The 72,089-nt window shown below is 35.8% G+C and overlaps 1 protein-coding gene across 8 annotated transcripts; it reads left to right on the forward strand.

Moving 5' to 3' along the window:
• The first annotated feature begins 12,764 nt into the window (after positions 1 to 12,764).
• Positions 12,765 to 35,889, forward strand: SLC35B3 (solute carrier family 35 member B3). Of its 8 annotated transcripts, none has more exons than XM_016138241.2 (11): positions 12,765 to 12,891; positions 16,507 to 16,628; positions 18,055 to 18,348; positions 20,627 to 20,748; positions 24,190 to 24,344; positions 25,602 to 25,709; positions 28,683 to 28,780; positions 30,488 to 30,580; positions 30,982 to 31,093; positions 33,678 to 33,747; positions 34,802 to 35,889. In XM_016138241.2, the coding sequence occupies exons 3-11, from the start codon at positions 18,148 to 18,150 to the stop codon at positions 34,950 to 34,952; spliced, it is 1,110 nt and encodes a 369-aa protein (XP_015993727.2). In that variant the 5' UTR covers positions 12,765 to 12,891; positions 16,507 to 16,628; positions 18,055 to 18,147; the 3' UTR covers positions 34,953 to 35,889. The 8 variants fall into 8 exon arrangements, with proteins under 8 accessions (XP_015993727.2, XP_015993728.2, XP_015993731.2 ...); XM_016138245.2 differs by having other exon boundaries at positions 12,836 to 12,966; XM_016138243.2 differs by lacking the exon at positions 12,765 to 12,891 and adding an exon at positions 12,973 to 13,100.
• Positions 35,890 to 72,089: the final 36,200 nt, after the last annotated feature.

Raw genomic sequence — 72,089 nt, forward strand, 5'->3', positions numbered from 1 at the left:
ATGAATTCCAAAAATCAGAAGGTTGGAAATAAATCTCCAGATTCTTGAGAGTCTTAAACACCAAGACGAGGAAATTGAACTTATCCCATAGAAAAGACAAAGCCAGTTAGGCTTTTAAATCATGATATGGTAGATAGAAATCTAAGATGATCCCTAATGACCCCCTCCCTGTGTATGTGGGCGGAACCTGTAAGTATGATGTTTATGTTGAGTATTATGTTACATTACATGGAAAAGGGATCTTGAAGAAAGGATTTTTAAGGTTACTAACCAGTTGACTTAAGTTAATCAAAAGGGTAATTATCTTTATGAGCCTGACCTAATCACATGAATTTTTAAAAACTAAGTCTAAAGGTCAAAGACAGAGCAAATCAGCATTTTGAAGCATGAGAAGGATTTGCCATGTCATTGCTGGCTTCGTACATGGAGGGAACTGCATGGCAAGAATTAGGTGGCCTCCAGAAGCTGAAAGTAGACCTTCTGCTGATGGCCAGCAAGGAAACAGGGCCTCAGTCTAAAATCTTTAAGCAACTGGATTCTGTTAATGACTTGAACGAGCTTGAAGAAACACCCCCAACTTCAGATAACAGTCCTAGCCAACATTTTGATTAAACCCTGAGCAGAAAACGCCGTCGCCGAAGCCAAGACTTCTAATCGACAGAACTCTAAGCTGATAAATGGGTCTCATTTAAAGCTGCTAAGTTTGCAGCAACTTGGTTAGCAGCATTAGAAATCTAATATAGATGGTAAAGTTATGATTAAAGAAGTATTATAGAAATATTGATATTCATCCCACAGCAATTTGTATGATGGGCTGAGTCAAGAGTAGCAGATTGGTGTCTCATTGGGCTTGGCCTCACCATTCCAGTATAAAACCATATTCCTGAGAAAAAGAAAAGCAGCCCCTGACAGCTGATTGATACCCTGGCACTCTCTGCTCGGCCATGGTGTCCTGTAAAACATAAACAGTTTCACAGAACACTAACATCAGACAAGGCCATTCAGTGATCACGATGAATCAGAACAAAAACAAGACCACTCAGTCAGTAATCATGTCAGAACTCAGGTAGAAACAAGAACATTGTCTAAACTCCAAAAATAGTCAAACATCTCCCTATCTGAGCTAATATAAGCACCAGCTACTTTTCTTACCAATTATGAATTTAGATTCCCTTTGTTCTTCCACCTAGGTAAGCATTATGAAGATACTCAGTCAGAGCCACTGTGTTTCCTGGCAACAGAAAAATTTCTGTTGGGTTTCCCAGAGCAAGTCTCCACTTCCTGGAAACCTCCACCAAATCACTTGATAGCCCAAATCCTCTAAGTCCTTTCTAATACTCCCTTACTGAGATGCCCCACAGAATAATATGCATTCTCCCTCACTGGAATAAGTCAATACAGAGTATTGTTCAATCACAGGCAGTTACTGCTAGCCTTTGGCTGGAGGGCACTGGTAGTACCTTACTGGCTCCCTGCTGAGTATTTTCTCTTGGCTCTGCTATTTGGCATAGGGAAGGCTGAGGGAACTGCTGGGGTATTACAGCCTTGGGAAAAGACCTCATCTAATAGGAGGGAGTTGGAGGATAAGTTTCCAACCTTCCTAACCCCTTGAAGAAAATAACTCAGAAGTGTGTTCTATACAGTCTCTCAGAGGTCTCTAGTGGGATGAAACCTCAGTTGCCTATAGTAGTAATCTGCTTGAAAACACAGCCTTATTGGTCTTCTTCTCTTTCACGTCTCACTTCCCACTTTCCTACCAGTATTTCCAGGAACCAACTTGCGAATAAACAACTTACATATAAATCCTTGTCTTAGGACTGCTTCTGGGGAAACAACTTAACACAGTGGGTAAGACTGACATCGAGAAGTCCAGTCAGGGCATGTGTGCAGTAGTAGACAGAATAATGTCCCTACCCCAGGATGCCCACATCCTAATCCCTGGAACCTGTGAATAAATTGTGTCACATGGCAAAGGAGACTTCGATTACAGATGAAATTAAGTTTGCTAATCAACTGACCTTAAAATAGGGAGATTATTCTGGATTGTCTGGGTGGGATTAATACAATCACAATGGTCTTAAATGTGGAGCAAAAGGCAGAAGAGAAGAGTTGGTGTCAGGGTGATGTGATGTGAACAAGACTCAAACGACCTCTGATGGCTTTGAAGATCGTAGAGGACCATAAGACAAGATATGAGGGCAGCTTCCGTGAGCTGGAAAAGGCAAGAATGTGAATTCTCTTCTAGAGCCTCTGGAAAGAAATGCAGCCTAGTTGATAAATTGATTTTAGTTCACTGAGTGTGACTCATTTTGAACTTCTGACCTCCAAAGGAAGAAAAAAAAGTCATCTTTTAAGGCATTAATTTTGTAGTAACATGTTACAGTAGTAATAGAAAGTCAATACAGCTACCTATATACAAGATGAACCAAAGTACACTAATAACAGTAAATTCAAAGAGAAAGGAATAGAGATAATAAATAATGAGAGCTTAATTGACAGAAATAAAGAAATGAGGGAATAATACTATTTAGTGAAAGAGATTGAGGTCAGGTTTAGGATGATCACAAGGTTATATCACTATATTTAATGTCTAGGGAGCAATTTGGAGAACAGAACTAAAGCATAGGTAAGCAGTTAACCGTAAAGGTATAAAATATAGGAGACAAATTTGTAGCCTTAATTTTAATTTATGCAAAAAATCAGGGAGACAAAGATTGAAATAGTGTACATTTAGAGGCCAGAAGTTGACAATCACTGAGAAAGGAGAATTAAAAGTACAGTATTATAGAAGTCAAAGAAGAAGGAAGTTTAAAATGAAACAGTTCTCAAAGGTTCTATTTACAGCCATGAGATAAAGAACAGTCTTGAGAAAAGGTATTTAGGTTGAACGGTTACTGCCATAAACCCTTCACAAATTACATTGCAGTAGAGGAGTAGGGGAAGGGATACGCTTATCTTGAGCAAAACAGGAGGTAAGCAATATTCTACCAACTTGCTCCTAAATCCCTGGGAGCAATCTCAGTTATTATCCTACCCAAAGCTGGCCACAGAATTTAGCTTCCTTTAAGTTCACCTGAAAAAATCCACCTGCACAGAGGCATTAATGAGCAAAGCAGATTTACCGAAGCTTTTCAGAAAGTTGGGGGTGATGGAATTACAAATTATACACTTAATTTATAATTAATTAATTTCGATGAAATACCTATTCTTTCCCTATAGCTCCTTCTCAGCCATACTACCTCGATGATCCTCTTTTGTCTCTCCTTCCTCCATGCAGCTTTAATCCCTGCTCCTGGATTCCTCTAGTACTTTAAACTTTGTTTCCCTCTAAATGTATCACCATAATTCATCAAAATGCTCTAAGACTGCACTGTTTAATATGGTAACCAGTAGTCACATGTACTATTGAGTACCTGCAATGTAGCTACTCTGAAATGAGATGTGCTGGAATTATAAAATTCACACTGGATTTTCAAGACTTCATGTAAAAAAATTAATGTAAAATAACTCATTGATAACTTTTTATATTGATTGCATTTTGAAATGACAATCTTTTGTCTATATTGAGTTAAATAAAATATATTATTAAAATTAATTTTACTTGTTCCACTTCACTTTTTTAATGTAGCTAGCTATCAGGAAATTGTAAACTGCATGTGTGGTATACGTTATATTTCTATGATCACTGCTCTAAAAAGTGAAAGGAACTTCATGTTAAAAAGACCAGCCCTCCATAGATAGCAGTTTAGGAATCATCTTCTAAGATGCTATCAAATTACTTCTTACAAAAAAAAAAAAAGAAAGAAAGAAAAGAAAAAAGAAAAATTTGCCTCAAAGGGAATTCTTAAACCAGGTACTAAATGAGTAAAATATTTCTCCATCTCATTCTAAATGCTAACTCTTAATGTAGAATTTCCACCACACAAATTATTAGCGGTGGGAAAAAATAGCAGTAGGGGCTGGTGTCCACAAATGGCCCAGCTCTGTGAACCCCTGCGCATTTGGGAGAGAAGAGAGCAGAGCAGAACCTGTAGCCCTGGAAATCAATCAACCTACAGGGGAATTCAATCTGTAGCCATAGCCTCATTAGCATAGCATATCACTCCCATCACATCCTATACCTAATTCTCTTATCGTTAACACTAATCACATTGTAATTACTTGTGTAAATAATTGTCTCTACCACAAGACTATGGTAGGCTTTGTGAGGGTAAGTCTCCACATCGGTCTTTCTCAATGACATGTCCACAGTGCCCAGTAGCATGTACAGTAAGTGCTCAATAAATACTTATCTTTTTAAAAATTAATGAAAATAAAATGAACTAGTTATTCTGTTCACTGCATCTGAAACCATGCATCTGCCAATAATGACCTGCGGAGCTTGAAATTGCTATCTGAGTAATTCTTTATGGCAGAGATAGAAAAGAAGCAGGTGATGATAATATTATGCAAATAAAATGGATGAAATGCAATGATAGTAGGTCATATTAATAAAATTAATAGCTAACATTTACCGAGGACTGATCAGATGATAGGCATTGTGCTAACCATTTAACCCTTTTTCACTTAATCACAACAACTAATCAGATAAGTACTATTATTATCCCCATTTTACAAATAGGAAGACTGAGACTTAGAAGAATTAAGTAATTTGTCCAAAGACATCCAACAAGCAAGTAGTGGTACAAGGATTTAAATTTAGCCTGACTCTAGAGCCTAAGTTTTCACACTAGGCAGGATGATTGCCCAAGACATTCTGAGAACCTGAGAAACATAAAGAAGTCCTCTCAATATTGTCCTACTGAGAGATGCAAGGCAGTAGTATTTATCCAAAAATACCCATCCCCAATTTGTGGACTATTGCCTGGGGTGTTAACTTTCCTAAACCTTCAAAGGGGAAGCTTTGCATGTATGTGTGTGTCTGCGTGTCTGTGTAGGTGTAAGTGTGTGGGGGAGCTGCAATCAGCTCCTTCAGGCCTCTGTAGCATCAGAGAAGCAGAAAGCAAAAACATGCATGCTTAAGGTAAAAGACTGTCAGCAAGAAGTAACTAGGCGAGGTTGAGAAGATGCAGTTTCTAAAGATTTAACACCCAAGGGTTAATAGAATCAGCTAGAGATCCTTCTGCTGCAACCTGTCCTGAGGCTGTAGTTAATAGCCATCTTCTCCCTCCTCCACCATCCATTGGAGATTTATCTCACCCTTGACCAACACTACAGCTATTGTTTGCCTAGTGGGGTAACTGAAACATCTGAGCCTTTAGTTGCTTTGCCTTTGTTAGGTCATTGTTGCTGCAACTTCCCATTCACTAATTTCACTGGACATGAAATCACCAAGAGACACTCCAGAGAATCTCTCAGCTTTGTAGACATATATCCTCCTTGTCCCACTATGTGGAACAACATTCATAATACCCATGGTCTATTACATAGCAGGTCCTGATAAGAATCCAGATCTGCTTGTCCTCTAGTATGAGGCACCAAAATGATCAAATTGTAGTCATAACTTCAGATTAGGTGGTTCCTATTATAGTTCCTAGTAGAAGAGTTTTTCCATGGAGGCCGGAACCTCTTATTAGTAGAGAAATGCAAAGCACAAGTTCTTCAACTGAGTCACTGGAAATTATTGTGAGAGAGGCCAAAATTATTTCTACTTTGTTGTTCCCAGACTCACATATTTTAGCTTAAGGGAGCACAAGATCATTTCTATCAGCAGTGGATTTGTGCATATAAGTATCCTGGATGATGGCCTCCCAAACTATCAGGGTGTTATTGTTCCTGAGCAGGAGATTTGATGTTCACTAGATCATGTCAATGTCCTATTAGGCCAACTGCCTCCAGGTGATGCAACATACTGTAGGACCAGTAGATCCCATTTTTGTGTGTCCCTTGTTGCAACTCTTTTACCATAAAATGGGTCCCACAGTCAGAGGCGATGTGTCAGAATATCAGGTGTTTTGTAAGTCCAACGGACTGTAGTGCTGGCAAAGATACTGTGAACGAGACAAATTCATGTCAAGAGGTGTCAATTTCATAAAGACAAATCACTGCTCTCCTATTAAGGAAGGGCTCTTCTGTAATCAACAAAGTGGCTGGCTGCTCTCCTTCCGAATTTACCATCAATTGTCTCTACTGACAGGCTGGACCTTCCAAGAGGCAGTAGTTACGCCAGCTTTAGTAAACAGAAGCTTTAGCTGTTGGGCATTATGATCCCTCCTCAACATCATGGTTTTTTTCTCTACATGGGCATATCAGGCAAGCACTGAAGTAGCCAAGAACGAAGGCTAAAACACACTAGACAACTGTGTTACTTGATTACTGAGAGCCTCCTCTCTGATAAAGGCTCTATATGGGGCATAAAGTGAGACATGAGGATTCAGGATTTTTTACCCACTCCCTTAGATCTATCCACATGCCTCTTCCCCAGAGCTCCTTGTCTCCAAACAGGCAATTTTGCATCTTCTTAGCCCCTGTTCAAAAGTAGAAACTATTCAGAAGAGAAAGGCCATTTCTCCCTCCATACTAAGTGCTCACAGCTCTGTCCCGGGAACATTTCACCCCAATGTCTTTTTGGGGCCACCGCTGAGTGGGGTTGCAGTAGAACAGTAGGACATTTTCAGCTCACATCAAGCTATTCAGTCACCTGTTCTTTGAATAAGGTCTGTGTTGTTGTTGTTTTTCCTTTCTGTAGTCCTATGGAAGACCCTCCTGAAACCACAGATATAAGCTGAGGGAGATGCATTGGTGCAAGAGAGGTAGGTGATATGAGTCTGGGTCACTCACCCAATTTACTTTAACCTCTAGACTTGCTCAAACCTGATCCTTAATGTACCATTTTCCTCCTACAGGAGATTGCTGCTGCACCGGTCTGAATTTATGACTCAGTGGGTCTGAATCTAACAACAACTAGGTCATAATGGGCACCTACAATTTCATAGCCACTTGATATTCCATGGTCAGCACCCATTCTCTCTCAGGCACCAGGAGCATCACAGGAGCTTATCAAAGTTGAGCTCTTCTCTGCTATAGAAGGTATGCACTGGCCCTCTGATTGGCCAGTCTGTACTGTAATTCTTCTCTTAGGGTTTCCAGAGGTTCCATTCAACATTAGCTACAGAGATCCCTCCAGCCCCATCGAATCTATTGGGTCACACAGCTCAAGTGGCAGATAAGTTGACAATCCAGTGTAGTCTGAATCTGCTACAGAGCTCACTCTTGCTCTGGGCCCCAATTCAGAGCTGAAAGTTGACATAATGAACAGATTAAAGCAGTATCCATAAATGAGGTCTATGTGGCCTCTGAAATCAAGAGGCCATCAGATGCTTTATCTCTTCTTTTTTTGTGCTAGGGGATACAAAATGCAATAACTTTGCTCCTACTTTAAAGAATGTAGCTTCTGTGCCCCACGTGACATCCCTTTGGCAAATCTCCAATTTAAGCCACAGCCATAGTGAACACTTTTGTGGGTACTCAGATCCATTCTGTACTCACAGTATTTCAGAGTCATCTTTGATACTACCAATGTCCTTAAAATAGTGTTCATATACATGCTGGAAGTTTGAACAGAAGCTGTGGAGAATGTTCTAAACTCCAGTCTTTCAGGCTTTCAGTTCCTCAGGAACTGAGTCCCATGCCCAGAGCAATATCCTCCATTTGAGCCCTAGTGCTGCCTTTGTTTTTTCTATCCCTCTCCCTCTTGTTTACCTTCTGCTTTCTGGAATGACCTTTTAAACAAATTACCTGCACACGAGTTCTTGTCTCAAATTCTCATTTCTGGTAAACCCAAAAGAGGATGCCAAAAGACTCTTCCCAAATCATTAGATGTCCTTAACTTTGGAAGATTCCAAATCCTTATAGGCTTTATTGCCCACTCTGTGGCACACATGTATCTTCCTAGAGTATCCCACACTTGCCTCCTGTTTTCTGAGTCCAACTAGCTTGATGTCAACAATACAGAGGGCTTCATGACAAGCAAGGTTGCTGCAGGACTCAGTGTTGACAGAGAGTGGGAAGGTTATCCAAGCACTAAAGAACTATAGTGAACGTGCACGGAAGTCATCTTCACAAAGGAGTAAATTGCTTTTATTCTGCTTTACAGATCCAGCATTTGCCAGCTTAATAACTAGATAACGTGTATGAAAGTTGGTTTTTATCTATTTTAGCAAAAATATCACATCTGGCACAATAGCAGCTGCTATTGGAGCTACAACTTGGACATAGTCTACCAATGTACACCATGATCCATCTAATTCTTTCAAGGGCCAAAAATATAAATTGAATGGGTATATATGATGGAGATCATCATCTCTACATTTTTTATGTCTTTATTGGTAGTGCAAGTTTTGCAATTTCTCCTTCAGTGCAATAAGCTTCTGATTTACTGGCTAGGACCAGGGAGGGGAGATTATTCCAAGAGCTTCCACATGGCCCCTCCTACTACAAGAATTCTTACCACAGATCAGAGAGGGCTCTATAAGTTGTCAAACATGTCAATACCAATTAAACCTCGGAGAGTTCATAGACCCATTGGACACACTATGAGACATACTTGGCCCAAACTCCTTTTATCACCTGGCCTTCATTTTGAATGTTTAGTATCAGTGTCAATTTAGTCCCTCTGTCAAACAGGCCTTGAAAATCTGATAATTCACTTTGCACACTGTGCTTGGGTAAATGGCTTTTGGTTCTTTGGGGAATTTATTGGGGGATATAATGTAGATAACTTGCGGTGCCATTGCAGGATTCCTCAAGGGAACTGGATTCCCCCTCGGTTCATGAAAGTGGGGTGAGGTTACTTTAGTTAAGGAAGTTAGTGTCAGTCTTTTGCTCACTAGTTCTTCTGTTTGTTTTTATGGTTATTCATGGCAAACAATATGCTTGGGACACACATCTGTCTCACCCTTAGGAACACTTTGGTTGTAAGCCTACAGGCCAAAGCAACTTGGTTGCCACTCTAGCTTTGCTGCTAGTTTTGTTAATTGCATTCACCTTGCTACTGTTGGCTAAATGCTGTCACTGGGCTTCTGCTTTTCTGGAATCCTATTGTGTCCATTGTCCCTATTGATTATTAGGAATCTTATTTCCATGGAAGCATCTCCTACTTTAGCCTTGGCTTACAGAGGACACTAAGCTTCTCAAAGTTAGCAATGCCCTTCTAACCAGTGTATTCTGTGTTACCACATTGAAGGCAGTGTCCGCCAAGCCTTCCCATGGAACATGGCCAGGTGTTGGGTTCTTGGTTCTCACATAATAAATTTACTACAAAAATACCATCTCCTTAAGGCTTCTGATTCCTTCCTCAATATTCAGTCAAGGCCATTTCACTATCCCTGATTAATTTACTGTAGGCTTTCCTCATTCTAGTTTCAAGGAACCATCTCAGCAGGACATTGGGACTGGCTCTAGGTGTCCTCATCCAGTCGTAGAGATTACTCCTATGTCATTAAATCTTCCCTTATCCAGCCATATATTTTGTCACTTTTCCCCCACCCCCAAGTCCAATAACTGCAATATCCACTGTGAGATTCTTGCATGTGTTCTCCTATTTGTTGACAGTTGTCATTCACTAGATTAGTGATTCTTTGTGTGACAGAGCTATTTCCTCCCCCAAAGGAAATAGCTGCAGTTCCCCACTCAGGCTATACTGAGAGCTGACTCTAAATTTTGATCTGAAGGAGGAGTTTGGAGCAGAACTTGAGGACAAGCATGATCTTGTCAGGCATCTGTCTCTATTGCTTTTTTGTGGCGTTCAGGTGAGAGAAAGTTGTTCTACTGAACAACGGGGAGGGGTTACTTCTACCAGCCCAGGGAGTTCCAGGGAATTTAGGGGTTCATGTTTCCAAGTATTTCCCACACAACTGTCCCCTTCCTAGGTCTCAGGGTCTATTTCTTCCCTATTACAGACCTACCATCCTTACAATGAAATAATGAACTGGATATTTAGCAACTGTCATGTGGCTACAAGAAATGAGGCTTTTTTTTTTTTTTAATATTAATATAAAAGTTTTCCAGCTCTTGTGGTAAGCCCTGAGTTGATAGCTGGCTGACCATGAAAGTTAAAAAAAAAAAAAAAAAAAGCCAGCAAACTTCCTCATCCTTATAAGTACAATTGCCCCTTTCCCATTCAAGTGCCAGTGCTACCTTGCAGACTAATGTTTCATGTTCATCTTTTATCCACTACAGGTAAGAAGAGCCTTAGTAATTGTGATGATGTAGCACACCAAGAGGTATTCTTTTTGCCATCTGACTTATAAGTGACCCACTCCCAGAGACCTGAGAGCTGCATTTCAGGCTTTCTTCTTACACTAACTTTCTTAGCATGGTTTCCCTCAAAACATCACCTAAGACAACTACTTATGTTTGGTCAGATCATTTTGGGAGGTTATCCCAGTGAGAAGCAGTGAGGGGATGTGAAGAAATATGTAAAAAATGATACAATAGTGCATTTTCGAAGTTGTTGCTGTAGACTGCCAGAACTCAATTTCACAAGGATCTCGCACAAAGAATAGCATTACAAAACTGACTTGCTAAGGGAAATTATTAACTAGCCCTTGTTGAGGCAAGGTAAATTTTCACAGATCAGCTATTAGCAGTTTTCCTAGTTTAGTTATGCTTCTAAAGGTTAGCATATTAGCATCACTGTAGATTGGAGTACTGCTTTGTCTAATGCCTCTGTTTATTTTGGCTTGGGCTTCCTTTTCCTCCCCTCTTTTCCCCATTCCAAACCCATTTGAATCCTGAAGGCAGAACCTAGTCAATATTTTACTTCTAATTTCCATACTACTATCTTAACAGTCATTTGGCACTTAATCTTATTTATTGACCAAGTATTTACTGACTGCAGACTATATGTCAAGTGCTCTGTTCTAGATAATGGCAATACAGCTGTGAATAAAGAAGACAAAATTCCTGCTCTTGTAGAACATTACAATAGGGCAAAGAGGTAGGGGAAACAGAAAACAAATCCGTAGGAAGTGATCAAAACAGCTATGAAAGACAAGGAAAGCAGGGTGAGGATACTGTATGTGTGGGGGAGGGGAGTAGTTCTCCTCGATAGGGTAGTCAAGAATTGTCTTATCAGTTTACCTTTGAGCTGTGGCCTGAAGAAAGTGAGGACGAATGCCTTGTGGATGTCTGGGAGGGCAGTAGTCCAAGCAGAAAGATTAGTAAATCCAAAGCGCTGATGCTTGATAGGCTTTGAGAGGGTTAGGACCAGCTTTGAAGAATGGCTGTGGATATGGTCCACCCATGTCAAGTTCTTTCTTAGAAACCATGAGAGGATTTTAACTTTAATCTGAGTAAAATGATAAGGCATAAAAGAGTTCTGAGCAGATAAGTATATGTTGTCACAGGCCCTCAAAGGATTATTCCAGCTGCTGAATAAAATTTGTATGTAGAGAAATATAAAGAAGTAAAAAAGACCTGTTAGAAGGTTACTGCAATTGTATATGCATGAGTGGATGACACCTCTTGTACTGTAAATTGTTTTATATTGGCATTTACCTTTCCACGTGTATCCTTAAAGGCAGGGAGCTTATACTTGTAATTTATGGATCATATATATGACCTCTGTACAGGTCCATTTAATTGGGGCTCAATAACTGTTACTTAAATGCCTAACAGTAGTATTAAATCCACGTTATTCGGATAATAGTATGGCATCGTGGAAAGGCTTTGTCATTTACTATTTCTTTAAGAAATATAAATTCTCCAAGCCTTAGTTTCAACTTTTGTAAAATACTGATAACCTAATACTAACCTAAGAATGTTGGTCAGAAATCAAAGAAAATGCCTAGCTACTTCCACTTACAGCGGGACGTACCTGCCGCCGCATCAACACAACCCTAACTCCCAATGCGGAACACAAATGCCATTTCCGTATAATGCTTGTGAAATTTTAAAAGGTGTACATAACTGACAAGATTCTAACATGTGTTAATGCATCTCATTCTTCTCTGGATATCCAAAGCAGGGATTCAAAAGTGTTCCAGTTTTGTTATAGTCATCTTTGCCTTTCGTATCATTTTGGTGTTACCTAAAAACACCACCAAAAAACCCGTCGCCTATCCCATCTTGTTTACAGTAATTGTGAATGTAGCCCTAATGCAGGGTAAAAGTTTAGGGGGTTGGTGGTTGGTCAAGCTATGGGATTTTCATTCTGAGTAGTAAGTGAAGTGTTCAAAACAATGCTGGCAACACGTATGCTACCAAGGACCCGGTTGTTGTGAGTACAAACTGAATTATAACGTCAGCGGCAACCCAAGTGTTACTTCAGTCCACCCTCACCAGAAAGCAGGTGAGAGTCAAGCAAGAACATGAAAATAGAAAAGTACAGTGACTTTGCACCATCGTATTTGGATCAAGCAGAGGAAAGAGGGAAACCCAAGGATTTCTTAACGCAGGTTCAACATTCTCCCCCTGGCTGCCCTCTCATGTTTCAGAGCAGAGTCACTGACGTCTCCTCCTGCGTGGGTGCCCACGGAGCTGGGAGTGCCGGGGAGTGCCAGACCACTGGACCCGGGAGGCTGGGGTAGCTCGGAGGCTCAGACCCAGTAACAAGTGGAACACCGACAGGAGGATGGGAACACGCGATCCGATGGGCGAGCCCTGGCCCTACGCCATTTTTAGTGGGTAAAGAAGAGCACTCCTCGCACCGTTGGGCTCACCTTGCCTGCTCTCGTCCCTCGTCCGGAGAGATAGAGCATGCGCAATAGGTAACCTAGCCAACGCCACCGGCCACCCGAGTTCGACCAGGGGGCGGGTCTGTGCCATTGCGCACGCGCACAGGGACACATAGGCGGAAGTGGCACGCCAGTGCCGGCAACGCGAACACCTTGCGAGAAGACGGCGGCTGCGGTGGAAAGTACCGGAGTAGGCGAAGAGGAGAAGCAGGAGGTGATGGCGACGAACCTGGGGAGGGGCAGACGCTTCCAGTGGCTGGCGCCACCCCGGCTGGGGTCACCCTTCCAGGTGACACCCCGGCTCTGGAGTGGACGTGCCCCCCAGGCCTTTCGCCTTGTTTGGGACCCAGATCCCCTCTCCCCAGAGAGCCTTAATACTGTCCGTCTTCCTCATCCGTAACCAGCGTGCGGGGAGACAATGAGGTCGGGATTGAGAGCACGGGTGACTTCCTTTTTTTAAAGAACGGAAACCTACTGGCATGGTTTCTAGCGAGGAGCATCTGCTGCTCCTCGCCCCCTTTCCGCGCTCCAGCTGGAGGGAACTAGTTCAGGGCCTGGTGGGTGGACTCACAAGCATGGAGCCACTTAAGGCGGTTGGGCGAGAGTCTTTTAACTACTATCTGGGCCTCTGGAGGAGTGTCAGTCGCCTAGTTTTCCCCAAGACTGCCTTTCAATTAAGAACTACTTCCGGGTTCTGAGTTAAAAGGACTCTGCTGTCCATTTGAATTGTAATACAGAGTGATTATTCTTGCTAGGTTATTAAACTCATGTCATAAACTTCCACTAGAAGTTATTTACGCAGAGTTCTCCAGTCTTTGAAGCTTAATTCTCTCCCCCACATTTTTCTTTTTCTTTTATATATTGAAAGAAGGCCCGATGATTTGGTGTGCTCTGGATTTTCTTGCTGATGGGCATATTCATTTCTTCTACGTTAGGATACCAGATTTTGAGAATCGATTTTTGGATAAACATTTTCTAAGTGAATTGAGATTGTTTGGAACTTGGAAGAGAGATAGCATTAGAAAATAATTTAGATGAGTGTTATTTGTACTTAATTTCTAAATAAATTAGTAAACATACACATATATGTGTGTTTATATATAGTCCTAAATTTACCTTTCTTCCTTGGAGAAAAAAAAGAGTTGCCTTCAAAAATTGGCACACGTTTTCTTGAATTTTGTGGAATGAAGTGAGTTCAGAGAATTGGGACAGAATCTTGTTTTTCTGTTTTATAATCATACTCCATAGCTCATGATTAATATCTAGAGTACAGTTAATCTAGATAAAATGTCAAGAGTCTTTTATTAGTAGCATTGAGTGTGACAAAATACAAAATCAAGCTTTTCTCATGTTAGTCACACTGAAATGACAATTTCCTCATATCTTATCCTTTTGTAGTGGGAGACTTTTCTTCTGAAGGTTGGAAAAGAGTAGATTAAGAAATTAACTGAAATAATTTTGACTTTAGCAGGTCATGGTAAACATCACTTATATTTTTTAAATGTCACTATGCACTAAAAATGCTACCTTTTATTCAGTTTTAACAGTTATTTGTACCTTCAGCTAACTAAAGTTGAATATCTGTGTTGACCTCAGTGATTCCCAGCCGTGAGTTTTTTGTACTTAGTTTCAAGGATTATTGTAAATTTCTACAAGAAAGCAAAATTTACATCATTTAATTTGAAAACGAATTTTAATTTTATGCTTGATTTTTTTCTTTCCTGAACCACAACGACATAGGCCTGATATCTTTAGATGTTGGTTACTATCATCATTAATGTCTGTAATGGAAAGGAAATGACAGACATTTAGCATCACAGTTATTGGGTGTAAGAGCTCACAGTGTCCACCTTTATCAGTCACATGATCTGACCAGTGATGTTCTGATTAATAAAACTGCATTTTAAATGCAAGGCCTTAAAGGGCAGGCTTGCTGGTGCTGATGTCTTGAGTAAGCAAAGGAGTGAATTTATTACCATGTTCATTTTAGATGCTTTGTGGGAAATTTCAGTAATGCTGTCAGTATTTTGGGACACATGTCCAAGAAGTGACAGCGCTTCTAGAGGAATTTAACTACATATCTGGCACAGTTCTGTGGTTTATAAGATTGCCAATAGGTGTGTTAGAAGTGGCAAAGTATTGGAAAGAAGAGGAATACTGTTGATTACATGGTGTTTACTAAAGTGCAGTAGAATCATTTAATATGTTACACTTTTGTTATGTGCTAGAACATCATGAAGATGACATCACTCTCTTCCCTCAAGGATTCCGTAAACTTGTGGGAGAAGCAGACATAAAAACAAAAAACAGTTACACTGTTATGATTTAGGTATTGTAAAAATATATGTAAAGTGCTATGAGAATTCAGAGAATCAACCAGTTTGTAATGTATAGGACCTTAATCATAGGTATAGTTTTATCAGAAGTCCTGTTGAGCAATGTGAAAGATTGAAGATCGATCAGAAAGAAGAGATTATAAAACTAATCTAGTAATCTAGGCAAGAGAAAATAATTGCTTGATAATAGGGTCAGAAACAGATTTTAGATATACAGATGTAGAGTCAACAGCAAAATATAGAATGTGAGGAAAAAGAAAGAATTTATGGTAACTTTCAGTTTTTAGCTTGATACTATTAAGTGAGATTGGGAATATAGGAAGAAGTGCACATTTGTTTCGAAGGGAAAATAATGAGTTCAGCTTTGGGCACTTAAAATGAGGTGCCAGTAGAGGTATCAAAAAAGAATTTGGGAATATAGATCAGGATCTCAGGATAGAATTCTGGGTTGTAAATCCAGACTCATATTTTCAATTGTACATCAAAGGGGTGAATCTGCTTCAGCAGACCATTATCACCCTAGCAATATTTCTAAAAAGTTTCAGTGGTGATAATTAACATTTATGGGCTGTTTTACTATATACTAGATACTTTTACATTTATTTCACTTAATCCTAGCAAAAATCCTATGATAGGCATATTTTTTACTCCTCTTTTAAGATATAGAACCTAAAGTTCAGAAAGGTCAAGTAATTTGCACAAAGGCTCCTCAGCTAAGTAGTAGCAAAGCTGGACCTCGAACTTAGATCTGTCAGAATTCCAAAGCATGGGGAAAGCACCGTGCCATACAGCTTTCTTATAATATTAGGTAAAATTTCATTGAGTCATATGTCAGGCATTTTGCTAAAATCACAAACATCTCAGCAGAAGGTGATTTGGGGAGAATATTTTTGATACCAATAAAATCAGGAAAGAGAAGTCTCCCAGAAGTTTTATTTATTCTCTGTGTGTAAATATAAAGTCATTATTTGTACTTTCCTCCAAACCTCTTTTCTGTAGGGTTTTTAGTTTTGCCCATAGTTTGCCAACACCACAGTACATTTTAAAAATCATATTCAGGTAGAGAGTGAGTGATTGCAGGCTGAAGTTAAGGGCATCCAGAAGAAGGACCACTTAATTTGGTTCATCTGAATATCGGGTGCAGAGTATGCCAGATTTCAAAAATGCAGAGACAAAAAGGTGAGTTTTACCTTTCCAGTGTCACAAAGGAGGAAACATTCAAGCTCATCTTCAAATCCTGACCCAGAGAAAAAAGATAACAGGCTGAAAGAACATCATGAACACAATGCAAGGGTCTTTGAAAGTCCATGGTGTGTCTCAGGAATGAAATAATAGTCCATTATGGGCAGTTTAGGGCTTGATTGAAAGAAGTCAAGGGAGAGGAAACTTAAAATCCTATGTGGGACCAGATTTATGTGAATGGTATTCTTTATCTGTGCCTACACATATGGAAAGTAGTTGTTGAGGTTTTTTTTTTTTCTTCTACATTCAAGATCATTTAAAGCACAGTCTATAAAGAAAGTTGGATCTCAAGAGGACTTAAAAGTCTTTCGAGATGACAGTGATTGAAACATAGTGTGAGAAGCAAGAACAATGTATAAAGAAGAAAAAACAGGTAAAGGAAAAGAAATACAATAAAATTTCTTAAAATTACACATTTTCTGCTTGAAATATGGCAGTTACTCTGTAACACAAATGTTCTTTGATATCTATGTATTGTTAGTTACAAGTTGTATTTAAAGCCTTGACCTCAAGTTTAAATTACTGAGAAGATCCTATTTGATCTCTAAATCAGCCACTAAAGTGGTCATGAAAAGGTGATTCTAATTTTTACCATTTTACATCATCATATGAGTTTCATTAAAAAGATTTCCAGAAGAGAGTTCACTGTCATAATTATCCTTTTTTTTTTTTCTCAACTAGAGTCTCAATTTTAGTTCTCACTGGGATTGTAACACTGAGTTTTTTTTTTAGGAAGATAATTTTTTCTTCATAAGTTTGTTCTATAATTTCCACAATTCTTTACTCTTTCTTTGACCTTTATATGGGATTCATTTTTCAGTTTACATAAATCCAAAGAGAAATCAGCAGTCATCTATGGAGCCTTCATGATTTACAGACTAACAAAAAGTGATGGTTTTCCAGCCTTTTAGAATCCCAAAGATTTTTGTTTGTTTTAAACAGCGTTTTTGAGATATAATTGATACAGAAAAAAAAGGGCACATGTTCAATAGATACAATTTGATGAGTTTGGACATATCTATACATCTGTGATACCATGACCATAATCAAGGTAATAAACATATCTGTCACTTCCAAAAGTTCCTTTGTGTACCCTTTTGTATGTGTGTGTGTGATTAAAAACACTTAATATGAGATCTACCCTTTTAACAAATTTGTAAGCACACTGTTGTTAACACCATAGGCACTGTGTTGTATACTTGATCCCTAGGACTTAATTGTATAATTGAAACTTTATACCCGTTGAGCAGCAACTCCCTGAAGACTTTTTAAATTAAAATGATTTCTCCAAAGGAAGAAAGCATTTTCTTTTTAAGGGATACTATTGCTAAAGTATATATTTTTTTGATAATTTCTGACAAATATAGCTTTTTAAGTAACTTAAAATCGTTTGACTTGATTTTAAAATGTTATTACCAAATACATTTTACAGTTGTCTAAATAGAGGAGCATCGTTTGTTCTTTAATCTTCTGCAGTTAAAGATTGACATTAATGTTGAGGGTGTTATGCACAAACCATCATGGACTTTAAAATTATATCCTTACTACATATAAAAACAATAAAGGCATGTTTATTTTTTTAGCGAAATAAATGTGAGGTTAGCTGTTGGTTTGTTGCTGTGGAAAGATAAATTGGAGAGTTGACATTGTTTTTGGTTGGAATTTTGAATGGGCAATTAATATATTAATATTGAGAGAATGAGACTTAACTGTAATTTTAAAAATGTGATTCGAAATATTTGGAGCACAATACTTTATGATCCAAATGTTTTGCTTAAATTGCTTGTTTCCTTCTTTAGGGCTTAGCTCAGCAAGCAAATGAAAGACTGGACAAAGGAGAAAACACCAACAAAGAAAACTTTGGAAGCACTGAATGCGGCAAAATAATAACCATGGATCTCAAGTTCAGCAATTCCAGGAAATATATTTCTATAAGTGTCCCCTCCAAAACCCAAACAATGTCACCACACATCAAGTCAATAGATGACATTGTAGTACTTGGCATAAATCTCAGCAGATTTAACAAACTTACTCAATTTTTCATATGTGTTGCTGGAGTTTTTGTATTTTACCTCATTTATGGATATTTACAGGTAAAAATGGTTATTTGTTTATGTTAATTATAACAAAGTCTGTAAGAGCACTTGGTAATAGTTTTACTCAAGATATTTTTCTTTATCGAATACTAGTCGACATTTTCAGTATTGTAGTAGAAAAAAACTTAAAAGCAAGTGTGAAAACTGGTCAAAATTTCAGTTAAATATTTTAAGTGAGGGGAGGGGAGCAGAGACAATCTTAAAAAATTAAAATTATGAAAAAGCTTGAAATATATTAACAAAGTGTAGGTAATAATTGCAAACTTGGTATATTAAAGAATGATTCAAGTATTGATTGGTATTTTAGAACATGATTCTCCAATTAAATTGATTGATAACACAAAAACTATATTCCAGTCCATTCTTGATTCTTGGAGCTTAATGTAGCAGGTTCTTTTTGCAAAAGTATGTAAGGATGTCTTATATTTTTCTAAGGGTATCCCTTTAATTCTGTAATAACCGAATCATTCTTTTTTGAATCTCGGCACCTATTATGTTTTCATTCTTATTGATTTCTTCTAGTCTGACTTGGCCAGAACCTTATTTTTCAGTGATATTTTTACCTGTGCAAAACATTTCTAACACTGCCACAGTTTGTATCATATTTGCATTGTATTGTGGCATAACTATATACATTTGACCAGCAGCAAATTCCTGACCTTCAAAGATATGAGCTGGATGGAAGGATCTAGACTAGTGTAAACAGAATGTTTGAATGGACTGATACCATTAGTGAGTGTTTTCAGCCAGTACCAACTTTACTTTTTTTATGTAACTCTCTAACATGAGGGAAACTTTTATAATTCAAGAAAAGGGAATTGTTAAGTTTTCTTCAAACACAGAAAATATTTTTGGTATTCTGTAGTATTGATCAGAGTGAGCTTAATCTTTGTACTCTTTTCCATTGTCTTATAGAGGTGAAATAAAAAGTAGGTATAAATGAAGAAGATGATTCATGACTATTCCTTAGCTTATGAAAATGCTATGAAGAGTATTAGTGTAAAACAAAAACAGGAATTAAAAATCTTAATATGTATTATAATAACTGATTTTCCCACTAGAAGATGACTAAAAAAATAGGTATCACAGTGAACAATGAAAAGTAGTAAATTTTACTATGGAATTTTTTGCTGAAAAACATTTTTTCTCCTTCAAAATGTCATTGTTACCAAATAGCTTGGGAGCAAAGTTAGCCTTTGCAAAGGAAAGTGAATTAGAATTTACTGTACAGATTTTATTGAACTTTTTCTATTTGATTAATGATCAGAGATTTTAATTTATAATATGTAAAGTTTCTTTTAAAATTAGATAAACAGCTGATAATTATGTTTGTAACATCGCTGTCACTGCTACAGCATTAATTACATATTAAAATAGTTTAAAGAAAGTGGTTGGAGTTTTATAATAAAATTGACTATATATATATATATATAGCTAATCAAATTAGCTCTATATAGGTGTGCATTCCAAATAAAATTATATATGAATGCCAAAATATTAAAGATATTTTCATGTTTTACAGTTCATAAGACAGAAAAATCCCAAATGCTTTATAGACTTGAACATGAAATCTAAATTTGGGGAATTATACAGTATTCTAAATGTACAAAATCTAGTTCAGGGTCTATGTAGAGGCTCTATTCAGTTGGTCTTTCAAAAGAAATGTATATATCTCTTTAAAATTTATTTAAAATACAGTTGAAATATACATATGGGGAGTTTTTTTTTTTTTTTTTAATTAAGCCAGATTACATTAAGGAATACCTCTTAATGACTTCTTAAGAATGTATTATTAACAATTATTGTAAGTATTACTTTATGGTATAACATTATGTTTAGGCAAAGTAACTATTTTCTCTATGGCACAGATATTCCAAAAACTAACATTATTGATTTGAACTGATTATAGTCCTGTAGAAAAACCGGCCTGAGATAATAGATTTCTAATGTAATAATGCTTTTTGAATAGTGAATGAGTTCTTGAATCAGCTACCTATGTCATTGTTTTGGGCAACTCTTAATTTAGTCTTTTCTTAAAAAAAAAAAAAAAAACGAAAAGCATAGAATAATGCTGTTTCTCCCTCCACTTTTTTATTTTTCTTCTGATTTTTGTACCTGGATATCTAGTGTCAGTTCTTTGGAAAGGCCTCCTAACTACTCTAATTTTACCTCTGAGAAATCTTGCAATTTGAGTGTGTGTGTGTGTGTGTGTGTGTGTGTGTGTGTGTGTTGGTTTGCCTTTTGAACTTAACAATATTCATGTATCTTTTGACAGGAATTAATATTTTCAATGGAGGGTTTTAAGTCCTATGGCTGGTTCCTTACTTTAATACAGTTTGCATTTTACTCCATATTTGGCCTAATAGAACTTCAGCTTATTCAGGACAAAAGGAGAAGGTATGTGGTTTGTTTGTATTTTTCGACAGTTAAGTTCACTAGCAGTAGTTAAATTTTTTGTTTTGCTTTTTGGGCAAACAGAGTATATTATCCATGAACTATACATTTCCTATTAATAAAATGTATGTAACACCTAAGAATTTTTTATCAATATTATCAGTTTATTAAAATATTAAATATGATATTTCATTATACACTGAAAAAATCTCTAAGTGTCATGTTATCAAATAAAAATGTAGTTTAGGTGCAACTTGTAGTGACCATCTTTTTGAAACAAGAGAAAGTATTCAGATGTACCTAGGTGTTTCTATACGTAACTGAAATAGCTATGATTACTAAAAAATTACTGAAAGATTTACAGTGCTACTATATCAAAGTAGTGATAAGAAATATCAGTGCTTGTTTTATAGTTGTGTAAAAATGTATAGTTATGTCTTGTGGGATATATCCCACTTAACGTCACCATATTTGTAATGCCTAGTAGCTGAGATTGCAATCTGATATATCAGAGAAATTTCATAACATTCCTTTTCATCAAAACCAAAGAAATTTGTATGATAGTTTATTTTAAATCAGCCATCTAGGTTTGAGAAATACCTAGAAATATTTTAACGGCATATAGAACAATATGCAGTTAAAACTTTATCTCTATTATGAACAAAAGGTAGTTAGGAAATTGAATATAACTTTTGGGAAATATAAGTGTAGTTACCCTATACCTTAATATATGAATATTTCATTTATATATTGGATAGTTTAAATATAATAGGTAGCTCTAATACTGTACTGATATTGTCTTCATTGATATAAATATTTAATCTTTCAGTGAAAATAAAATTTTCCCAGCTTTTTTTTTTTACATAAATGTTTTTGATGTTGTATGAAGATAACTGTTAAACTTTAAATATTTAAATCTGTATCACCAGCGTTTCTTTGTGGTTCTAATTTTTTACCTCTCAACCCCTCTGTATTGCCAATAAATTATTATAGCAGTGAAATTAAAAATGTTTGAATCTGAGAATATCTTTTTTATTATTTTCATGCTCTGAAATCTAAAACATTTAGCCATAGGTAATAGAATACAAAGTAATTAGATTATATTTGTCAAGACAAATATGTAAAGAAGCCTGATGACTCATTACCTATTGCAAACTGCTGGACTTCTGATTACTTCTAAAGTAAAAGAATCTAATGTTGTCTCTATTAAAAGTCACACAAAGAAGTTGCATCTCCTCAATGTTAAATTTTAAAAAGATAGACCTCCTTCTCAGCTACCCAAATGAGATGAGTGGCCTCAGGCCATATTTATCCCAACCTTTCATGTTTATCCCAACCTTTAAACCACATAACCATACATATTTAAAGATGATATCATTTGTGTTTGACTTAAACATAAGTGAAGGAATCTGGTAGAAGAATTTATAAATGTATAACAAATAAAATTATGAATTGAAACCTTTTTATTCTAAAGCATCTGAAAAGCTCTTCTATAAAAAGTCTTTAAAGGTATGTTACAATGAAAATATGCCTAATCACTTACTTCTAAATTTATTTCTGAGTATTTACCCATCTCTGATTTCATTTGTGGCACTGCTCTTTAAACCTTTGCTTAGTTTTTTTCTTTCTTCCTATGTTTGTATGAATACCAGTGTACTTGAAAGAGTACAAGATTTGGAGTCAGAAAACATTGCTTTGAGTCTTGTACTGCTTCTTATTAGCTCTGTCAAGACCTCGGGGAAGTTTCTTAAGTTCGCCCGGTTTTATTTTGAGGATCAAATGTGATAATGTGTAGTAAAGCACATTATAAATTATAATTCCCTAAATATACTACTTGTTATTTTTCAACCATGATTACCTATAATTTTATTATTAATTACTTTGAGTTTTTAGTAAAGGCGATCTGTCAAATTAATTTCGAAGGGGCTTTTTAAAGTTACAATTTTCCCTCCATATCTAAGGAAATAAGCAGTTGGGGTGATACATAGAAATGGAATCCTTTAGGCAAGATGATGAAATCTAACTTCGTTATTTACCAGTGAGGAAACAGACCTAGGGAAGTGCTGGGATTTTCATGAGATCATATAACAAATTGCTGTCAGAATTTGAGCCATTTGAATTTAGGTTTCCTGAGTTTCAGGCTGGGTGGTTTTTTTGTTTTGTTTTGTTTTTGTTTTTTCTCCCCTACTTGTACTATACTGCTTTTCCTTGTGATTTTTCTGGCTTGAATTTTTTTTTTTTTTTTTACTTTTTGGCTACTGTTTGACTTCTGTGATTTGTCATTACCTAGAAAAGCAATGCTATCCTTCCTTGATGATATCCCACTGAGGGTTAAACCCCATGAACAGCATAAAAATCAGTGTTTGTGTATACTGTTGCTTACAGGCATGCCAGAATGTTTCTGTGTGCATGTTAAATGTTGGCTCCTGTTAGGGATTAAGTAGGAAAGACCTCAAAATTGAAATGTAAGTGGAAATGATGCATTTTAATTGAATTTTTCCAGTAAATTATTTTGCCTTGCATGTAGCCATATAAAATATATGAAAGAATGTTGTCGGCCTTGATTTACACATGAACACAAATTCCAAATGAAACTAGATCTAAGTACACAACATAATCTAATTATGTGAATAGTGCTTCCTGTGTTACTTACACTAATATACAATATTATTCTTTTTAGAGCATTAATTATTTAATCAAAGTGAGCATATGCTCACAGTGATAGCTCAAAATTCTAAGGATGTTAAATTAAGAATCTCCTTTAGGAAAGCCAGATAGAACCTAAAATAGATTTGGGATCATAAAGAGAGAGTCAGATTCCTCATGCAAAAGCTGATCATTTTAACATTTTATGGAATACAGAGTTAGAGATCAATCAAAAGATTGCATCATAATATAAATTATGTCTATAGTTTTAAACCACCATGTACTTTTACTAGAGAAATTCTGCTCAGGTTACTCTAGCAAAATAGATGGATGTCTTTTTCCTAATGCTAGGTGGAAAATTAAAAAACAGAACTAAAATTTAGAAGTTAAAATTATTTAAGGTGCCTTTTACCATTATAGAGGCCAATATTTTAAAAATCACTTTTTCCCCCTTAAATTTAATCAAGGTCATTTTTATGTGTAGCTAGAACTGCTATTAAAAAACTTTTTTTTATATACCTTATACCTTCAGTTAGAATCCAGGTAACTTTCTCATATACTAGTTGTTTACACAGTTGAGAGTTCTCACTGATGATTGATTAAATAAAGATGAATTGTCATTTTTACCATCTTTTATACAAGCAGTGTTAGAACTTTAAAAATAGTAATATTTTTCCAATATTTCTAGAAATACTAAACAAATTAAAAGAATAATTAGACTTTTACACATTGTAAACACATTAACAGTAGTATGAATTGGGTCCCAAAATGAAGATTTTGAAAAATTGTCTTTTACAGAATACCAGGAAAAACCTACATGATAATAGCTTTTCTAACTGTGGGTACTATGGGGTTATCAAACACTTCCTTGGGCTACCTGAATTATCCTACCCAAGTCATCTTCAAGTGCTGCAAATTGATTCCTGTTATGCTAGGAGGAGTTTTTATTCAAGGTACAGTAATGATATATTTTCATACTGTTTGCAACTAGTAGGATATGTTATGACATCTAGCACAGGAAAAACATTAAACTTCAGTTAGTATTTTTAATGAACAGTCTAGCTATTCTAACAATTCTGAGTAATAGCTTATAAAAATAAGGTATTATCAAAACACTGATACTTCTGTGATACATACCTCAGTATTTGAAATCAATAATTTGAACTTGGGTAGACTAAAAATAGTATTTTGTTTTATTCTTTTAGTCTGAGATCGACTATATTTCCAGAAATACTGTATACACGTATCAAAGGCCTATCTCAGAAGTACCTGGAAAGTTCCTTTTTTCAGTTTTTTCATTCTTCTGTTCTTCACGGCTCCACTCTCTACATCTATTATACAAATAAATGGATATTCCTCATGTTGAGCAGAACTGCTTTTTTACCATTTCTGCTGGCCTGTTGATTTCCTAGAGCCCTAGCCAAGTTACAAGTTATGTAGAAATAGCAGTAAAAGAGGAAGCAGTGATAGAACAAGCAGCCGAACAAATCGTTGTTCATATAACTCTCAAGAAGAATATTCATGTTTTGATAATCAAGTGTTTCTATATCACTAACATTGTTATACAGCCTGACCTCATTAGATGCCCTCCCCAAAAAACCTTTTAAAATGAAAGTACGTATCTCAACACTTCACATATAATTTCAGAACAACCGTTCACACAGGAAAAAATAATGATCTCAATCACATTTACCATCATAACTGACTGGGCATGTATAATATTTCTTTATAATACTTCCAGAATGTTACAATACATGCTTATTTAAATGTGGATGTACTAAAGGAAGTTAATCTTCACCATCCTAGAAGTTATTTGATTAAGGTATTTGCAAACAAAACAGTTATATAGCTTGAATAATTACTCTAGTTACTTTGTAAACTTATAAACTATAAGAAAATGAATAGCCTTACATTATACATAAAGAAAAAGAGGCTCTAATTTCCACAAACTTTAAACATTCATATTAACTCACCACTACTACAACAGATAAAATAGAATCTCATTATCTAAATTATAAGGTGCTCACTGGTAATTTAATTTTCAAACGGTCTTCTGTGACTATCTCATGCCTTGACCTAAGTGTCCTTCATATATTTTTGATGTTGAGTATAAGCAGATTCCTGCTCTACTTGGTTAAATACGTACATCAGAAACTATGCTGAGTGGATATTTGCAAAATGAGGTTGACTTACATTTGTATTTTACACAGGAAAGCGTTATAATGTTGCAGATGTGTCTGCTGCAGTATGTATGAGCCTTGGTCTGATATGGTTTACCCTAGCTGATAGCACAATTGCACCAAATTTCAACCTGACAGGTAAGGAGTTTGATTGTCCTCTTAGATTTTGTAGGCAGTTTGGTTTAGAGTAAGAATTTTTAGTTTCATAAGGATTTTAAATGATGGTCTGACATCTGTAATTCTAATATCTAACAGCTTTTAGGCTTTCCAAAAGATATAATAAAAATATTATAACTCTGGAAATATACAATTGTTTTTAGTACTCTTTTTTTTCACTTGACAAGAAGCTGTTTGCCCAGTCAAAATATGTTGTCAGGTACATGATAGGTCAATTTATTTGGGGCTGAACTGGAAATGTACACATGAATTATAGGAGAACCACAGTAATTGTTTTATTCTCACATTTTTAAAAAGATTGAAACTTGCACATTTACTTGTCATTGTTTTAGCTAAGGAGGGAAGGTGATGCTGTGCTTTAATATTAAACTGGGTGATATAAATATGATCGTAACCTTACCATACTTAAAGTTTCCACCATAAATAGTTTCCTCTGAGTGTGCCATGTGGAATTTTGTAAATTAATTTAGGATTTTTCACAAGCAGAATAGGTATTATAGTATGTTTAGAAATAAATAAGAATTAAAAAAATATGTGTTGGAATTTTTTTTTATTCATTCTAAAGACCTTATGGAGAAATTGTATATGTATACATAATGTCATTCTTAACTATTGAGTTTTACTCATAAGGTTATTTTGGTATCATCACGTTTCCTAACCTGACAAAAATAGTATTTAAAATATCTAGGTCTTAAAAGGAATTCTGAGAGAACAGGAAAAAAATATGTGTATATATCACCAAGTACAAAGTAAAGTATAATTACTTGTGAAAAAAAAAGTATTATGCAATAAAGGAAATCATTTATATCAGCTTCGCTGTTCTTACCTTCCTTAGGAACCTGGTTAACCAGGCTAAGTTAATAGATTTACATGTAATCAGCTCAGCCTCTTAGAGCAAGTCTTTACCAACTAGAAGCTCCAGTGGAACCTCTTACATCTGTTCTTTCACCTTGGATCATTTGGAGTGCCAGGGATCATTACTTCAATGAGTTTTACTCTGAGAAAACTTATAGTTGCGCATGTTTCTAACATAGTTTAGATTTTTCAGACACACTTCATTTTCATGTCAGCAAATCTAAAAGGAAGATTATATTTAAAATCTGAGCAACTTGACTTATGAAAAAGCAGTTTAAGAGAATACACAGAATTTGCAATCAGACATGACATCAAATTCTGTTTGAATCACGTAAAAATATACCCGTGACTAAATTGCCAGATGCCTTTGTGCTTCACTTAAAAACAAATAATGATAATGATTTGCCTTACACAAGAGTAGCTATATAAGGTAGAATGAGATGATGGAATACTGGATGTGAAAGCATGTATATTGGTGGGGTGAAGATGATAGAGAGAGGTGGTTCTGTATCTTCTCACTGTAGCGTAAGTGCTAACTCTTCTGAGTTCTATGAAAATAGTTTTTTAGAGAATTAAAACCTAAATCTACTTAATTATTAAGAATAGTTGATGGGAACTTATCATAATCCTTGATCTATAAGAGTATATTTATCTAAAGGAGATTAGATTAACCTAAAATGGCCAAAATAGACATAAATAAAACTTTGATTGTATAAAGGGAATATATCAGATTTGCTTATTCAAATAAATGTCCACCTTTAAAATATTCCCCTTAGGATACACTATAGTTATTTTCATAAAAGTATTTCATGTTGCTATTGTGCAGACATTTTGAAATGTCTTTGAATAGCCTTTTAGGAGCTAGGCCGTTAATCTTCAGGATCTTTAGTAATACTGTGTCTTTTTCTTTTGAGGACAGATTTGATATTTAAAACAAGTAAAAGAGCGTTCATTGAGAATCAAGTTTGTGAATAAAAATGCATGATTAAGTAATAAATGCCTAAGTTAGATGGTAAAAAGTCAAATTGAAGATTAAGTATGAAAACCTGAAAATTTTCAAGTGTATAATGTGTATATAAATTTTTCTGCTATCTTTGATTGCTTATACATTTAAAGAAAACAAAAAGAGAAAACTCCCTTAAATTCCATCAGACTCACAGATGTAACCAAGACTGCTCTTTATTCTTTCTGTAAAGCACCATGACTGGTGACCAGTGTCCTAAACATTCGGAGTTAAGACCCTGCTTCTTAGGTAGATGTGCTCAACTGTATGAGTGTGTTGATTTCTGGTTTCATTTAAGCCAGTTTTACCTCTTATTATAATTACACAGTAATTAAATACATACTTGAATTGTTCAAAAATGAGTTTAAAGAATTGTTTCTGTGAAAACTAAGTTAATTGAAATAATTTGATTAACAAGTCAGGAAAAATCACTATTGAATTAGGTATGAGTGAAAGAACTGCAAAAATTGGGAATACTATGAAAATATGAAAGGATTCTGTACTCTGATTGTTTCAGAAGTTCCTAATTTTTTGGTGTATTTTTTAACAAAAAACAAATTCCATAAAGAATGTGTTACAAGTGGTTTAAACAGAAGAAAAAGTGCAGCATTTTAGTTAGGACCCCTACTCAAAGAAAAGACCTTGGCAACTTCATGCATATTTATGTGTTTTAAATTAAACATTTTAATGTTTTTGTGTGATTTTTCCCTCTGCACCTGATTTCTTTAATTGACTAACCACCAATCCTAATAGATCTTCTAAGAATTTCTTCTATATTTGTAGAATACAATATTTCTTTCAGACATATAATCTAGTTTAAAAACAGAACTATTATTTGACATGATAGTGAAACACAATAGTAGTGACAGCATTAATGCAGTTTATTAGTGTTATTCTTTTTTTAATAACATCACCTATGTGCCTGTTACAACTGGTTATGGATAAAAGTACTCCTTTTTACTGAACAAACAATTTAAGGCCTGCTTTTGGTTTTTAGCTCAATTAAATCTCTGCTAAATCTGGATTATCATTTGTATGTTTAAATAAAGAGGTTGTTTTCTTATGCCTTCTTGAAGGTGTGATCCTTATTTCGCTGGCACTGTGTGCAGATGCTGTCATTGGAAATGTTCAAGAGAAAGCTATGAAACTGCATAATGCTTCTAATTCGGAAATGGTAAATACTCTAGCATTTTTTTCTTCATTCAGACAGACTTAAAAATGGTGATATACTTAATTTTTTGAAGCAGTTACAGTATTACAGACTGGCATTGCATTTTTAAACTAGTTTATTATATATTCTTTAAAGTATAGTACATTTGAACATAGGAAGAAAAAAAGTAAAAATGCTACTGCTAATAGCTTATTATATAGTATTTGATAAGTTTTTCTTTAGTGATTAATAGTTTTTTACATATTTTAAAAAATCCTTTGTTACATAATTTTTCTCCTCTCTTTGTATTTGGTATTACTTTCCATTTAGAAATTTGTAATTTTTATGTGGTCCAGTTTATCTTTTCCTTTATGAGTTCTTGCTATGTATTATGATTGCAAATGACTTTCCTGATTCAAGATTTAAGAATTTTGCCCATGTTGCCTACTAGCTTTATGATTTCCTTTTTTATTAAATCTTTGATCCACCCAAAACTTTACAAAATTTTTCTCCGTATATCTATCCACTCATTTCAATATCATTTATAAAATACTCCACCTTTTTCAGCTTATTTCAAGTGCCTTCTTATTTCATATTCTAACAGAGTTCAAAATTGTATCCTTTTGAATTTATTTCTGCACCAGAACCATATGATGACAGCAGCTTAATCATACATTTACCATATGTTAGGACTAGCCACCATTGTTCCTTTTGTTTTTCAGAATATTACTACCAGTAGTTATTCTTGGGTGTTCATATCCCCAAATAAACTAGAACTCCCATTGATATTATGATTGGTATGGCATTGAATTATAAATTAAATTAGGGAGAATGGCATCTATACCCTTGATTCTTTCAGCCCAAGAATAAGGTATGACTTTCCTTTTATTCAAACATTCTTTTAAAAATCTCCCTTAGGTTTTAAAGTTTTCTTCATATATATTAAGCATATTTCTTTTGAAGTTATTGTTAGATGTTTCATCTTGGTCAGTTTTCTTGATCATCACCACCACTCTTCCTAGATAAGGTAAAGATAAGAGAATTAAGGAGGTGTAGGTACTTAGAAAGTTCATATAATACAGTGGTTAAGACCATAAGCCCTGGGCTCAGATAGCTTCAGTTCACATCCTAGTTTTGCTGGCTTTCTTATTTAGGGAAAATGACCTAATGTCTCTACATTTTAGTTTCTTCATCTTCAAATTGAGAAATAATGATTAAAAGTACCTCTCTCATAGGTTAGTTGTGAGAAATAAGTGAAATAATCTACATACAGCATACAGAACATTATTAGCACAGTACCAGACGCATAGCAGGTACTTAAGTTTGATTCTAATGTTGACTGTGTTGATGAGGAGTATAATAAATAGGGATGGAAAAGTGGTAGGAAAATTGGGAAATTAAACAATAGATATGCCATATACTGCTTATTTTCATTATATTTTAATGTCTGCAAACAATATTCGGGTTTTTTCATGTTTAATAAGTTGCTTTAATTTTGTTTTGTTTTGTTAATGTATGTTTTTAGAATCCCAACATTAAAATCTGGTTTGAATTCCTTATTAAGCCAGACAAAAAATGAATAATTACGTAATATATTTAAAAAGATCTGCACTGATGTGCTTTACATAAAATAAGGCATAAACTTAAAAACAGGATCAACTATTATTTCCATATATTGAAAATTCTTTGGTTTGATAGCACTGTTTTCCACTTTATTTTTATCTACTCTAGGTTTTGTATTCATATTCAATCGGTTTTGTGTACATTTTATTGGGATTGACATGCACTGATGGATTAGGCCCTGCAGTAACATTTTGTTCAAAGGTAAACATTAATTACATTTTAAAAAATAAACATCTTCCATTAAATAGTTTCCTCTATATTTGTAATTCCCCTTGTTCAAAAAGACTATTTTTTTATGTAATTTGATAACTTCTTTAAATGCAGATCAGAAATTATTTCAGAAGTGAAATGATTTATATTTAATTTTATCTTTGCTCTATCGTATGTTAATTTTTAAGATATTCATGATGTAGAAGTTGTAGATTTTTAAGTTTATCATTATTTTTCCATTAAATCAGAACTAAATAAGAATGTTTGCTTGACTGCATTGTTGAATGGCTTATTATTGCTCAAGAAGTTGATTAAAATCTGTAGTTTTATTTCATTTGTAATACCTCAGGGTTTGTTTTGCATTTTTCTAACAGGCTTTTTATATGTTGCAGAATCTAATTCGGACCTATGGTTATGCTTTCCTTTTTTCCCTCACTGGGTATTTTGGAATCTCCTTTGTTCTGGCTTTGATTAAAATTTTTGGTGCACTTCTTGCTGTAACAGGTAGGAATGATATACTTGCTTAGGTTATGAAATAGCATTCAAATTTTCTCTGATTCTCTTTTCCAAAAGATAAGGGCAGCATCTATTCTTCATTAAAAAGAAAATTACCATACTTCATCAATTTATTTCTTGGCTTATGGTATTCTTTAAAATTCTAAAGAAAATGATATTCGATATTGATTTCTTATCAAAGGTTTAATTTTAAAATTAAATATCTACTTTTATATACATAGTAACTTAAATACATTAAAAGAACATTTTTATTAAAAAGTATGATGGGTTAAATACCTTCAGAGAAAAATACTGCCTTTATACACTTTAATTTATACCTGAAAATTCTCATTTTGTTGCACTTAAAGGATGACAGGTATATTTTAAACAAAGCTTTTGGACCTTTCTCTTTTATACTTTCTAGGACATCAACCAGATAAGGTTCTCTTATCACTAATAATTATTATGCACCTGCTCTGTGGGTATTTTCCTCTCACTTTAGAGGAATAGAGATTGTATTTGTTCTGCTTTATAGGAGTGAGGGCAACAGGTAAGGGACTACAGACTTAATGAGGACAACAGATGACTCCCTGTGCTACCTTGTATCATTTACCAAGTGAATGGTACAGATGATAAGTGCTCTTGGCGCCTCCCATATGGAGAGAGCCCTGAAGCCAGGACTGGAAGCAGTGTGGCATGTTATGAAGAGCGCAGTGTCATAGAAGGTGGAGCCCAACCTGGCTCTGACATTTAATGACATGTGACCTGGAGAGTAAGTCTCTCCTCTTCTTTGGGCTTCATTTCTCTCTTTTGTGTAATGATTGGTTTGACTTGATCATCTGTAGCACAGATTTGTAGAGTTTGCATTTAAAATGCATTAATATGTTAGTCATTTACCTGATTTTAAATTTCCATTGTTTTAGAGAACTACTTATTTTAATATCACAGAGTAAATTAAGCAAATGAACAAATCTCTCTCTCTTTGTAAAACTATATTTGCTTCCTAACTTTTCTCTTTACTTGCCCATGTATGACTCTCATTTTTAAAGTTTACATCCTGATAGCAAATAGAGAAATTTAATTGTAGATCAGGCCATATCACTAATCTTTCAAGTCATCTCATGCTATCAAGAAAGACTGCAAATTCATATACTTTAGCTTGGGTTCTAGTTTTGTTTGTAAGATAATAACTGTCTTAAAAGGATCTGATATTAGTTGGTATGTATTGATTGAGCCCTGTGGTTGGTATAAAGAAATGTGATATGCAGTTCTTGTCTTGAAGGTGCAGGCCAGTTTATTTCTCTTGTAAAAGAAATCCAGAGGTGATAATAATAATTACAGCTAATAATATGAAGCCCTTATTATGTCCCAGGTGCCATTTTAAGTATTTTACATATAATATTTACCTTAATCTTCAAATAACCCTAAAAAGTAGGCACTAATATTATTCCAGTTTACAAATAGGTAAACTGAAGCACAGAGAGGTTAAGTGACTTGCCCAGTTGTCAACCAGCTTGTAAGTTACAGAGTCATAATTACATCTAAGCTAGTCTGGCTCCAGACCTGGCTCTTAACCCTGAGCTGGTGTCTCCACACTCACTAGGAATTCAGACTCCTTCTATCTACACTGACATCTTCATCCTCATTCCAGGCAGTGGTATGGAGAGAAGATGAATGACACACCTTTCTCTTTATGGAAACTTCCTAGAGATCACACTCTTAGAAATAGCGTTTTGGCTCACATTTTTGTTGTCTAGAACCTAATCACCTGACCACACCTAGTTGCAGGAGAGGCTAAAAGGTATGCCCAGTTAAAAACAGGGATCCTTTTACTAAAGTAAAAAGAAAGACCGATTTTGGGAATCAGGCTTCCATACGTTCCCCAAACAGTTCATTTGGTATTTGTTCATTCACGCATTAAACACTAAGTGACAGGAACTTTAGAGTCTGGGGAGATAAGGATGAATGAGACAAGGAACTAAGTAAAGCACACAGTCCAATGGGAAGGTAGCAACTGATCATGCAAAGTGGGGGAAAGGTTATAATGGGAACCGTGCACCATGCCTATCTCTATCTGATGGGACAAGGAAGGAAGATTTCAGGCCTTAGAGCAAGACTTTGAGATAATAACTTGAAGGATGAGTAAAAATTAATACATACATGTGAAGAGGATTATAAATGTTACTCAAAGTCTTATCCAAAGATAACCACTATTAAAGATATCATGCTTTTAGAATGCTGCTTTTAAAAAATAACATAACCCTGCTCTACCTAATCATACCTTCTTTGGGAAAGCCTTTTCTGCTAAAGTAAGTCTCTCTAAAGGATGACCTTCTTCCATCATGTCATGGCCTCCATCAAGTACTTATTACAGTTGTCTGTATTATTTTATGTATATACTGCTATTAGACTATAAACTCCATAGTAGCAACAACAGTGATTTTTTTCAACATTTTTTGCTTTCCATTGTTTCCTTTCACCTCGCATAGATCCTGTCACTGAGTAGGCTCTGTAAATATTTATTGAATGAATGATTTCCAGAATATTGCCAGGATAGTAAGCACATTCTAAACCAATCATTTTTTCCCTACAGTGACAACAGGAAGAAAAGCAATGACTATTGTACTTTCATTTATATTCTTTGCTAAACCATTCACATTTCAGTAAGTACTTTTTAATTTAACAAGTTTCTCCACTTTTGGATACTTTGTTTCACATGCCTTTTAAACAGCCTTAATTCTTTATAAAGTCTATTTTTCATCCTGACCCCTAATTTATTGATGTCTTCTGCTGTTTCAGAAATGTATGTAATTATTTTGAAGAAATCATTTTGTACACTTACCTAACCAGTTTCAGTGCAAATGTGACCTGTTTGCAATATAAATAAATGAACGTGAGTGATGTGTTGAGGTTAAGGGATTCATTCCCCCTTGCCCTAGTGAGAGTATATAAATTATATAATTTTACATATTTATATAATTTTTAAATTGTTGGTTTATTCGCTGCCTTTCCTACAGAGGAGTTCAGGTAGAGTAGTAGTGTGTAAGTTGTGCTCTAATTATTTTCTTTGTAGTTTTTAGTGAAAGCCTTTGTTTTCTTTACTGTCTGGGAGGTGTTTGAAATTAGCATCATTTGAACTTAAATTGGTTAGGAACCGAGAAGATTCAAACCTAGAAATTATCAATGTGTAAACTTAAGGGTAACAAAATAAATTTCCATCCATGTATTATTTGTCTTTTATAAATTAGTTTCTCTTTCTACCTGTGGTAGCTATACCTTATAATAATGTTTGCCAATTCCCCTTTCTCAGGATGTTCCCCTTTTTATCTGTCTATATTCTACCCAACTGGGATAACTAGTTGGGCTGCTGTATTGTGTTCCCAGGATGGCCCCTGGCAGATTTATGTATCTAGTGCTTTTAGTATATTCTTAAGACTTTTAGTAGGAGTTGGACTTCAAATTTATTATTATCATTAAAATTCAAGTGAACTTACATTTAGTATTTTGTAAAATACCTTATTTCTGTATATACTTAATTTAAAAGATATGAAATTCTATCTAATCTGATCAAAAACTACAGTTTTTATTTTAATGCTATTGTAGGCTTCCAATAATAAAATTTTATTACATAATTTTTGTGAACTCATCACCAAATTCTATGGTTAATCCTAAATTGTTACCTTAATATTAATTTGTTCCCACATTTCTTTCCCTTAGGTACATATGGTCCGGTTTGTTAGTTGTCCTTGGTATATTTCTTAATGTTTACAGCAAAAATATGGATAAAATAAGACTACCATCACTATATGATCTGATAAACAAAACAGCAGAAGCAAGAAAATCAAGGACGTTGGCACAAACTGTATAGGTAGTTATTCGGGCTGTTTAACATAGAATTCTAAGGGAACAATCATCAATTAATTAACTTCCCAAAGGGATTATAAAAACCAAAGGATCTGAAGGCACACTATCCATTTGTGACTGGATTGCATATGAAGTCAGCACTTTTCTTCAGAGCACTTGTTCAACTTCTGAAGCAATCAAGAGAGCCGCATCTGTCACACCTTAGAATAAAATGTCAATATGAAGGATTGTAATTCTTAGCAATTTATTGATAATTTCACTGGAAATGGACCATGTTTCAAGACTAATTAGATATCATGAATCAAAGAAATGATATGTAATAGAAGGTTGTTTATTCATTCCATTTTGGTGGTGTTATTTAAACTCATTCTCTGTTTTAAGAGTGAACTGATGATTTAAAGTCTAAAGAATACTTTATTATAAATAAAAATTATTCTGTGATTTCTTTTTAAGAATATGTCGATAGAATTTATTATTAAAGGGGAAGTGAAGGGTGGAGTAAGGTTTACATCAACTTTAAAATTTAGACTTTTCTCTGATAATTTAAAAATGTTCTTTAATAGAAAACATGCTTTAAGTTTTCTGTAACATATAGACAATATATTAAAAGGAGTCATACCATATCCTGTAAGTATATATCACAAGAAAAGTTTACTACTATTCATCGAAGAAGTGCTAAAAGATTTAATCATTTGGATTTTAATTGAAGAGAAAATAATTTATGTCTTAAATTATTATAAAATAAAATTATCGTTTTCCTCACAAAAGTGGTATCTCTGGCAACTTGAAAATGAAATTGGATAAAGTTAAGAAATACAAATAGATTTAGCAAATGTGTATAGTATGTTGCTTGCACAGTTTTGAGTCTGAACTCATAAAACTCAAAAGATTTTGACCCTCGATTTTGGGATTTTTTCCACTATTAAAAAAATTCTACTCATCTTCGTTTTCAGTGTAAGTAATGTTGGTTAGAACAGCTCAGTATCTGTGTTATTGGTGGTATCACTAATAGTTGGTCAATATAATATACTTGGGATATTTAATCTCAGTTCTTAAAATTCTATTGTATTCTTCTGATAACTTAAACCTGGTGTGTGCATATGTGAGTACAACAGAGTGTGATAATTTCAGGATCTAGCATGAAGAATTCTGACTGATTTTCATTTGTTACATGTTAAAATACTGGTTTTTCCCCCCAAATGGTAATCACTTTTTAAGTTTTCATATTTTAAAATGAAAGGAGTCTTAATTTTTACTTCATTATGCTGCTTTAAACTCTAAAACAATAAGGATTTATACTTTTAAAAAAAGTTTTCCCAAATCCTTGATAAAATATTATAATTTTAACTTATCGGGGAATCCTTTTACCCTCTACTCTTTTCTAAGTTTTTGCCACTATTTGCCTATTACAAACTCCTCATTGCACTACTCAATTTCAAACAGTTTAGCACTGTTTAAAAGTCAGTTTTCCAGCCTAACCTTTTATACTTCATTTCCTTTTTTTTTACCTGCCATCAGATGAAGATCATTTCATCTCACTTATTTGTATCCATGGAATCATCTTAATGAATAGTCTGAAATATAGAATAATGTCTACAGTAAAGGAAATCAACATTCGAATGTGTATTTGTGCTAGATTTTTTAATGTGACTTTCATTAATATGTTATTCCAACAACCAAAATAAGTAACAAGGAAATCAAAAATAATAATTGCATACAAGCCAAGGAATGCTAAGGACTGTTAGCAACAATCAGAATCTAGGCGAGAGGCATGTAACAGATTGTCACTCAGAAACCCTCATAAGGAACCAACCTCAGCAAAACCTTCTTGCTGGCTTCTACTGTCCAGAACTGTGAGGGAATAAATATATGTTGTTTTAAACCACCTGGTTTGTGGTATTCTGTTAAGGTAGCCCTAGGAAACTCATATAACAAGTATTCAACATGATTACATTTGACAGAAGTTACTGATTCACAAGGGTTAGCGAACTATGATCAATGCACCAAATCCTGCCTGTTATATTTTATAAATAAAGTATTGGGACACAAAATAATAATTGCAATCGCTAATATTTAAGCGCTTGGTAGGCATCAGGTACTATTATAAGTGCTTCATGTGCAATAACTTATTTAATCACGATATCTCTATGAGGATATTATTATGAAAGTATTATCCCCATTTTACAGATGAAGCTGTGGCCAGAGGGACTAAATGACATTCCTAATCCTGACATAGCCAAAAAGAGCCAGAGCTGTCTGTCAAGTAGCCTGGTTCCAGAGTTCATGCTCTTAACCTCTGTGTTGCCTCTCTAAGTAGATGTGATTATTAATGTTCATATTTTTGCAAATATAGAAATTGAAAATCAGTGTAGCTCACAATCACATTACTATGGGACAGGACTGGGATTTCAAGCCCAGTTCTATCATTCTCCAAAGCATATTTTCTGTCCATTGGACCTCACTATGAACATTTAATTAACCCAAAGTGACATTAATGAGTGATGAAGTATCTCAGTAAAGAATTTGTGAGACATACTTAAATGAAGAAGCAAGGATCATTTGATTGGAACATTAAATGCAGATAGATGTATTTGTTTCAAGTAGTATGTAGATACATAAATATAAAACATAAGCAGCTGAGTTCACATTGGGTGCCTGTCATATAGCAGGTATTCAGTAAATGCCTTCCCCCCCCCCCCAAAAAAAAATACTGGATAATGGACATTTTAAATTTTGCTATATTGTGTTCTCTCTTTTGGCATAATATTCAGTGCCACAAAATAACAGAAGAACCTGGCTAACTTTTTTGTTCAATTAGAGTTGACAATAAATATTAGTTTAATGTATAGAGCATGTTATATATAATTTATGACTGGCTAACCCTTGTTAGATTATTGTATTAAGATTGGGCCTAGAGATAAACCAACCTAACCAGAATCCTCAGTAAGAACATGTTTTATAATAAAGAATTTGGCTGACTGGCCCTGGTTCCTGAAAGGGAGTTTCTAATCCTTGGAATTTCCCAAGTGATAAAAGTGTCTGTTCTTCATGGTGAGCCATATATAGTGGCAGAGTGGAGGTTGGTCATGCTAGAAAGACTAACCACATGACAATAGGGTTGGCATTTTGAGCCACATGATATCAGCCCAACCCCAGGGGAATGGAAAGGGTGTGGAGACCAAGTTCAATCCTGTGGCCAATGAGTCAGTCAATCTTTGCTATGTAGTGAGACCCCAATAAAAACTCTGGACAACAAGACTTATCACTCCTCTGGTTAGGCTTTATGCTTAACAAATGTTTTAAAGTTATTAGCATTCTCTGGACTGTAATCTAAGTCAAAATCTTAAGCGCTTTTTATCATAAATCCACTTTACAGTCTAGATTCTTCCTTGGTCAAAGAGCACAGAATTCTAGTAAAATTTGACCAGGATAATGGACTAATAACATGGCTTACCATAATGAAAATATTTATGTATTCTAATATCATATTTGCTTTGTAAGCTACGCAGTTATCAAATTATCAGACTGAATATTAATGCTCAAAATCTTTGTTGTGTGCTTCCTGATTGTGACAATTTTTTCCTAGTTTATGTTCAGGCATTATTTTTTTTTATAATCTGCTTTTCATGTGTCCCTATTGAATGTCCTTGTACTTGCCCATTGAGCCAACCATCTTAACCTTTTTAACAAATTGTATAGCATCGCTGACTTGACTGCTCCATTTTCACTTAACATCATTTTTTCTATCATTCTCACTGGGCCAAATATAAGCCAGACATTGTGTGAGATAGTGAGAATGCAATAAAAAAAGCAATCATAACGTTCACTCTTTGGGAACAGCCATTCCAGAGGTTTGCTGTGATCCCTATATAAAAATACATAACTATATTGGTTTACCTCCAGTCATGGAGTATCTTAGAAAGGTGTTTTCTTTTTCTTTTTTTTTTAAGTTCACGAGTGTTCATTTTTTTATTACACTTCAAATATCAAAATCAATATATATTCCTTTATATGTATCAAGTATTACATTCTAAAAACATTTAACTAAATATTGGGCACCTCCGTTCTTAAAGTTTCCACAGCCATTAATGCTTGCAGCAATGTGGGGATTTTTAACTTTTTACTTTTCAATTATAGTTGGCATATAACATATTAGTTTCAGGTGTTCAACATAATGATTAGACATGTAACCACTCCAATAAATCTAATGCCCATCTGACATCATATATAGTTTTTACAATATTAACTGTATTCCTTATGTTATACTGTACATCCCTATGACTGTTTTGTAACTACCAATTTTTATTTCTTAATTCCTTCCCCTTTTTCATGCCCCCCCAACCCACCTCCCATCTGGCAACCCTCAGAAAGCTCTCTGAGTCTATGAGTTTGTTTCTGTTTTGTTTATTTTGCTTTTTAGATTCCACATGTAAGTAAAAGCGTATGATATGTGTCTTTCTGTGTGACTTGCTCCACTCAGCACAATACCTGCTAGGTTTATCCATGTTGCTACAGATGGCAAGATTTCATTCATTTTTTTTTTTAATTTTTTTATGGCTGAGTAATATCCCTTTGTATATATCACTACCTCTTCTTTATCTATTCATTGGTTGTCTCCATATCTCAGCTGTTGTAATTAATGCTGCAATGAAAATAAGATGCACATGTCCCTTTAAAGTAGTATTTTGGAGTTCTTCGGAAGAATACCCAGAAGTGAGATTACGGGGTCCTTTATCTTGTTATAGGCTTTATTTAAAAATATTTGGTATAAATATTGCTACCCCAGATTTTGTTTTCATTTTCATTTTCATGAAGTATCTTTTTCCATTCCTTTACTTTCAGTCTGTGTGTGTCTTTCAATCTGAAGTGAGTCTCTTGCAGGCAGCATGTTTTCTTATCAGTTCAGCTGCCCTATGTCTTTTGATTGAAGCATTTAATTTGTTTATAAAGTTTCTGTTGAGAAATCAGCTTACATTTTTCTGGGAGCTCCCTTGTAGTTAACTAACTACTTTTCTCTTGCTGCTTTTAAGATTCTCTCTTTGTTTTTAACCTTTGGCATTTGAATGATGATGTGTCTTGGTGTAGGCCTTTTGGGGTTCATCTTGCTTGGGACTCTACGCTTCCTAGGCTTGTATGTCTATTTCCTTCACCAGGTTAGAGACATTTTCATCATTATTTCTTCAAATAAGTTTTCAATTCCTTGCTCTCTTCTCCCTCTGGTACCTCTGTAATGGGAATGTTGATATGCTTGATGTTGTTCCAGAAGCCCCTTAAACTATTCTCATTTTTTTTGGGGGGGGGGAGGATTTTCTTTTTCTTTTTGCTGTTCTGATCGGGTGTTTTCTGCTACCTTATCTTCTAAATCTCTGATTCGATCCTCTGCTTCATTTAATCTGTTTGTTTCCTATAATGTAGTCTTCATATCAATTTTTGCATTCTTCATTTCTGACTGATTCTTTTTATATTTTCTGTTTCCATTTTTGTTTTCTCTTTGTTAAAGTTCTCACTGAGTTCATCTACTCTTCTCCAAAGTTCATTGAATATCCTTATAACCAACGTTTTGAACTCTGCATCTGGGAGATTGCTTACCTTCTTTTTGTTTAGTTCTTTTTCTGGATCTTTGTTCTGTTTTTTCATTTGGGATATGTTTCTTTATTTTCCTATTTTGGTTGCCTCCTTGTGTTTGTTTCTAGGTATTAGGTAAGGCTCCTTAGTCTCCTGATCTTGGTTGTGTGGCTTTATGTAGTTGGTGTCCTGTGGGACCCATTGGTGCAGTCTTCCCTGGTCACCTGAGTGCTCCAGGTGTGTTCTTCATATGGGTTGTGTATGCTTTCTTGTAGTTGAGCCTTAATTGTTATTTGCACATCAGTGAGTGTGACTGACCTTTGGGCTGGTTGATTGTGAGGACTGGCTGGTGAGGGGCTGACTTTATGAAGCAGGATTCACTTTATCAGGGATCTGGTGCCTACCCAGTATGCCCTTTGGGTGTGTCATTCTCTGATGCAGAACCTGGTTGTGCTCAGGTCAAAGGTAACTAGAGGGCATGCTGGGCCCAGTGCCTCCCGGGAGGGGCCCCATCACAGGCCAAGTTCAACCTCAGCCTGTGCACTGCCTGAGGCCACCTGGCAAAAGTCATTAAGCAATCTGCAGATGGCCATTACATGTGTTGGCTTAGAGGTACCTTGAGAGGCCAAGCCCCAAACCAAGCACCACTAGTGCCAAGCTTAGGGCTGGTCAGCAAGAGGTACAGGGCATGCTGAAGCCATATGCTGCTTGTTTGGGTTTTGTGAGCCTTTGAGAGATTTTATAAAAGTCCACAGCACAAACCAAGAGAGGCCATTTGTATGGAAAAGCCATTGGAGGTGGCTTAGTTGGTCCTGCAAGTTGGGTGGGACCATCAGTGTTAACCAGGTTGATGGAAACTCAAACGAAGTAGCTGCCTGCATCTGCATGCTGGGAGTGGGGAGAGCTCCACAAAGGAACAATGGATTCTGCCAGGATTCCTGTCTCAGAGAAAGCTGCTCCTCCAGCCCTCATCCTGAAGCCAGACAATGTAGTTCCTCCCCATATGTCCTTGGTGCTTTTCAAACAGCTGCCCCAGTGCTGGCTCAGAGGCAGTGTGTCAGCAAGTAAGTTTTCATGCCAGCCTTTAATTGAAGGTCTGGGACTTTAGCCACCCATTGCTCACTAAGCTACAAGCTCTACTGGTTTTCACAATCGGAGGTTGTGGAGCCTTCTCTTTTTGTCACTGGAACCCAGGGCTGGAGAGCCTAGTGTGGAATTTGGACCCCTTGCTCCTTCAGGGGGACCTCTGCAGCCTAGATATCCCTCCTAATTCTCAACCGCCACATGCAGTTGTGGGACTAGCCAGTTTCACATCTCTGCCCATCCTACCAGTCTCAAGGTGGCCTCTTATGTACATCCCCAGTTGTAAGACTTTTGTTTAGACAGACCTCAGACGACTACCAATGATGTAGTTTACTTTTAATTTTGATGTGGTCATGAGATGAAGTGAGAACAGCATCTATCTACTATGCCATCTTAACTGGAAGCCTAAGTTTTAAAAAACCATCTGCAGTGGCAGTGATTCTAAAACTATAATGTGCATTTGAATCATCTGAAGATCTTAAAAAAGAGGATTTTTAATTCATCAGGATTATCTTGGGGCCTGAGATTTTGCTCCAAAAAGATGCTGATGCTGTTGGTTCATGAACCACACAGAATACCAAGGTCTTAGAATACAAACTCCAGACTTTTCAATATCAGAACATCTTGAATTATTTGAATAATGTTCACCCAATTTCCTTTTATTTGCTTTCCTAACTTCCCATTCTGTATGACCTGACCAGATTTAAGAGACTCTCAGAATTTCTTTTTCAAAACTAAGCAGAAATCGTATGTTGCAGAGTTGCTGGCATAAGTGAAAAGAGTTCTTTAATCATTGTAGGTGTATAAAAGATTTAATATTCATTACTTTCTCCATAAACGTTACCTTTTTTTTTTAAGTCTTCACGAAAATAAGATAAACCCTTAATTTCCTACAGTCATGGTCTGTTGTTTTAATTTCATGGCATGTAGTTAGAATATTTTTATGCTATTTTGCAGTGACATTATAAAGAAAATGTTCACTTCAGTGATTTACTGCTGCTTCAGAATGAACTGTGCATTACAGGGGGTTCAGGAAGTAGGACTTAACACTGAAGTTAGTCACAAAATATGTTTTATTAAATATCTTAACCCTCCAATAGCCCCCAAGTTTCTAAAACATAATTAGACCATCTTAATCAGTTTAACACAATTGATGAGATTTAATGGATGAAACAAGTAAAGAAATGTGGATAATTATTCATGATGATGATAGAAATCAGACCTTGGAATCTGATTATTATAGCTCTCATTGCAAGACTCATCTTTTATTTATTCTTTTCTCCAAATGCTATTTACAATGAAAGGAATAAAAAGAAATCAATTCAAGTATATATTGTGTTTCATTTCTGACTAAACAAGATTTGAGCATTTGGGAACTGATTTTTTTTTATGTTCTGAAAATTATTAATATGTATTTTATTTATGTAGGATATTTATGTATGTCTGTGTGTATGTATATCTGTGTGTTTTAAAAAATCTCCAGAGATTTTTCTCTGGAGATTTTTCTCTAGTTTCTAACTACATTTTAATTAATATAATGTTGGTCTATAGTATCTGTGCTAAGCAACACAAAATGATAAAATCTTAGGATTGGTTTGCTGTTTAAATCAAAGAAGTTGATTAAAATGATTTTTCTTAAGGAGGTTTGATCTGGTAGGATGGGGTGAGGCTGAGAAGAATTTACTATAAATGTCTACAAACAACCACAGCCAGTTTGAGTCATACAGACGTCTATCTTTAAACAGCTAGCTGGATCCAGAAAAAGCACAGATCCAGAGGAGTGCCACAGCACTGTTGACATAAGGTAGTTGATGGAGCTAGTCCATAGTTACGGGATGAGTACAAACAGTAAGATTCACATGCTGATGGTCATACACTGAACAAAGAGAATTTTTTAAAAAATGTCACAGCCATTTCAGAAATTCTGAAAGTTAATCTTAGTGGCATAAATTATTTTTTTCACTCATTTCTTAGCAGCTTGCCATTCTCATAAAATTGAGACATGGATATTATTTTTATCCCCCTTAATTCTGAAGGTTTATCTGTTTAAAAATTTCTGAGAAGCTCTACTAGTTTGATTACTCCTTTTTTTCCTTCCTTTTCTGGACTCCTATAGACATTGGAGACAGTAGTTTTGTCTCACATATCCCTGAGCTATTCTTTAATGGTTCCCATCTCTTTACTTGCTGCTCCTGTGTGAGTTTCTCGATCTGATCTTTCAACACATTCATTCTTCATCAATTCAATCTGCTATTAATCCTGTCCATTGTTTTTGATTTTGTATATTCAAACTTACTTTTTATAATATTTCCACTTGGATTTTTCTAACAATTATTTGGTTTTGCTTTATGTTACCACTATTTTCCCTTATCATATTATACAGTAGTCTCTCTTATTGGTAGTTTCACTTTCTACAGTTTTAGTTACCCAGGGTCAATTGTGGTCCAAAAATGTTAAATGGAAAATTCCAGAAATAAACAATAAGTTTTAAATTGCATGCTATACTGAGTAGTATGATGAAATCTGGCATCTTCCTGCTGTCCCACCCCAGATATGAATAATCCTTTGTCCAGTACCTCCATGCTATAGATGCTTCTCACTCGTTAGTCATTTAGTAAGTCTCAGTTATCAGATAGACTGTCTTGATATCACAGTTCTTGTGTTCAAGTAACCCTTATTTTTCTTAATAATGGCCCTAACTTGATGATATGGCTGATAAAGAGTTCAGGAATGACAGCTCTTTTAAAGTGACATTGACACAAGTCCACTCAAATTAATAGCCCCATCTTAACTCACTTTTCAAAAAGGTTAATAAGTAACATTTTGGACCCACGTGACCCCTCCACTGAAAAATATGAATTATTGACAATCGTAAAATGAAAAAATAGTAAGCTTTTCTTTTTCGTGGTTGGTTTTTCTTGATAAAATCCATTGACCCCAAACGTCGCATTGCTTTACCTAGTCAACAAATATGTATTGAGCAATTTGCAAGGCTCTTAGGATACATTAGGATCTATACATGTAAATGCCATAGCTCCTTCACGCAATTATTTCAGAGTGAATAGAGAAGCAGGAATAGAATTATGATAAATTAATTTCTATAATGTAGATAACTATAAAATGTAATCAGACTGTTCAGAAAGACTTTTTCTAAGAGGAAGTATTTAAGCAAGTCCAAGTAAGAAATTTTGAGGACCTAAAGAAGCACTCAGGGGTTGGGGCTGGAGAAAAAGGAACAGATATTAGAGATATTTAGGAGGTGATTAATATGGGAGGGGAGAGCATAAGGAAAAGGAAGAATTTTAGGATAACTTTTTAGGTTCATTATACAAAATACCTGACTGGTTTTCTTTAAAAGTGTCAAGGTCATGAAAAAACAATGAAAGACTGAAAAATTGCCAGATTAAAGAAGATTAAGGAGACAGGACAACTAAATGCATCATGGTATCCTGGATTGGATCCTAGAAAGAGAAAAAGGGCAATAATGGAAAAGCTGATGATATCTGAATAAGCTCTGTATTTTAATAGTATTATAACAATGTTGATATCTGATTTTGAAAGATGTTTGAGATATTTGATAAATATATTAATACTAGGGGAAGCTGGGTGAAGTGTATATAGGAGTTATTTGATTCTTTTCTACTCTTCTGTAAATCTAAAATTAATTCATAATTTTTTTTTTAAAGTTCTGTTCTTCAAAAAACATTACCAGTAAAGTAAAAATGCAAGCCATGGAGTAGACAAAGAAATTTACCACATATGTAACCAAGAAAGAGCTCTTATGTAGAATCTGAAAAGAACCTCTGCATTCAATAGGAAAACAGACAGCCCAATACAAAAGTTGGGAAGTGACTTAGGGGTTTTACAAAAGAGGATAGCCAAAAGGTCATGAACATATGAAAAAGTGCTCAAACTCACTAGTTATCAGGGAAATATAAATTTTAACTTCAATTGAAAGTCTACTACAAACTTACCAGAAAAGCTACAATTAAAAAGATCATAACCATAAACATTGACAACCAGGTAAAGAAGGAGGAATTCTCAAACACGATTGGTAGAAATGTAAATTGATACAACCAACCCCTTCAGAGAACTATTTGGCATTATATACCTGATTTAGTTATATCATACCCAGTGACCCAGAAATTCTACTCATACATACATACAATAGAAATGTGTGCCTATGGTTGTCAAAACACACAAGAAAGCAGCACTTTCATTAAAGCAAAATCTGAAAACCACCCAGATGCAATAGCCACCTATAATAGAATAGGTAAAAAACAAATGTGGTATATACATATAATAGAATAAATATGAAAATAATAAATTTCGTATTTATAAAATTTTATGAAGAACATAGATACAAAAGAATACAAATTATATGATTCCAAGAATAGAAATTTCCAAAGGAAAAGAAGGCAAAACAAAACTATAATATTTAGGGATGAATTAAATGGACATAACTTAACACACACACCTACCTACACATGTGTTTGTTTTATTAAACTCTTCTTCAAAGACAGTATATTTGACTTTAAGTGGTATGCACAGACATCAGATAGTTTTTCATCACATGCTGCATTTAGCGTTTTCATTTAGAAGACAGATCTAAAGCACTAGTCTTATCATTCATTCTTCAGTTTGCTTTAAATATAAAATCTTGCAAGTGTTGCATCCATTAAAATAAAACAGTCTTGGAAATTAAGCACTAATTTCCCCTTCAAATGGCCATTTGTTTTTTGTTTTTTTCTTTTTTCAAATTACCACTGTAATGAAGTGGCCAGTATTATGGTAGGAAGTGATTTCAAAGGCAGCGATTTTTTATTATGAATCATACACTTTATTTCCCCCCTAATTTGAGTCAGCTCCAGTGACATAAAATACATATGAAAACTCCATCTCAGCTGAGACTAAAATAATTTTGGAATGGCAAATCATACTTTCAGCTCAAAGGGTAAGTAGGCTTTCCAGCAATTCACTAAAGAGGAAGAGAAAAACCATTATAGTTTCACTATAGGATGATTTCTGATAACTCTCATCTGCTCCTCTCAGCAGGCAGGTTTTCAATGTCTTAAAACATTGCTATGTTAATAACACATCTAAAAAGAATGACTTGTATCAAAATTGATATGAGAAAAAGCATTTAGAAAACTATGAAACACTATAAAAGTATTCATTTTTCTTAAACTATCAGTCTGACCATGATCTTCCATACCATTGGTCATGCCATTCACTTTACTTCTAACAGGAGGTCCTCTTTTTAATTCCCATAAAATTGAGGTACAGACAAAATATCTTGCTTTCCCAATTGCAAAAAAAATTTCTCTCTTAATGTTGATCATATCCCATGTAGACTTCCGATCCATGTCCCCTTAAAGTTATTTTCCATCAAATGACTACAATGTGGTCAGGTGAAGTTCAAGGCTTCCTCCTGTGGATTGTGTAGTGTAAAATTGAGTTCTGCTTTTAGCTGCTTTATTAAACTGGTATCATGATCATTTACTCGAAGACAAATGGTGATAAGCATGCACTTCGTTCTTTTGTATCAGCACTATCTAAACGGTAGCAGAATTAAGAAATAAAGTTTTAAGATGTCTATTTGAAAATGAGCAGTACTGAGGTCTAATGTTTGAATGATCACAACTGGGTTTTGTTCTGATGGAAAAATATAGAAAATAATACTGAGCACTGCAATTGCAATTACCTAGATCATATTCCACGTTTATCCCCCAAGGGTGGTTCTTTCACCTATAGCTTTAGGTTATATGAAGATAGGAAATGCAACCTGGTCTTTGAAAATCAGTCCAGCTACCTTAAAAAAATTCAATCTGTGGATATTTCCTGACTATGTAAAATAACTTAAATTTCATGAAGATATTACTTTTTCACTCTAAGAAAACAGATCTGCCTTAAGAAAGCAATGAAATCTCTGCTTCAAAAAAATAATGTTGGGGCAAAACTACAGTAACCAAAAAAAAGATCAGTAGTTTCCAGGAGCTGAGGAGGAGAGGAGGGAAGGGAAGGATAAATAATGAAGCACAGATGAAACTGTGCTCTGTCACGTGGATTTGTCAAAACCCATAGGATTGTATATCACAAAGATTGAGCCTTAATGTAAACTATGGACTGTAGTTAATAATGTATCAATATTGAAACATTAATTGTAACAAATGTACCATACTAGGAAAAGGTGTTAATAATAAGGAATCTGTGTTGGAGGGTGGGGGCCAGATTCGGTGCGTATATGAAATGCTGTGTACTACCTGCTCAGTTACTCTGTAATTCTAAAACCATATTAAAAAAAAAGTCTATTAATTATTTTTCTTAAAAAAGAAATGATGAAGAAGCTTACTGTGGTAGGTGAGGAATGGCCTAATCTCTTACGATCTGGGAGGAAATTCATAGCCCCCAAACTTGTGAGTTACACATAAAATTGAGAGCTTTACAAATACAAATAGACTGAAAAGAACAATAACTTTTTTGAAGTTTTACAATTCCTATATTCATCTGAAGCAAATCAGAACAATAAAGGAAAAAGAAAAAGCCATTATTTATTCATTAAAATATTTTAACCAAGGTTAAATGTTCTAATTTAAGAAGATATGCTTGTTGAGTGTGAAAAATTGAGGAGGGGGAGTGGGGAAATAAAAAATTATTTTAAATGTTAAATATATATATATACATATATATATGTGTGTGTGTGTGTATATATATATATATATATATATATATATATATATATATATAATGTCTGCCGAACAAATCCATAATGACAAGGAAATTAAAGGCAAAGGCATAACAACCCAATACTAAGAGTTTGGGCAGAATATAAGCAAATAATTAAAGTTGATTTAACAGCTAAGGGAATGCGGGTAGGGGCAAGTAGTTTACTGTAGCTGAAACTCGGATTTCAATTAAGGTTCAACTGCAGAGGAAAGTGGGGGAGGCGTTGGAGTTTCGGTTTTGTCCTTTGGGAATGGGAAGCCAATATGAGGCTTTCAGCTAGAAGTAATGTGATTCAGCATTTTGCCTCAGGAATGACTATGGGACACAGCTGAAGGTGTGGGACTAGCAGGAAAGATGTATTAGAATAATAGGGATTAGAGTTGCTCAGGGCTATACTGAAAGGATAGAAGGGAGAAGACTTTGAGAGATACAAAGGAGGCAGAACAAATAAGACTAGGTGGAAGGAAACTTGGAAGTGAGGAGGGAGCGAAAAGACTTATGTGAGAATTACTTCCAGGTGCCAAGTGCCACAGAGAGAATAGAGGAGAACAGTGTGTAGGGAAGGCAATGAATTCCATTTGGGATGTGTTGAGATTTAGTTTTCTATGGGTCATCCAGGCAGAACTGTCCAGTAAGAATAAATGAGATCTATGGTTTTGCAAGTCAGCATGGTCTGTCCCAAAGATGAAGTCATCGATCTGGTAATGGAACTTGAATGGATGAGATCACCTGGAAGACATCATATACACTGAGAAGGAAGAGGCTCAAGTACAGAACTCAGGGAAATATCAGTATCTAATGGGTAAGAAGAGGAGATGAACCCCCAAGGGGTCTAAAAGGTACTAGAAAGAGAGAACCAGGAAGCAGTGCCATAGGAAGCAAGAGAAAAGAAAACTAACAGAAGTTTTATAGTTTCAGAAGAATGTTACCAAATATTTTCCTTCTCGATTTCTAGAGTATTTTAAAAAGTCATAAAAGGAAATAAAATATATCTCCTAACTTTGCAATAGTAAAAATGTAGCTGAGTTAAATCAATCTAATGATATTGGAGTGCCAAGAAAGAATTAACCTTAAAATTGTTGTATTCAGCTCAGCACTGGAGTTCAAGAGAAGGAAAAAATCTGCTGGCATCCCTTGGCAAGATTTACCACACCATCATGGCTTATATGTTTGTGAACTTCTAAGAGAAAAAGTAAAGCAAAACAATGCATACTGGCCTTGGAGTCAGAAGACATAAATTTAAATACAATTCTTGCCACTTACCAGCTGTGGGCAATTCATTTAATCTCTTCGAGGTCCAAGAGGGAGATGGCAAATTCTGGAAATTAAATATGTAGAGTATAGTTTTATATAATTCAACTAATGTTCTTCAATTCTTTTGTATTTGTTACATACTCCAAATACTAAAATATTTTATGGGATTCTGGAGATTAGCTAATTTTTCCTTTAATGTAATACCTGCTTAGAGACACATAGGTACCCCTGATTTTGTAGAAGTTTCTCCCTCTGTGAAGATTCCAGTGCAAATACACGCAGAGGCCAACTGGCTGAGAATGACTTAATCATGCTTATTAAAAGTGCAAAAATTGGTGTGCAATTTAACAACTTAATTAAATCTGAAGATTTTTTAAATGAGATATCTCCAAAAGCATTATCTTTAGGTCTGTTGGCTTTTTTTTTTTTTTATTCCACACATTATCTGATATGTAATAGAAACAGAACAAAGGTCCTTCTCTCCCCTCATCTATCCCAGTCTGTTAACATCACACTGCAGCGGGGCAGGGGCCTCTCCATTATATCCTAAGCCTGTGTAATAAATAATAGTTGATGCTGAAAGCCTCTAGCAATAGCAAATAACATGCTACATAACACACTGTCCTCTCTGAATCACCACAGCAGGAAAGGCTGGCAGCACATTTGTTACCTTAGTCGTTTTGAGGAAAAAGAAAAAATAATTAGGTTCCTAGAAATGATAGAATTAAAAGCAAAATGATATACCTTGACATATTGAACTGGAAGTTTGTCATCATGTTGTTGTTGTTGTTTTGTATATAGGTTTATTGAGGAGTCATTTACATATGGTAAAATCGTCCTTTTTCATATACAGTTCTGTGAATGTTGACATACACAGAGTACTGCAGTGTATAGTTACACTACCCAAAAAATTCCCTCGTGTCCTTTGCTGTCAACCTCTCCTCCCCACTAGCTCATAGAAACCAATGATATGTTTTCTTTCTCTATAGTTTTTCTTTTCCCAAATGTCATAAAAATGGAATCAAAGAGTATGTAAAGCCTCTTGAGTCTGGCTTCTTTCACTTAGACCAATAATGAATTTGAAATTCATTCCTATTATGGCTTGTATCAGCAGGCTGTCCCTTTTCATTGCTGAGTAGTATTTCACTGTAAAGATAAGATACAGCTTAGCATGTCAGTTACTGATGGATGTTTGAATTATTTCCAATTTGGGTGATTATGAATGAAATCACTATAAACATATACCGGTTTTCATGTGAACATATATTTCATTTCTCTGGAGTAAATACATACCTAGGTGTGAGATCTTAGGGCATTGTGGTAAGTATATGCTTAACATTTAAAAAGTTTCCAAACTTTTCCAAGTTGGCATTCCTATCAGCAATGTATGAGAGTTACAGCTGCTCTGCATCCTCACCAAATCTGGGTGTTATAAGGTTTTTACATTTTAGCCGTTCTAATAGCTGTATAAATGTATCTCATTGTGATTAATATGCATTTCTCTAATGATTATAATCTTTCATGTGTTTATTTGAGATCTGTATATCTACTTTAGTAAAGTGTTCAAATTTTTTGCCCATTTTTTTTATTGGCTATTTCCTCATTATTAAGTTTTAGGAAGTCTTTTATATTATGGCTGCATGTTCTTTATCAGATACATATTTTGCAAATATTTTCTCCAGTGCGTGGCTCATCTTTATTTCTCTCAACAATGTTCTTCAAAGAACAGGAGCTTTTTTTGATGGTCTAATTCATCATTTTTTCTTTTGTAGATCATGCTTTTGATCATTTCCAATGAATGTTTGCCTTTCTGAAGATCACAAAAATATTCTTCTATGTTTTCTTCCAGAACTTTTATAGCTTTAGGTTTTATATTTAAGTCTAGTTATCTTTTTTTAGTTAATGTTTGCAGATAATGTCAGGTATAGGTCAAAGTTCTTTGTTTTGCATATGGATTTTCCATTGTTTCAGCACCATTTATTGGAAAAAAAATTACCTTCTCCATTAAACCATCTTTGCACTTTTGTTCAAAAATCAATTCACTGTATATGCATTAATCTAATTCTGAACTCTCTATTCTATTCCATCAATGTGTCTATCTTTTTGTCAATACTACACTGTCTTTATTATTATTGTGACTTTAAAACATGTCTTAAAATCAGGTAGTGTGAGTCCTACAACTTTGTGCTGCTTTTTCAGAATTGTTTAGTCTACTTTAATTACTTTGTATTTACATATACATTTTAGAATCAGTTTGTAAATTTCTTTATAAAAATTGCTGCTAGGATTTCGATTGGGATTGAGTTGAATATACATCGATTGGGATGGACTGACATTTTAAATATATTACATTTTCTAACCATGAATATTGTATATATTTCAATTTACTTAGGTCTTCTTCGATTTCTTTCATTAGTATTTTGTAGTTTTCAGTGTGTGTGTGTGTGTGTGTATATATATATATCTTGCACATATTATTTACAATTTCTAGTTTTCCCCTGCACATTATATATGTTCTAAAACAGCTGTCCTCAAACCTGGTTGAACCTCAAAATTATCTACAGAACTATAAATACACAGACTCCTGAAACTCACCTCCCACAGGTTCTTATTCTATAGTTCTGGGACAGACCTAGGAATTTACATTTAAAATTTTCCAGGTAATTCTGATCTTAGTGAGGTTTGAGAATTATCATAAAGCATGTATGTATATAAACTTTTCCTAGACAAGACATATGAAGAGGACAAAATTCATTTCCTCCGATGACACTACTAACCTACACTCATTGGAGATTTTCAGTTGGATTTCCAGTGATAGATTTGCAGAAATATGTCTTACTGAAATCTAACTGCTTCTTTTTAATCAATGACACGCATTTGTTGAAAATAGTGCCAAATTACTAACTGGAGTTAGAAACATTAAAATTCCATCTATGGCCATGCTCGGCCAGATAAGCACAACATTGCTACTTGTTTGAGCAAACTATGTATGATTGCTTGTGAGTCAGGGGAGCAAATAACAGGACACTGGTTAAAAAAGCAATAAAAATGTGGTTAAATTCTAGAGTGGTTTGCTAAGAAGTGTATTGTGATAAATGGGATTGTTATGTGAGAGTGCTATAAGTCATATTAAGTAGTTTTGTCAAGAGGGTGGGAGTGAATTTATTACCAGGACATTGTGGTATCTCTTAGAAGAACCCAAGAGCTGGAATTACAAGCTAGCCTCCCAGGGGACCAAAAGAAGAACAAAGAAAGCTGTTGGCATCCCAGGCAGTTCATGGGGTTCCTTATGCTCCCATAGCTATTTCTTGCTTCTCTTTTGTTTTCTTCCTGCAGAGCAGCTTTCTCAGCTCCCTTTCAATCAAGAATATCCCTAAAGGAAATCCCACGCCCTACATCTACATGACGTCAGAGGTCACATAAATGTCCAACTAACCAAAAAGCTCTCAAGTCAAGTTATGGCCTAAATTAGATTATATAACCACCCTTGATATTGACTAATGAAGCCTAGGAAGCTATGGGAAATGATCTCTGAGAAAGAGATTGGGTAAGGTATGCAATTTGATTAAAATCTGTCATGTATGGACACCATATAGAGACTCCTAAGAAGTACTAATGATGACCATATAATAGTATGAAGTGTTTTATCGTGTCATTCTGTGATGGTGACATATGTCCCATATTAAGTATACATATTTTGAATTTTCTAATAAACTAAGAAAAGCATTTGCTAAATAAAACTAATGCTTGTAAAGAAAGCTTTCTGTTATCAACTCATAAAGTTTAAATTTATCTTTTTTAATATGAGCACTGCAGAAACAGTATTGGGGTAATTAAAATTAAATTACTTCTAAATAATTAGCTAATTACATAACAGGGCTATAGAACTATAGTCATTTACTTGAATTTTATACCATGCTTTTTTTCTTTTTCTCTAGTTCTAAGATTATGGTGATTTCCAAATTTAAACCTCAGAATTCAATCTAGTTGAGTATAAGGCTTGGCATTATAGAACTACTTATATTTCAGAAGGGAAAGAAAGTTTTTATATGTTACATAGCAAGTGTTCTAGAAACATTGGAACCGGCACACACATTCTCCAGAAGTAAGGGTTAAGAGTCGTAGAAACCAGCCCCTTAGGAATAAGACAGTGTCGGTCTTACTGTTCTCTACATTTCACTTTAGAAAAGAGAAAACTAAGGGGTCTCGGGATTATGAAAATTGTCTAAGTTATTTCTGAGGTATTAGCAGCATTGGTTGGGGGAAGAATATAGGTTTATGACTCCCAGCTGGACCATGTTTTTCTGCTTACCAACTCTGGACAACAGAAAATAACAATAAGCTCTTAAAAGCCAAGCCTGTTGTTCTCTCTGAAGAACAAAACCTGAACAGAATTCCTTCAGCTCTCACTCCACTGCTGATTCTCACATCTGTCTCATTATATTTTTATCCTTTATTAAACTTCTCTTCAACCATTTGGTGTCCCAGACTGGACTACTATCCACTGCTTTCATAGAATGTTACTTTAATCTCCAAAGAAATAAGTCAACATTGCCAATATTATAAATGCATTTAGAGTTTACAAACGATACCTGGACAAAAAAAAAAAACACATTTATGCGACTAAAAAATATTTATAAATAGATATGTAAAACAGTAGGAGAAGAAAGTTTCTTAGTAGAGTTTTAATAACTCAGTTGTAGTTTAGCTCTTCTGAGTTGATATTGATGAGTGTGACAGACTGAATTGTGCTCTGCACAAAATTCATATGTCGAAGCCCATTGTGATTGTGTTTGGGGAGAGAACACCTAAAAGGAAGTAATTAAAGTTTAATAAAGTAAAAAGATTGGGGCCCTAATTTGCTAGGACTGGTGTCCTTATAAGTAGAGGAACAAAAATTTCTCTCTCTCTCTCTCTCTCTCTCTCTGTCTGTCTCTCCCCACACACATACACAGAGGAAGAGCCATGTGAGAACAACTACTGAGACAATGAGCAAGACTGTTGACTATGTTGTGGATGGTAAAATGTTTTCTGAACTCCTATGCAAAACACCTCTAATAAAAGAAATAACATAAGCATTTCTCCAGAACTTATTACAGTATATATTTTTATTGCCATTTTCCAATGTTAGTACTTTTATTTTTTTATTAAATTAATTGGGGCAACATTAGTTAATAAAATTATATAGGTTTCAAGTGTACAATTCAAAATACATCTGTATATTACATTATGTGTTCACCACCTAAAGTCAAATCTCCTTTTGTCACCATATATTTGACCCCCTTTACCCTTATGTATCTCCTCCCCTCTCCCCTTTCTCTCTGATAACCACTAAAATATCGTCTGTGTCTATAAGTTTTTGTTTGTTTGTCTTGTTCATTGGTTGCTTTCAGTTTTATATCCCAAATATCAGTGACTTGGTTATTTTGACTGCATATTATCACATGCATGAAACTCTTGTCAAATGAGTCTCACAAAAATAAATGCCAGAACAAGAACATGAACATGAAGTGGCTACATTACCTTTCAGCTTGAATACAAACTTTTTATAAAAGACAAGTCCTCCCTTATCTTTCCTTTCCAAATTCTCTTGTCTCTCTCTCTCCTGTTTTAGCCACTACTGAAGCCTAAACAAACCTCTTCCTTCTTGCTATTCTATGAGTGTGATATTTATTTCATGCTGCTTTCAGGGTAAAACCAGAATTCTTGACTATGATTTACTGGTCTTCTTAGCCAAGCCCCTACCTGCATCTTCAGCCTCACGGTTTACTCTCTTTGCACACACATCTCCCTTCACCCAAACCAAGGCATGTGACAAGCTCTTTCTTCTCTTTCCTGCTTACCTTCACCAAATGATTCCATCTACCTGGAATGTTCTTCCTCTCCTTCTTCCTCTGGCTAAGTTCTTCTGTTCTTAAGATTTCTCTTAGATGTGAACAACTCTGGGGAAATTTCCTTTGTCCTCTTGTCTCTGCCCTCACTGTCACATAGCCTTCTTCTGAGGCCAACAAGCAGACTATGCTCAGCTCTAGCACGAGCTCTATGCTCATCACTCTGCATACAACAAGTTGCTACAGTCTATTCTATTTTTAAGTCTAGAACATAAACCATGTCTTGTGCATTTGTTTATATTCTTCCCCCTTGTCCCAAATCCCCTCCTTCATTTTATCTACCCATCTTGAACTTTTTCTTCTTCCAAAATCCCACTTAAGCCTCATCTCTCTATGAAACCCTTTTTCTTCTCTATTTTCTAGAGCATGTGGTTTATTCCTTTCTCTATTTTGTGAAAATCTTATAGATAATCTGATAATTTCATCAAAACAGGTTAGAAGACCTTCTAGGTAAGGATTAAACCTTTATTCTGCTGCTTATTGCTGGGGCACATAAAAGGTTCTTAGTACTTATTGATTTCTTTGCCTGAATGTAGAATAAAACACTGGAAATAGGGTTTAGGTTCAACCCTTTCAAAAGAAGAATGATCTGTACAAGCATATGGCACCCTTTTAAAATAAAATAATTCCCTTTGTAAATTTAATATAAGCACTATTATCATCATTATTATTTTTATTATTATTATTATTATTTGCCAAATAAAACACATCTATCCTGAAGCCAAGAAAAGCAATAAGACTAGTGACATGCTTTGAGTGCTTTTATTAGTCAGAACACTGGTCTATTACATGCTCAAGTCTTTAATATGCATGAAACAATATTCTCTGATGCAACAAATGATTAAAGAAATATATTAAAGCATTCGTTCTGAATGAAAATACATGGACAAGGTAATTCCCAAGGCTCAGAGCAACTACGAGAAGGAATATAAGCTGAAGTAGGTCATTTCTCCCCAGAGAAATTCTAAGGAGATTGCTTTCAATTTTTGGTTTTAAATCTAGGAAGTTATGGCATAGTTGAAAAATAAGGTTTCTGGCTTATTCACATATAAGCTCTGGTTGATTTTGTGTGTGTGTTTGTGTGGTTTGTGTGTTTTAGGGGACAGAGGTGAGAAAAAAATTTCTTTTTCTTTCTCCTATGAGGACCACTCATTGATAATTTCATCACAGGACTTATTTGTTGTCAAAGTGCCCAGGAGCCTCCTACTTCTCATTCCAGGCTACCAGCTAGTTAGGGGCCTTAGTGAAGCCTCTTGGCCTTTCTGAACCTTGGCTTTTTTATTTTTCAACTAGGAATAATATTTTCTTTGCTTATCCCAAATTGTTGTGGGGTAGAGTGGGACTTGGGGATTGAATAAAATAAAACATGATAAATTTCCAAAGCAAATTCAAAGACTAAGCATTAAAATTCAGTTGTCCCCACAGTTTGGGCCATTCCAAACTGAATTTCCAAACACTTATATTAAACCATGGGACCAGCACCAATATATGTTTAATGAAGGTTAAATCAAAACTTGTCTTGTTGATCTACAGGAAGAAGATTTATTCTTGGGTTAGCCAGCACACTTGATTGTGAATATGAAGTCCTGAATTATATCCTTCTTTCAACCAATCAATCAACAATTATGTATTGATTAACTGGTATTCACAGGTGAGTAGGGTGGGCAGTGTATAGAATTTTCTCAGTATCCAGAACCATAATACCTAGTTGAAGACATATAACATGTACATGTCTCAAGTTAATTAAAAATCCATCCAGGGTAGCTGTGTGGGAGCATGGGAAGTAGGAGGGATCAGGAGGCCAGGAGAAAAAGCACCTGAGCTGACACCAGAAAAGACAGTGTTTCAGTGTGCTAGGGCTGTCCTAACGAAGCTCACAGATTGGGTGGCTTAACCAACAGAAGTTTCCGCACAGTTCTGAAAGCCAGAAGTCTGATATCGAAGTGCCAGCAGGGTGGTTTTCTTCTGTGGCTTCTCTCCTTAGCCTGTAGATGCCACCTTCTCACTGTATCCTCACATGGTCCTACCTCTGTGTGTGTCTGCATCCTAATCTCTTCTCATTAAAGCACACCAAACATATTGGATTAAGACCCACCTTCATGACCTCATCTTAACTTAATAACCTCTTTAAAATCCCTATTTCCAAATACAGCCACTTTCTAAGGCATTGGGGATAGCCCTTTGACATATAAATTTGGGGGAGGACACAATGCAGCTCATAACAGGTATAATTCAGATACTTAGAGGAAAAGGAGAGAAAGCATTCCAGGCAGAGAGTATTCCAGTTCAGATGCAGAAAAGTGTATGAGCTGGCGAGGAGAGTGAATAAACCGGTATCATATAGCTCATATAACTCACATTAGTAATGTGCTTCACAATCACCAGAAAACATAGTTTTATTTAATCCTCACAGCAGTTCTAAGAGATTATTCTTTAAAATTAAAAAAATGGATTTTTAAGTGGCTTGCCTCTCACCTCACTCCTCAAACTTAGTGTATTTTAGGGACCTTACTCCAGAGCAGATTCAAATTCGTTAGGTTTCAATGGAGCCTGAGAATCAGCATTTCTAATATGCTTAAGTGATGTTGAGGCTGTTGGTCTGTGACCAAATGCTGAGTAGCAAGGGTGCAGAGGATGGTGGAATAGAGTAGTAGAAGATTATGTTTGAAAAGAATATGATGGGACAGACAAAAAGAACGAACTAATCAAAAACAGATTCACAAATATACAGGACAATCTGGTGACAGCCCGAGGAGAGGGGGGTTAGGGGACTGAACAAAGGGGTGAAGGGTTAAAGAAGTACAAACTAGTAGCTGATGGATGGTCACAGGGATGGGGAGCATGGCATAGAGAATGCAGTTAGCATTAAGGCAATGGGTAGGTGGAGAGCCAGAGGAGAGAAAGAGCAATTGGGGGAATCATTTTATAAACTATATAAATGTCTAACCAAGATACTGTATATCTGAATCTAATAATAAAATAAAATTAAAAAAAAATAATATGATGGGGACATGCTACAAGTTCAGACTTGACTCTGTGGTATTGAAACTGCTGTCTATGATCACATGTTAGATTAGGTATAATTTTACACAAATCAAACAGTAGGGATAGTGTCTTAATTTACAGAAAAACAAAATAATTAGAATTAAAATTTTTTATCCCATAAATTTTTTTGAAAAGTTTAACATTTAACTAAAATGAAAATACAAGCAGCAAGAAATTTCCAGAAAAACGAAATTTGGGAATGGCCAAGCATTCTTAGTTTAACAATATGTTCTTAAGAAATATATGCTCACATATGTGATTTTTATGTTATACACAATCAAAAAGCTTCCTCCTACAAATATTATTCTTGGTGTATTAATTGGAATTAAATACATTGTTACTCTATGGTGTTCTTCAGACAGTATGTATACTTCTAGGTGAACAAGCTGAAAATGACTCTGTAGGAAAAAGAGGACCACTGAGGGTTATTACCCAGGGTATGGTTGGACAAAACATGTTTAGGGAGGCTGAATATGGGTGCTTATGCAGGACAAGTGAAAGGAAGAAGAAAGATTGAAAGCAAGAGAATTCAGCATCAGTTATGAAACTTTGAGCAAGAGTGGTAATAAAAAGTAAAGGAGGGACACTGAATTGTCCAGATTTTGGGCCTGAGCTCAGTCAGACAGTATTAGGTCTTAGGTTTCGAAAGCACGAATAGAGTGCCAACTGGCCATGCTTATCAAGAGACCTCATTTAAGAAATTGATGCCAGAGAAAATTGCTTCATAAGATTTTAAGCTGTATTAACAACTCATGGGAAATGAGCATAGTGGACATAACCTTATAAGTAATTATAAAACTGTTCTCTAAATCACTATTTGCTTAAAATAGGCTCCATAGAAAAGAGGGCAGGAGGATTCCAGTAGAGACATCTTTTCCAAATCAATTAAACTTTGAAAATGTTAGATATGATAGACTCTCTTTACAGATTCAAAATATACATTCAGTTATTTAAAGTTCTGAGAATCAATCCCACTATTAACAAACAAATGTACTAAAAGCTCTTAAACGGCATTTACTTAATTGACCAGCTAATTCTTCTTTCTTTATAAACACCCCACTAACATCAAGCTTAAACAACGTTTTGAGGAATATATCTTAGAGAACACCATTCTACATTAGTTAGCTAAGCAAATATTTTGTCCTTTTTAGTTTGTAAACTCTTATGTAATTCCTCCACTTAATAATTTACAAGATAAACTGGCCATTTTCCAAAAGTTTTATGAAGAAATGAGACCCAAACTTATGGATCTCAAACTCCTCACACTGAGAATGGGTCTTCCTGTTGAGCTTCTAGTCTGTCCATCAATCATTTTTCATTCAGCACATATGTCTGGAGTATTCACTTCTGTGCAAGGCACTGTCCTAGGTACTTTGGTGACCTCTGGTAAAGTATAGTCTTTGAGTTCGAAAACTCTATAAGGAAGAAAAAAAGTCTAAATAACTATAAACAGGAGATCAAGAGAGGAAAGAGGAAAGATGATGTGGTTTTAGAAAGGACTAAATCACAGCAGTCAAGAGGATCAGAAAAGACATTTGAAAGAGAAGATTTTGATAGATGAAAATTGAAAGGAGATGACAGTAAGGTAATCATACAGCATCGTTCATACTGAAACACTTATGAAAGGGAAAGGGTATACCACTGATAATTAATCTAGGAAAACAGGCATAAGCTGGCCAATCTAGGTTAGAGGGAAGAAATGAGTCACACTTCCATCTACAGAGACCCCCGGGGAGGGTAGAGATGGGGAATGGACCAACCAGGCCAGGCCATTAGGTAGGTGATCTGGCCTCACCTTCTACATCTCAGTCTCCACCCTCGCCACTGCCCTCAAACCTACCAAACAAACTTTTTTTCAAGGAACTCGCACAAATGTTCCTCAAATGCTTACACAGCTAATGCCTTCACTTCATTCACATCCAAATAAAAATTCCTTCCCATGACCTTTTGTGTGAGATGGTGTGTCACTGAAAGAGGGTGATGTGCTCTGACTTACCGTTTAAAGGATCATTGTGACTATCGTGCGGGAAGTAGACAGGCCTGAGTGGAAGCAGAGGTCCAAAGGGGAAGGCAGTACAGTTGTCTAGGTAAGAAATAAAAATTTACTCTAAGAAGATTGTTTTAGCAGCAGCGTGTAAAAAATGAAGAGTGAAACCAGCTGGGAGGATTCGCTCATTTAGACAAGAGGGATTGAAACCTAAATGAAGATCATGAGAAAAACAATGGGCAAATGAGGGAGTAGAAATGACAGGCTGGGCATCTAATTGTACCTGGAAGAAAAGAAAAGTAAGTAGTCTAAAATGTCACCAAGCAACACTCACCAAATTGTATTCCTGAGAAATGCTCCTCAGAGAGACCTTTCTAGCTGTTGGTCAAATCTACTGGGAAACACTTTTTTCGGCATCCTCTTGGAGAATCACAACATGTAGGAGGAAATTCAAGACTCTGAGACATTCAGCAGTACACACTTTACTTGATTTGCTTTTACAAATTTGTTTGAAGGGGAACTTTAAAAAAAAGTAAAACCTTTGAACATCCTGCTAGAGCCAGATTTTACCAGCTGACTAGAACTAATAATTAAGTTTTTACCAATTTTGCAAGCCACAATCATTAGTAGCTTGAAACAACTATTGTAGGACTATTTACACAAGGAATCAGCAAACCACTGCCTACCTGGTTTTGTATAGCTCCAAGATCGAACTGATTTTTATATTTTTAAATAGTTGAAAAATTAGAAGATAATGTTAGAAGATAATTATATATTCTATGACAAAATTATATAAAATTCAAATTTTAGTGAACATAGATAAAATTTTATTGGAACATGGCCATGCTTATTCATTTGTGTATTGTCTATGGCTGCTTACACCTCCAGCAGCAGTCGGGTACTATAGTTATACGTAGATTTTCAACTACATGGGCGGTCAGAGTCTCTAACCCTCGTTTTATTCAAAGGTCAACTGTAATTGCAATAGAGACCATGTTGCCTGGAAGCACAGAATACTTGCTATCCTGTCCTTTATAGAAAAAGTTTGTCGACCCCTAATTGACACCAATTGACAGGAAATACCACAAATCAGGGCTTTTGGGTGGTGGCTTTTACCAGCATGCCACCAGAATGCACTCTCCTATGATTTCTAGCCCAGGTGTTTGGGGAACTATGGTAATGCCATAAACAGAAAAGCAAGGAAGATGACTTGGTTAGGAAGCAATGTGACAACTTTGGTCTGGGTTATGACAAGATTATGCTGCTGGGACTAAAAACAACATTTTTGGAACCATGCTCTCAGAGGTGATAGTTAAGGAAGTGTAAGATTAATGAGATCTGAGGACAAAGCTCTGAGTCGTACCAAAATGTAGGGAGCTTTGTTGAAAATAAAAAATATAAAAGGATCCAAGAAAAGCCAGGTGTCTTTGGTTAGTATGTGAGAAATATATGAAGGGAGGATGAGAAAATCCATCAGATTTGGTAATCAAGTAGTATTTTGTGATTTGATTCATACTTCAAGACAAGTGAAAAAAAAAGCAGGTATGAACTGCGTTTTTCAAGAATTGGACAAACAGTGATGACAGCGTGAAGGGAAGCTGAGCTTAAGGGGAAAATAGAAACAAATAGTGAATTGTGGGGATACCTGAGTTTTCTTGGTCTGAAGGAAAATTATTTATGGAAAGAAGTGATAAACTTTATATCTATACCAAGATTCACAGAATAAAGGTTGCCCCAGTGGCCCAGCCCATGTCACAAATCTAAACCTAAATCAGCCCACATTTATGGGAAACACCTGTCAAGGAAACCTAACATACACCAGTCACAATCCCCCCACTCAGCTTTAGTTGGCTCACCTTACCTTGAAAAATAGGATCTGCTGGTTTTACAAGAAAATCCCCAGCCTCCTAGCCGTTCATGCCTTGTTTTTGTGTTGCCTCTTCTGACGAATGTTCTACAGCACTAACTTTTCTCCAAAATCCCTAGGGAAGTGTGTTCCACTGCTTGTGAGGTACTGTACTCGCCCAATCCATGGATTGTTTTCCGGTGTATATAGGACATTAAGCTCAACGCTAATTTTTTTTTTTTTTTTACTTTTGTCATTATACAGAAGTAACTCAAAGAAACAAGATGAGACAAATGACAGAACAAAGTCTCGGAGACAGAGGGAACAAGATCAACATGAATGATATTAGGGTTAATTTTGGAAAGCAGATGCTTCTTCCTCTGAGACAGGAGGAAGAGAAGAAAGGAAAGGAAATATAAACAAAACCGGTGAAGATGGTTGGCATTAAGAATAGCCACACAATCTCAAAGAAATGACTGGTAAGTTGACTTATAGAGAGGCAGAGGTGAGAGTGCAGCTTGGAGGTCGAGGTGAATGAAGATTGTGGGACAGATCGGAGTTCATAGGTACCACTTTATGTACTAGAATTTATCCATTTCGGGATGCAAACCTGGTTCTCAACCAAGTGGGCAACATTTGTGCATTAATATCTGAGAGACCCTCCTCACTGAGGGAAGAAGAGGTGGGAAACAAAAAATGCTTGTTGATCGATTTTCATAAACTGATCCAAATGAAGCCATTAGCCTGAGTAAACTAATCAATCCATCAGTGACAGGCACCAGGCTGGCCTCTGAAGCTACAAAGAGAGAAACACACAGTCTCCACCCTCAGGAAGCATACATTCTAGCCAAAATCTGAGCCCAAGCATTTGCTCAGGTCTTCATTGGTGTACCACAGAATTCAGTGCACTATAGATAAAAGCTATAAGCAAACAGTACACAGGAATACCATTTGTAAACCACTAGGAGATGAAGCCAGACATGGCACACAGATCACCTAGGCTGTATTTTCTAGACTTTATTTTTATTAGATATCAAATAATGGCAAGTTAAATTTAGTGATTTGCATTGCAACTCATCACAGCTATTTTTTAAATATACTGTTCACATAAACAATCATATCTTTATTATGCCAACCTTCTCTCCTTTGCATATTATTTCTCTCTATTTCTTCATTGCACAGTAGAAAAGTTAAACTTGAAAAAATAACCCTGAGAGTGAATCATAACTTAAGAGCGACTATAAAGTGTCTTCTGTTTTTTTAAAAAAATATATATCTGGGGCATTAATTTCACATTAAAATAAATGGAAATATGTCCAAACATATCCTTTTCCTAAAAATACCTGGCAAATAAAAGAACTGTAAATATAAAGTTTTAAATTTGAATAAAAAAGAGAATGATAAACATTAATAATATTAGTCTGTAATGACAAGTAATTTCCGGTTAATCAAAAATGACTCTCATTTTTTTTTCTCGATGAGCAAACAAATACATTACCTATTTTTTTAAGAAAACAGTTTCAGACGCACTCTTATATGGGGGACAATAATCCCGTTTCAGTGCACCAGCTGTGTATGTAATCTAAACCATGATATGTTCAAGTAGCAACACTTTCGGATCTTCCCAGACTCAAATAAAATATTATAAATTAATTATAAATGCTGAGTTAATGAAACGGCTTTCATATTCATAGCCTGAGTCCCTTTAGGGTACTATCACCAGTGACTTTAGAACTGTATTTTCTGAGGTAGAAAAGTATAACTTGCATTTGCACCTGGGTTTATGCCAAGGTTAAAAATAATAATAGTAATAATAGTAATGACAGTGATGATGAAGGTGATGATGGCTTCAGAAATGATAAGTATTCCAGCATTCTTGCTCTGTTCTGAGGTAGCTTTTCTGTATTTGTGGTTTTTCAGTAAAGATCTATCATCTAGTTTGGTGAGTTGCCAGTTACCCACACAGAACCTCAATGCATGTGCGCGCGCATGCACACACACACACACACACAAAGAAACAAATGAGCTCCCTATACTCCATTCATGTCAGAACTCAACAGCTTGAGTAGCACAAATATTCTGCAGTCACTCATGAAAAGAAATTTTTAATAATAAATATCTAACAATTAATGGGCTGGTAGCTGCAATTGTCTTCAGGGCATACTATCTAATTTCCTTGCAATGTTTCATATCCTTACTTTTCACGCTGCAACAGTCTATCATTAAAACCAAATGCAGGTTTCTATCACTTTTATTTATTTTTCAAATCAACTTATAAATCAGTGCCAGGCCTTGTTACAGATGAGTTCCAATAAATTATCGGCTGTGGACAAATACTGAATGTTAAACAATTCCTTTCTCTTCTTCCCGCCCTTGGTCTCTGTCTCTTTCCCTCTATTGTTTTTCCTCTCTCCCGCCCTGAGAGAAAAGGCTTCTCCACAGCCCTCTAGGTCTGCATACCTCACTGGCCGTGCTTTGGGTACAAGTAACAGAGAGCCCTTGGTATTTAATTATGTGTCATTTAAATAATGCAAAAAGATATTTATTTTTCAGAGCAAAATATCAATATAGAAGACAAGAGTCATTTTTACAGTCCTTGGGAAATTTACTTTTCTAAGTTCCAAAAGTGAAAGCCTTCTTGTTAGATGCTTTTTACAACCTCTCAGCAGCCTGCGACAGACAACCTGAGGTCTATTTTTCGCCAATGTCAGTCTGTTAAGCAGCCCACCTACCTTTTTCAAACTGCCCTGCTGTGACTGCCCTGCTAACTCTTCCTGGAAGGATTCTGCTGCCACTAACATGGGGTCAGTGGTACATACAGGAAACATGAGATACTCTTTCCAGGAAACAAAGAGTCTGTTGCTATAACAAGTGACTATAACATGCTCACTCACATTCATACACACACTCACAAAGTGTGTCTGAAATCACCATGTCTTAGCTGGAAACTAATAAAAGTGTTCTTTAAGATCCTTAAAACAGTAAGAGCCTTTAATGAAAGCCATTGTTAAAGCTGTCCGCCTTGCTGCACTGTAAGTAGAGAGCACGCTGCATTTCACTTTATTACCTGTCTTTGCCACAATTTTGACTGCTGGTCCCTTCTATAGCAGATAGTATTATGTAGCACCTTCTTGATGTTTATTTGACAAACTCAGGAAAGTTCTCTAAAATTTAACTGTAAGATTTGACATTTCAGTAGGTTTCTGGAATAGACTTCTAATTTTCTGTTTCCCGAATTATGGCAAAGTCTTCCTCCTGGAAATGTATAGCAGCCTGGGGCAAGGACCATCTGAAAAGCTAGAGTCTGGACATTGATCTTGGTAGATTGGGACATAGTCCTGGGAGACAGCACCTATAAGATGCGACGGGAGGAGCACTGCCTTTCCTCCACAGGGCCGGGACTGTCCACTGCGAGCATGAGGAGCCTGAGTGAAAGTGTTGTCTTCAGATGGCCTTTACTAAAGTGAATCTATGTACTTGGGAGGGATCATCCCTGCCACGGGCCTCTTTCTTCTTGCCTGAAGAGAGCTTCCCATACCAGCAGTCATCTTTATTTCATTCTTCCTTCTGCTAGTGTGTATCTCCTTGTAGGCAGAGAATGTGTTTATTCATTTCTGTTTTCTTCACAGCACCTGTCTGGTGCTTTGTGTCTGGCATGTGTGGTGTTCAACACAGGCCTGGTCTATTTGAAAGGGGAGTAAAAAGTTCGTAACAGATACTTTCTTAGGAAAATCTAGTTGAGTTTTAAGTAAGAGATACTGGGTAATTTGGGGAAAATAGGAGGCCTCAGTCAAGCACTGTCATTTCCTCATTTTGACCATAGCTAATCTTTTATTTGTAATGCATTCAAACCATTTATTAAGCACACATCTGCTAGGCATTATGCTTGGTATGAAGATGAACAAAACAAAATCCTTGCTTTCATACAGATTAGAGTACAAAGTGCAAGACAAGTGAATAATTGCAAAGCAATCTTATAAGTGCTATACTGTAGGTTTACTTACACATGATGACATTGGTGTAAAGATAAGGGGCAGCCAAGAAGAAAAAGGTAATACATTACTGAAGAAGTAAAACCTAATCCAAGCCTTAAAAACTGGAGTTCAAATGATGGCTGAAAAATAGAGGACAAATTGGAGAAAATAAATCACACTCACACACACACACACACACATACACACACACACACAGAGTGTAATTTACACCTTCCCTGGCCCATCCCACTCCAGCCTGCATTGCTCCTGCTTATCCTCTGGTCTCAGCATAGACCTCACTTCCCTTGTGAAGCTGGATCCCCCAGTTCTAGTTAGGGGCCGTGCTAGGGCCTCCTTGGTACCCGTATTCTCTATCACAAAATTCAATACATGTTTTATAATAGATTCACCACTTTCTCAAACTCCTACTAAATGAGTTTCATTCATTGCTGAATTCCCAGTGCTTAGCACAGTGCTCGGCACTGAGCAGGTTCTTAACACATGCTCTGGGGTTCCGAAAAGAGGGAGGAAGGGAGAGGAGGGAGGGAAGGAAACATGAGAAAATTAGCTGCTTCCAGTGAATTTTAAATGACTGCAGTAATGCATTAGAGGAGTGGTAGGGATGAGACTAAACCAGCAGATTCTTGCTCACGGACAAATAGCAGGGCTATTTGTGAAATCACATAAAGCTGCTACTAAAACTTACAAAGATAAAACTGTACCCTTAGATAGTGTCTATAACTCCCAGGGGAAAAAGTGATATAACAACCCATAGAGGAGACCAAATATACAGTTTGAGAACTTGATAACAAAATAAAAGGATAGTAATAGAGTTTTAGTGTTGCGGTAGTACTATAAGTACAAAAAAAAAAAAAATTCCTAGAAGGGAGATATCAGGTCTAGAATAATCATGGAAGAAGTGTGACTTGGGCTTTGAGTAAGGCATTTGGCTTAGGAGTAGGAGCAGTGTGCTTAATAATAACAGTAACAATAGCAAATTAAATTGAGAACTATGTGTCAAGTATTGTACCATACTCTTTGGTACTCAGAGCCCTTTGAGGTATGTATTACCATTATCTCCACTTTAAAATGAAAATAATTGAATATTGGAGGGGTCAGAATAATAAGTGGTAGAGCTAGTTCTCAAGCCCAGGGCTGCTTTTCCAGAAAAAGACGTAGTTTAGCTACTGGGCTACAGTGCCTCGGGGGGTAAAGTATGAACTTCACTGACAAATAAGCTTGAGTTTGCGTCTCAGCTCCAGCCCTGCCATGGGATTGGGGACAAGTTGCTAAGATCCTCTCTGAGTCTCCAGTAAGTAATTTATCTTATCCCCATTTTATCGGATTTCTAAGAGCCCCCTGCTAAAGGGGATGATACCCTCTTTTCAGATTTGTTTCGAGGATCCGTTAAGGCCACCCTAAAGTCCTAGCACAGTGCCTGGCATATTGGAGGCACACAATTCATACGAACTTTTTCTAGAATAATTTGACAAGTGTCTAGGATTTGATTAGACAGTGGGCAGGAAAGGCAAAAAGGCTGAGGAACAGAGATAGTAGTGGTGCAGAGAGAGAATGACTGTCCCACCAGAAAAGAGCTTAGAGAAACATGAGGAAGGCCTGGTGGAGGAAGAGCTAATGGCAAAAGAGAGACCGAGAGGCTGAAGCTGAGGCAGAAACAAGACTGGGTTCATGGGATGGTCTGGAGACAGACAGAATAGTGCGCTAAGAAATCTGACCAACAAGAGGATCAAACGTTAGCGAAAAGTCAAGGAAAATGAAGATAAAGAAAAGACCATTACATTCAAAACTGAAGAAGACAGTGGTGAGCTTTCAGAGCATATTCAAAGTGAAGAGGCAGAAACCATGTTGCAGGGGTTAGGAAAGACACTGGAAGATGAAGTGATGAGTCAGATTACTGGCATTTAACAGTCTAAAGACAGGTAGAATGCTTTTTAGTACATGAACTAATTTTAAGAAAATCAGATGGTTTCTTGTATGCAACCCCGGCGTCACACCTGACTAGGTAATGGGAGCAAGAAATGTGCCCCTAACCTTTATCTGTGGCTAGTGAGCGCAGGTGGAGGTTCTATGCAATTCCAGGCATAGGGCATAGGTAGCAGGGAATTCATATCACCTGTACAGGCTCTTCCACGTACCACAGAAAGAGCAGCTGCTGGAGTTTCTGCATTATTGTCCTGACCTACTAATTTTAATTGAGTACACTTGCATGATTAATGTCTGTGTAAAAGACCAAGGGCCAAGAGCCCAGCTTGCAGTGTCTCTTGGAGAAATAGGAGGCATATGTTAATCTTAGCTCCAGAGATGGAAGGTAATGGTATTTTATTAACTAACCCACTGGCACCATCCAAAAATAGAACGAGGAGGGGAAAAAAATGTTTTTTTTTATGTTCGACCAGCAAAGAGATCTTGTGGGTTTATTTCCCTGGAGTGCATGATTTCCTTAACAGGACATGGGAGCCAAAAGTGCCTGATTACAGTTTAATATAGGATTGGTTTATTGAATATTCTGCTGTGGGCCAGTTCTCCACAATGTATGCTGGAACCCCTGAAGGGTGGTAGGACTTTGCCACCTCAAGAATTCTGCAATGTTAGAAATGGGTTGTCAACACAGCAACTAGCACACTTATTTGGCTCTTCTACCTGCATTCACCACACCTGATAGAGTTATAAGCCCAACAGCTCTAGTTCAGGGCAATGCTTACTGTGTTTAGGGAGTTGCACCTTCATTTTTCAGCAATCTGCATTAATCTACCTTACTAAAAAATATAGTTTTTTTCACAGTTTTGCCATTTATGTAGTTATGTGAATAAACTTTCATTTTGCTGTGAGTTTGAAAGCCACGGTCGGGTAATCTAACATCCAGAGGCTGAGGGCTGTGAAACTGGAAATAAGCCTGTATGATGGTCATTGTTATTTCGATATTCAATGACTCAGTCCCCGTTTTTTAGTATGGAGATTCCCTAGCTGAAGAAGTTATGAAGAGAGACTAAGGCGCTCTGAGTTGGGCTAGGTTTAGTGGTAGGAAGAAAAGTTATTTACTCTGAAATGACTTTCAAATATTCTATTATATACTTTGAATTCCATGCCAGACTATCTAACATCTAGCTTCTAATGCATAACCTTTATTCAGGAAAAGCAACAACCAAAAAGCCCTCTAAATTCTTCCAATTCGTCTCTAATGAAGCAGCATTAGTGGCCAAAGTAACAAGAATACTATAAATCCTTGGACCAGGTAAGGGGCTGGAACCAGCATGGAGTGGCAAATGATCAAAATAAATACCTAGCAACACATCACTGCTCTGTTCAATTTTTCTAGGTGGCATTTTAAGAGCATTTTAATGTTAACATTCATATTCAGTTCTCAGTATTTCATGTGAACACCAACAACATTAGAAAATAGTATAACAACTTATTAAACACCTACTATGTGCCATGTTCTGACGGAGTCTCTGTCTTTATGGGATAGGTTATCAATTGATTAAGTACAATACATCATCAAAAGACAATGATTTAAGCCCTGGAAGCTTTCATTAAAATGCAGGAAACTGATAATAAACAAATAATTACATAAATTATCATTTACTTGCATTTGTGTTGGTATTGTGAAGGAAAACTACAGTGGACAATGAAAGTGCACTGCACTTCAACTTTTTGGAAGTCAGATAAGGCTCCTCTGATGAAGGGTCTTTTAAGCTGAAACCCGAAGGAGTAGAAGTTAGAATGATACCCATTGTTGCAAGAATGTAGCAATCAAGGAAAGAATGCTATAAAATGAGGCAGAATAGTAGAATAGTTTAAGATGATGCAAAGAGGTCACACACAGTCTTCTGAGCCATCACAAGGACTTTGGACATTAGGGCTGAAGAGGAATGGTTGAAAGGTTTTAAGCGGAAGAGCGTTTAATCTTTATATTCCTACCAGATTATTCTGGTTACCAGGAGAAGAATGAACTGGGAGTGGGGGACAGTGATGACAGTACCGATCAATGGAAGTAGATACGTTTCGAAAGTAGAATTAACAGAATTTGGTGACAGGCTGAGGGGGGATAAAAAAGAGTATAGAGTACAACCCCCCAAGTTCTGGAATGAGTATCTGAGTGAATGGTCATGTCAGTCACAATAACAGAGATGGCGAAAGAAAACAAGGTTAGGAGAAAGGCCATTTGCTCCATTTTGGACATGTTGAATTTCAAAAGTCTGTAAGTGGCAGTACTGATTACAGAGTAGGATGTGTGAGTCTGTAGTTTGTTGGTAAAGTTTGGGCTGAAGACATGCTGGAGACTGGGCAGTATAGGTGGTAACTGAGCCCAATGTGAGCACTTAGGAAAAGAGGTTAGAGTGAAAAGAACATGGAACCCAAGAACTCTCACATGTGGAGGTTAGAGAGAGGATGAGGTGCTAGCAATGAAACAGATGGATCGGGGAACAGAAATATGGACAGATGCAGTGTCAGCAAAAAATGGGAAAATGTTTGAGAAAGTAAAGGTGGTCAAATATGTCAACGGCTTCTTGAAAGAAGTAAAATGAAGAAAAGGGTTTTAATCTGAATTTTGTGAACAGAGGTCAGTGAGGCTGGCTATTTTTGTGGGATGGAAACAGAAATTATAGACAATTTAAAAGTTTTATTATGAAAAATTTCAAACCTACAAAAGTAGAGAGAACAGTGTAATAAACTTCAATATGCCCAGAAACCAGATTCAATAATTATCAAGATTTTGCCACATTTGCTTTATCTATCCTTTGTTTCTGTTTGTTCCTCTTGTTTTTCTGGAGTATTTTAAAGCCAGTCCCAGACTCATGTCTTTTTACCTCCATCGCACATATTTGAGGGTTATGTAGAACAATAATGCCATTTATACACGAATGAAAGGAATATTAATCCCTTGGTATCATATGGAAATTCCTCTGATTGTTACACTGTTTTTATACAAGTGTGGTTCACAGAGCAACAGCGTGGGCATCACCTGGGAGCTTGTCAGGGAGGCAGAATCTCAGGCCCCGCTTCAGAACACCTGAACAGAACTTGTATTTTTCACAGCGTTCCCAGATGATTTGGAGGCCATTAATTTATTTATGTATGTGTTTAGTGAACAGGCATTTTCTCATTCTTGTCCTTTTTGCAAGTTCTCAATCCTACACACGCCCATACATACACACGCATATTAATAACTACTGTTACTAGTTTTGCTTTCCAATGTTTCTTTTTGCATGTAAAATCAATGATAAGCATTTTTCACCTTTTCCCACAAGTTAGCTTATTATTACTTATTGTTATGAATCTTGCATTTTTACCTTATTAAACTTATTTTTAAAGAAATAAATGCTCTTCATTTCATCTTTAAAAATGATTTACTAGAAACACTGCATTTTTACTGTTGTACTACCCATTTTTTTGTTCACTCTACACATATTTGTCAGCATTGATGACTAGTTGCTGTGAGGCATTTGCACTCTTTCACCTTAATTACCTACATCATGCAATTGCAAGATGACTGGTTAAGCTGATAGCATCGTCCATGACTTTCTTTTAATATGAAATCAGAAAAAGCCAATACAGGAACTAAGCCTATTCCCACTAGAAACTTGCTAATTCTCAAAAGAATTTTAAAGAACAGTTACAACCCAAAGAATATTCTCTATATTTCAGGTCTGCACAGAAGGGAAGTTAGAAGTTGTTTCCTTTGATTACATGTAATGATCATCATACATATTGGATTTTCCAACCTCTGCATGTTTACCCATGCCATCAC

This window comes from Rousettus aegyptiacus, unplaced genomic scaffold, assembly GCF_014176215.1.
Source record: "Rousettus aegyptiacus isolate mRouAeg1 unplaced genomic scaffold, mRouAeg1.p scaffold_m13_p_1, whole genome shotgun sequence".
Taxonomy (NCBI): domain Eukaryota; kingdom Metazoa; phylum Chordata; class Mammalia; order Chiroptera; family Pteropodidae; genus Rousettus; species Rousettus aegyptiacus.

Bases quoted from the DNA above. Each gene is read 5' to 3' on its own strand.
- SLC35B3 (XM_016138239.2), top strand. From the start codon at position 12,895: ATGGCGACGAACCTGGGGAGGGGCAGACGCTTCCAGTGGCTGGCGCCA. The intron at 12,967-18,054 runs GTGACACCCCGG...TTCCTTCTTTAG, and splicing joins GGCTGGGGTCACCCTTCCAG to GGCTTAGCTCAGCAAGCAAA. The intron at 25,710-28,682 runs GTAAGGAGTTTG...GCCTTCTTGAAG, and splicing joins ACCAAATTTCAACCTGACAG to GTGTGATCCTTATTTCGCTG.